We start from the raw sequence: 72,089 nt of genomic DNA on the forward strand, positions 1-72,089 counted from the left end.
GAAGTGCGTCTTTGTCTAACCGTCCCCACAGGTTTAACTTTTAACCCATGTTAGTGTGTTTTGCTTAAATGTTCCCTTGTCTTAAAAAAGGGGAATTTACGATATTAAACATGGCTAGTCGTAAATGTATAATGTGTCATTATTGGCAAGAGATAAATGATCAGTTATTTGGTAAGAACATGAAAACTAAATGTCCAACATTTTTTTTTGACTGATTTGCAAAAATTTGTCCACGACTTAAAACAAATGTATGTCAGGGGTGTACAGGTCAATGGCTCGTCCCCTACTTCCTAGCCAACTCCTTCTGGCGCCCTTGCTCGTAACTCACCCATCTTCGAACTCGGGATTCATTTTGATCTTAACCTGTGAAGTTTCGTGACTGCATCTTGCAACACACACACAAACACGTGTATGATGATTTGTGATGATTTATGTTTTCTGCACCAATTAAAAAAAATGTCAAATGATTTTACAAATTAATACATCACAAGTTTAATAAATCAGTCTGCAGATATATTTACAACCACAACTGGTCAAATAATTGTAAACATAATGAAAATACAAAACATCTGCAACCTTCTAAAATGTCAGGATTTGATGCTTTCCTTTGATAGTAAATACAAAATGACTCGGATGTTGTAGCGATGTGGTTGTTTACTTTTTTCCAAAAGTGCCATTTGCTCATTAGCCGCCTGACTACATGCATCATGGGTCCAGCTGTGAGACAGTGTGGAAATTGAATTTTACTTCAATTTGCATAACAGCATTGCTGGGTGTTGCTCCCTGATTGCAGCAATAATGCCACAACCCATCAGAGAGGAAAATAAGTCTATTTCCAAGTCATAAGGAGAATGCAAATTATGTTTGTGTCTCAAATCAGATCTTTGAGACAGACTGTCCGTACTTTTATTTGCAAGTGATCACATCAGATTTGTACGTCCAGATATCAACAACTTATCTGCTGTAGGCGTAAGTAACCCACCCTGGAAGCATGAGAAGGGGAGATGACCATGACCTCGCCTTGCAAACACTCGCTCTGTGAAGTCGCAGTGCAGATCTCCTCCGCCGCTGCGTTTGTCTCACTTTGGATTTGAAGCATCTGTAGAAACCTGATTGGAATCACATTTCAACCCACCTCCACATGTGGCTTGTGTCCGAAACTGCATTTTGTGTTGGTGATTTTTCTAAAATCTATCTGGATACAATCTTAAGATGCCAAAAAACTGATTTGGGCCGGGAGTCTGAACAAGGCCAAAGTGTTTTTGTTTAAGCAGCATTGACTTGGGTTCAAAATACAGCAGAGCTTGACTCCCCTGAAAGAGACGATCTCCCCAGAAAGCTCCATTTAGGTGGAGCTCTTAAATACTGAATTTTGTGGAGGGTTTGTATACATTTATTTGTGCACAATATACATATTTGTTTTCCTAAAACAAATACAGTTATAGCCTAATAGTTAAGCACTGTGCATTACAATTTCTGATATCCTGATTTGTGTCCAATACAATGCTGTCTATTCCTACTGTGGCCATCCATGCATGGGGGGCACAACTAAAACACGTTGTCTGCGTATGTTGCCTTTAGAGTGATCTGTTTCTCGGCATGTATGCGCATGCATGTGTACCGTTGCATCCCCCGCCCATGAAAAACAGGGCAAACACTGGTCATAGAGCTGCCAGTGTCTGTCTCCTGGTCAGTCGGTCCACCACCTTGGTCCAGACTGGATTGCCATGAAATTTGCTACAGATATTCATGTTCCCCAGAGGACGAATCATACTGACTGGTGATCCTCTGACTTTTCATCTACCACCACCAGGAGTTTGACATTTTTGGTTTGTTGGTGATATATCTTGACAATTGTTGGATGGATTGCTGTGAAATTACATTTTCATGACTTTGATAATCTTCTTTCCATCTAGGGTAGCTCAAAATATGTATTCCTCCAATGGTTTATGACCAAATTCCTGCAAAGCTAATGACAATCTCATCAGCCTCAGCTGTTCTTTGCGTGCAGTGTTAAGTAGCAAATGTTGTATGGTAACGCTGCTTCCCTTCCATGGACATGAACAATTGTATTTTTATTTTAAAGAGAGAGGTGGATTGATTGATTGATTGATTGATTGATTGAGTCTTTACAGTGGTGGTAAAGAACTTTACCTCTGCGTTACATGTGCCACAAGCAATGCAGATTTAAGAAAATTCATGAGCACTGAATGCCAGGAGAGAGCGTGGGCTCCCTCAGATACTGTAGAACAACAGGATTTTAATAGTCCTGGATCAGGGCTCTGCGCTACCCAGTGCCAGGCCACCAATGAGCTGCAATCATTCGGCACACAAGAGCCTTTTAGCCCAAGCCTAATTTATCCTGTAAGTCTCCAGTGAGCATCCTAGACACAGCCCAGTTAATATTGTTCCAGTACCTCCAAGGATCCGCACATAATGCAGGCAGAGAAGCTTTTGCATCATCCATTTAATTAAAAAACATATTTTATTATCTGCAGCAACACCGATCATTACTGAAATGTGTCTTTGATGACTCACTAACTTTATTTTCATTAAATCTAAGTACCACTGGACCTCGAACAAAATTATGTGCTTTCATTTTAAAGCACCAAGCAGTGATTTGCTGAAGTGATTAAATAAAGCCACTGATGAAATGACATAAGAGTTGCTCGTGGTTTCAGTCACATCATCTCTAAAGAGAGCTTAGGTACAACAAAGAAAAGCAATGGAGGTGAGAGGAGTGAAGAGGTGGGCCGGGCAGTGTGTAATAGAGTGAAGTGGCTGAGGATCGAGTTAATTTTGTCTCTTTTCTTCTGGGCTCAACGTGGTGAATCAGTTTTAAAGAGAAAAGGAGAGCTAATAGTAGACAAGATGACCAGACAGAAGAGTGAACTCTGAGACCCCCAGGAACAGTACTTGTGCGGTGGAAAGGCCACATGATTCTGACTTACCTCCTTCCATCTCAACCTTCATGTAATCACAATGTATTGCATCTGCATCTGAGGTTTAACATTTTCCATTCAGACACCAAACCCTCGCATGGCCTTGATAAGAGAGCAACAAGTCTGTCCTATTACAGAGACGGCCGAGATAAGCAGCCTTGTTTCCTGTAGGACACAACTGGTGTACACGAAATCACTCGCATGCTGGACACTTTTATTTCATGTCTGGTGCACACTAGAGGATTTTCAAATCTTAACCGATATAAGAAATGTGGGATACTGCAGACATTACAACAGATAAAGACGCAGGACCACACACTTGGCATTTATGCAAAACGACTTTAGAGTCGCACTCTATGAATCTCACAGAAACTCAAACGAGACTTCAGATATAAACAAACATGGAGGCCGACTGTCGTCGTCAGCTGATTGCACTTGTAAAAATAAAAAACAAAGAATGAAACGGTGGATGAACTCGAGGCAGCCAGCGTGCACGGTGTGTTTACAGCGAACAGCTGGAGTTACGCTAAATACTGGGTCCGAAGTTGTAAGTTTTCATCAGAAAGGAAGTTTTTACACAGAGTTGAAGTTGCTGGAAATGTTTCAATAAATTTCCAAACTGTCTATTATTAACTATTAACTATTTTATTTTTGTGTTTCTTTCTCTGTGCTGGAGTTATTTTAACAACTTGACTGCTTTATCCAGTTTGTTATTAAATTTTGTTATTAATTTTTTCTCTTCAATATACTCCCACACACAAAAAAAGCTGTTTTTAATGGTCAAGCACAGCCTGTAGTTTTTCATTATATTCCAGTCAAATCTGATTTTCATTTAGAAGTTTTGCTCACGGATAGCGGTTTCAAATAATGATGCCTGTGCACTGCTTTGTACGGCGTACAGGCCTACATCCTACATCAGCTAGTTAATTTGCCTAATCTTCGCAGGTCTTTAGACCACGATGGAAATGCACACAACAATGGTCTGACGGGACCTTGTAGTTCCTTGAAAAGAGATCCGGAGAATAAAAAGTCCCGGGTACTTTTGGTCAAAACGCAGCTTATGAAACCCACGACCAAAATAGTCTTACGTTTTGTCAGTGTGCTATATTTGGATGTAATTATAGTGAATATATTATTCCCCTTGTTGCTGGGGACCCTGTGGAACCTCCTCAAGGACCCCAGGTGGTCCTCGGACCCCACTTTGAGAACCACTGCTGTCAGTCAGTGTGCCGTCAGCACAACACTGATGCTATGTTGAATCTTGATCACACAGCACCTTTACATGCAGAACACCTAACACAGAAAATGGATGTATGGTAAAGAAAAGGAATAACAGCTGGCTGTGCAGCGTGAAAGCAATCACGGCCTGAAGATTGGACTGTGTCTGGAAATGTAGTCCCTCGTCTGTCCTTGTGTTTGGCTCAATGCTCAGACACCTATTAATGTGAACAAATTCCTAGGGTCATTTCATTACTGTACAGACGGGAAACCTGAGGAAAACTCACCCTCTCCACAAACACAATGTTCAATCTTTCTGTCCCATAATGCTGCCTCTCTCTTCAGTTGTCTCACTCTCACCCAGTGTCGCCTTTTCTTCTTTTTCTCTCTACAAAGTCCATCTCAGAGATTTTGAAACTCATTATCGCAGCAAATTGCTCTGTCACAAGCGACACGTGGTGTTGCAATCCTCTCATATCATTTCGCTGCGAGTTAGCTTCTGACGCAGTTACTTCGTCTCATTTGTGAGGCTGATTGGAACGACTGAATGGGTGCTTTTCGTTAGAGGAGGATAACAAGTGGCCTCTCAGGTAGAAGGGCTTCATAACAACACACTACACACAATACACTCACCATGCATGAGCTCCTGTCTCGCATTAACACTGATTCAAAAAAACACCCTAACTTTCCGTTAGATGCAGACCTGTTTTTTATATTTAACTTGGGGGGTTTGACTCAGGGTCTGAAGTATTGCCAGTCCACGGTGAGAGAGGACAGACATCGGGTGACGTGTAGCGTTGTCAACTGACTTTGAGGAAAACAAGCGACCTGCAGCCTTGGACAAGTGCAGCAACAGTAAGCCCTTGGACAGTTTTGTTTTTAGTTTATTACAAATCTTTGAGTTTCCATAGATAAGCTGGTTTCTGTCCCATCTGGGATGCCAAATTCTCGTGGAAATTGTATATTGCTTGTGAGGGACTGAGCAAAACAAACTGTTAAAACAAACTGTTGTCTTTGAATAATTTATTAATAAAAGAGAATAAACAGAGAAATACTAAAACACATATACAGCTGGTCCAGAGACCTGCCGCCTAGGGCAGCTTCGGGCATCTGGCCCCAAGCAACGGGATGCATAATCATTTACACAGTCTAGGTTTCTGTGTTTTGGGGAACAAAGATCCTCTCCCGGCCTTGACGGAACATTCAAGGAGAGGGAGAGAGGAGTGGCAAAAGGGGCAAACAATAAACCTCATAGCCCTGACCTAAACCCTACATATGTGCACAGATTAATATAGTGATTATAGTAAAAGAGAGAGACATATTTTATACTGACAATTTTCTGCCATTACACAACAATTTATTACATAAAAACAAAGGCAATAATATAAAAGTAATAAAGTTCTTAGAGATAACTGTCAATAAAAGTCAGTCTGCTCACTCTCAGTATGTTTTATCACCATGGTGCATCTGGTTTTCCACAGTTTAAACATACAACGCTGAAAGGAGAAGGAAATAAGAGAGGAAAGGATACAATAAGAGAGGAGACACTCAGGAGGAGGCGAGAGGAATCAAGGAAACTGGACAAGGAAACAAGAGGACAGGAGACAAGGCAAGAGGAGACAAGGAGAGAAAGAGGAAATGGAGACGAGGAGAGGAAATAGTGACACCAAGGGAAAGAAAGGAGGAGAGGAAACAAGGAGAGAAAGCAATGGAAAAGGGAGGGAATGGAAGAAGAAGTGAGGAAAAGAAAGAAAGGGGAGGAAAGAAAGAAAGGGGAGGAAACAAATTCAGGAGATGCAATGACAAGAGGAGTATGGGAAGGAAACAAGGAGACAAAAGAAGTGGAGGGGAGAGGGAGAGGAAATGAGAGAAAACAGGGGGCCAAAGGAAAGGAAATTAAAGAAAGGGAGAGAAAAGGAAATAAAGAGGGCGATCTGTACATTTGACAATAGAGATCATTCATCTTTTAACAGAGAACCTAAAACACATTGTTACATGTTCTGACTCTCGGCTAGCGGTGTAGCAGCTAATTGCATTTTTGGAGGAAAATCTTTCACAAGTGGAAAGAAGCACTGAAATTGGCACAAACATTCATTGGGGATTGTAATTTTAATTAAAACATTAGCCATGCAAATATCAAGATGGCTGCAATTTTCAAATTTACATGGCTAATGGGATTTTTCAAAATAATGACCCACGGGGTACAAATTTGGTGCTTCTTTACAGATTTGAAAGATATGTTTGCTTATCTGCTGTATAGTGGTTTTGCTCATGCTGCCTGATTTTCTGTCTCTGTTTTTTTTTGCTTGTGCCTCAGGTTCTCCTCTCCGTCTGTCTCATTCAGCGCCTCACCTGTTGTTTTCTGCCGCCAGCCTTTCACGTTCAGAATATTTTACTGAAGAACAGGATGAACTGAAGGAGGCAGTCCAAAAACCAAGTTTAAGTCCAAACAACAAATCCAAACTGACATGAGCGGTACTCCACAGAGTGAAAATCCACAAGACAATGGGGAACACGAAAAGCGGTGCAGCAGGCTCAAACAAAGACTGAGTACAGGCAAGTGCAAACAATCAACCCAGAAACAGAAGGACAGGAAACAAAACTAGACAATGACACCAAGGACAAAAGGAAACAAGAAACACAAACACCAACACCCCTGAACTGTGACACTGCCTCCATTTCTGACTTCTAGCAAGAAGCCTCAGTTTCTCATTTGTGAAGTTATGAATAAATCTAACTGTGAATTTCCTTTCATATCCTTGTCCATGTCCTGCTGTTGGGTTCTCAGGAGTCATAGGAGGCAAACACGACTCCTGCGCAGTGTAGTAGAAATATTCAGATCAACTGATGATGATTTTCATTTTGGATCTGCTGATTATTTTCTCCATTAATCGATTGATTGTTTGGTTTGTAAATTTTGCCGTCACAATTATCCCGAGCCCGAAGTGACACCTTCACAATGCTTGTTGTTTCCAACCAACAGTCCAGACCTCAACGTTATTAACAAACATTCAAATTAGTACAGTCATTCAGAGGAAAAGCAGAAAGTCTTCAAATGTGAGCAGCATAGCAGGAAAAATGACAATTATCACCACCTACAGAGCGCCTTTCGTCAATGAAGAAAAAAAAAGAAGTAGTAACGTTAATAGTAGTAGTCAACTGGTTTATTAGAAGTAAGAAAAGAGGAGATGTTTGATAATGTTAATCCAACACATCTTTGTCTTAGCGTCCAGGTTGATTCCACATTCAGACTTACACATGAACACACACTGAAGTCAGGAGATCGACTTCCCAACTCAGGAAATGGGACCATCCGAAGAGCACATGAATGCACCGTGAGCCGCTGGTTGCAATTCACAACCCTCACCACTAGATGCCACTAAAACATATACACGTTCAATGTGTATGTATATGACAAGAACTGCACCAGCAACGACACCTTCCCCGTCAACCAAGCAAGCAACGTCATCTTCTCCAGCAACGGACGCAACAGCGACACCTGCTCCAACAGCTACACCTATAACATCTACAACTACCACATCTAGATCTACCACATCTACAACTGTAGCACTCATTACACCAGCGGTGACTTTCAGATCTGTTCAAAGCACATTTACAAGTGACTTGAACAATGCATCATCTGCAGCATTTAGAGTTTCAATGATAAAGACACAGGTAAGTCAAACTCTTAGAATAAAATCTCCTGGTACAATTACTGAACTTTTTCTTCAGAGAGCTCAAGCCCCATTCAGAGAACTGAAATGTTATGGTAACACTTTAAATACAGCTAATACTCTAGTATTTATTTTTGTATCTTTCTAGGTGTTAAATTTTTTAGGTAAATTATCTGAATAGTGTTTTTATCGCTTATTCTTTTTTTAAAGTGATTCTTTGCCCATGTAAAGCACTTGCCTCTGTGTTGAAATGTGCTGTTTAGCCTAAGGTAAATAAAGCTGCCTTCCACACTGCCTCAGTATCTAAAACCTGGCTCCGCAACCCGCACCACATCTTCTGCAGACCTGATCCCGCACGAACCGTTTTTTAAAAATAATAAAGGTTGCACAAAGCTTTGACACGTTAAACTCCCCTGCTGTCTCCAGAGCACATTCACTGCGCAGTTACTCCCCTCCCGACTCCAAACTGCACAAACCCTCCCGCGCCGCACTGCCGCCGAGCGCGCACACACACAAACACACGCGCCCCTCTGTGCAGAGCAGTGAACACCATCACCAGACACAACCACCGTCTCAGGGCGCAGACACAACACCGACAGCCCGGACAGGTGAGTGCAGCTCTCTGCCTTCTTCCTCCTAACCGCGGCGGTGGGGTTTGTTTTCATTTTTTATGTGTCTTCTTTTCCCAAAACGAATCACAGTCACTTAAAAAATTGTACAGCTGTTTCTGGTGTATGTACCGAGGCAGAAACAACCCGCACAGCAGCTGACAGAGGCTCGTTAAGATGCTCAGGGAGCGCGTTTGGATGAAAGCTGGTCACTAGCAGGAGAGGTCTTTTCTCAGCCTGTGTGACAATAACAGGCTGCAAAACACCACACACGCATTTATAAGTTAAAATCCACATGCAGGCTGCAACTTCAGCTCCATGAGCATGAGAAGATAGATGCAGCGATGAGTGCAGTGGATTTAATTGGTTAATTGTTGTTTAATTGGTCTTGACTGGGATTATTGGCTGGCAGAAAGTTCCCTGATTTAATGGAGTTTATCAGTTTAAACCGAATATTGTTGTTGTTGTTTTAGGGTCACAAACGAGCTAAATATTGGAACTTCTTCCATAAAACCATGAGGAGGGTTTTTCTTGCACCCAGAGAAGTAAAAATTGGTTATAAACCGATTCAGTCTTGTCAGTGTGTTGGTGACAAGTTTTTTGCATTTAAATGAAACTTTAAAACATAAATTGCTGGTTTGTACGGAGAGAAAACAGTCTCAAAATGTGTGACAGATAATTCCACATATAAAAGCAAGAAACAAATATGTATTATGATGATTTGAGAATAAATTATAGGGCTTAGACAATTCATGGAGTTGTCTATCAACAGAAAATGAATATATATATATATAATATTATAATATTATATAATTTATTATTATCATTTTCAAGCAAAACTGCCAAAACCCTCTCTGTTTCCGGCTTCTAAAAATGTGATGACTTGTTTAGTTTTATATTTTCAACATAAACAGAATATGTTTGAATCTTGGATCTCCTTTGTTTTGGTTTTGTATCTGAAGCCAGATTATGGCATCTTACATTGATGAGTCATATATGCAAATGTCTGCTTTGTGCTGCGCTGCCAGACTTGAAATGTTATTGAACTTTGAACTGAATGTAATTGGACACTTGAACTTTACACTTTGAAAATGCATGCTGTTCATATGCCAATGTAAGTCCAATTTTGCATGCAGGTGCTCCACCAACTCTCCCCACTAACTTCTGTGCAGAGCTGATCCAAATACCACGCATCACCTTGAACCGTTGTGACGTCGCCTGCGAGGCTCACAGTGGCCGTTTTTCCATCAACATTTTTTTATGCGCATTTTGAAAAGTCGCATTAGAAAAGGTTGATGGAAACTTGAAAATTGGAACAAATCCTTAATTTCGCTAAAAAAAAGTTCGAGGTGGTTTTTGTCTTTGTTGAAAAAGAGTTATTGCGCTAAATGGGAGATGGAAGCACTTTTGCCGAATAAGCTCTGACGTAGCGAACATGTAACTCACGTCTGATCAGTTTCCGCTGTCGGCGTCTTGCCCGATATTCCCATAACGTGCGGAGACATGGCTGGTGGCAGCTTGCCCGCTTGAAACACATTCCTGAGGACCTCTCTCCATTTTTCTAAGATCCATGGCCCTCAGGTTCATGCAACTGGTCTTGTTTCTGGTTTGGAACCCATACGTCTTGTTTATTACAGCCATGTGTAACATCAACTACTGACGTAGGCTAACTATGCTTGCCATACCCTGGTGTATTTGCTCCAAACTAGCTGATGGAAACACACCTATTTCGCATTAACTTTTTTGACATTTCAAAAGTCCGCTTTGCATGAAATTAGATGGCTAGTGTGTCTCAATTTGCGCCCTTCCTACTATTTTGGGTGCATTCACACTGAGAAGTATGGCAAAAAGCAGTGCAGCACTGGACACTTGTCACCCTCAATGGTCGCCATCTTGGCTACATAGCAGTAGAGGAGGGACCGCCAACGGATTTTAAAGTGCTGCAGTGGTTACGATCGTAAAAGTAGAAGTACGTTCATTTTTATTAATATTTAATTAAACTGATTTGAAGTAAGCGAGCAAACAAGCTAGCAGATATTTTGGCGGCTGACAATCATGGCCAAATGGTGGCAAAAATGATCCTCCGGTTACAAATCGCCAATCAAAAGATGAAGAAGAAGAAAAGTTTAAATCTTGCAGTCGTCATATCTGGTTTACGCACAACCACTATCGCGTTAAAACTCGAACAGCGTCCCGTTTGTCTGCCCGATCCATCCGTTCGACTCTTTTATGGCATTTATACATAACAGTATCGACAGTATTTAGAAAGAATCACACAAATATTTTGATGAATACTAAAAAGGAAAAATTTTAGTTTTTGCCAAATAGTTGAATTGGCCCACATGCCGCTATTTGCCTACAACTGCTGTAGCGGTTTTAATGAGCTCTAATAGTTCAGGCTACAGTAAATGTTGCTGGCAGCTCCTGTGAACAGACAGCCTACAGCCTGAGAAACAAGCAGATGTTGTCACGCTGTTCACATCTTACAGTGAAAGACATTGTGGAAAATAATTAACATTTCATTCTTCTTCATTCAGTGGTAACAGATGGCCTCATTGTCTGATTGTCTCCACAGTCCAATCCACAGCACCTCTTCATCAACAACACCAGTCATGTTTCTAATGTGTTCTTTTGAATGTTATTTAACAATATTATTTATGGTGATTGTTACCAGAGACTCGAGTTTGAGACTCGGACTCGAGTTCGACTTAAGTCGCACAGACAGTGACTTCAGACTCGACTTGAGACTCGTCCTTAAAAGACTTCAGACTTGACTCGGACTTGAGGTGCAGGACAACAAACAGTGGCAGCTGCTGTGCCATTCATCATAAACTTTAAAACTTCAAGTGCTGAACGCAAATTTGGTTAGTAACCTGAGGTTAGTGAACATGTTTAGCTCAGCATTGGCCATCTAATGCTAGCTTGCTTCTTGCTTTAGCTACGACCGTTTTGAAAAGATGAACGAGCGTTTGTTTACTTGCCAAACTTGTGGTTGTCGATATACATAATCATTTACCTCCCGCTGGCTGCCATTATTAATTATTCACGTCAGCTGCAAACAGGTTACAGGTTTATTGTTCATCATGTAACGTTACAGTTTTATTTAGTTAACGTTTCACTGGTTTGAGAGTCTGGGAATGTGTTGACTTACAGGAGTTTAGAAGCTGTCATTAATCGCATTGTACATTACATGGTTGTGCTATGTGAAAAAGAGGATACAGGTTTATTGTTGATCATGCAACGTTACAGTTTTATTTTGTTTGAGAGTCTGGGGGATGTGTTGACTTACAGTAGTTTAAAAGCTGTTATAGATGCATTGTCCATCATGCTTCATGGTTGCGCTATGTGAAAAACAAGTTACAGGTTTATTGATGATCATGTGACATTACAGTTTTATTTAGTTAACGTTTCACTGGTTTGAGAGTCTGCAGGGTGTGTTGACTTACAGTAGTTTATAAGCTGACATTAATTTCACATTACATGGTTCTACTCTGTAAGTGAAAAACAGGTTTCAGTTACAGAATTCCTTATAGCTTTGCAGTTTTACAGTATAAGCAGCCTGGATTGACATGAACATTCATTATAACCACGAGTGACTTGACCTCTTGACATGGACTCTAGCTCAAAGACTTGTGAGCATCTCTGATTGTTACAGCATCTTTTCATACAAGGCACAGTGATCCTGATAATGTTGATCTTCAGGCTCCGTCTCTTTTTAGCCACCTGAGCAGGGTGCCTCTATAGCGCCACCACAAGTTATTTTAAGAAATGTTTAGGGAAACAGCTCAACCGATTTCGATATTTGATGATTTTAAAATCTGATATGCAGATATGTTGACCGATATTCTTTCCCCCCTTATTTTAAGAAATACATAACATAAAGATTTTATTATGTTGAGACCATACTAAGATGCAACACTCATGACCTGAGGGAAGGATCCGACTCTCTGTTTCTTTTTTTAATAGCCATAGATTGGCTGTTATTAACCTAGATGCAGATATATCTGCAAGTAGCTAATGTCGGCCGATAATATCTGCAAAACCATAAATCGGTCGGGCTCTAGTTGGCATCCATTGTGCAGCACCTGGGGAGCAATTAGGAGTTCAGGGCCTTGCTCAGTGGCACCTTCGACAGTGGTCCATCCTGGACTCAACCTGCAGCAATCAGTATTGTTTACCGAGCAGTAATTAGACTATGTAGTTAGTGGGACGTTTCATACGTTTCTCCAAACAGTCTCCACAATCTTTTCTGGTAAACTTACCCTTGGGCAGGAATCACTGACCTGCTGTACTGTAGGTCCTCAGTTTGCATTTTCATTAAATATTTCATGCCCATTATTATGAAAGTCCAGTAATTACAATTAAGTCCCAAGTAGGTAACATAATCAATTTTCATAACAACGAAGCACAATAACTCAGTGCAGCATTTGTGTAATAAATCAAACACAGTGCTTTTAAAGTGGGTTTTACATATGAAAATCAGTAAGAATGATTTGGCCAAATTCAATTGGACTCTCATGCAACACTTAGTGTCACAGAACAGACAGACTGACTGTAGCGGGGGCCGCCAGGCGCCATCACCGCCTCCAACAGTCAGCCACTTTAAGGCGAATTCATCATATTGTCAATCCACTGTGCAGGCTAGTATCCGCTCTCAATTCTATGGAAGCCTATTTCTGCCCCAAACAACAACATGAAAATAAGACACAATATGAATTTTAAAAAATGAAGGTGGGTCAAAATAAATAATAATAATAACAAATAATTGCCTCAATATTGCATAATTTTGAAAGACAAAGTAATAAAACCACAACTTTAAACACTAAGGCTGGTGTTACTCTATTTTCAAATACCATGAAAAGACCCAAACCAAGTCTGTTAGTTCATCTTTCAATACTTGTTTTCCTGTCTGTAGCTCTCAGCTCTGAGCCCACTTGTTCCTGTTAAAGACATAAATCTTTAAAAACACCTCACAAATATAATATTTAATGTTTAGAAAGGTGCAGTAATTGCTCACTGTAGTTTTTACCTCAAACAAACAGGAGAAAATATATATGTATTATTTGCTTTTAAATATGTTTCTCCTGTAGATCAACTCATTAATATCATCCCTGCTGAGTCAACACACATAGAAACACTGAAGACAAGAAGACTTTCGGTACACACCGTCTCATCCAGTCGCAGGTTTTAATGTAGCAGACCACAGTTTTTTTGCAAGTAGTTTAAACCCTTAATTTTGTGACTATTTTGTGTAAACTCACCTTAAAACTTTCACCTCAACAAACGCCCCCCAAGAGCAGCTCAACACCCCCCGTTTTTTATTGCTTCCAGCGCCCCCCTTCAAATTCTGAACGCCCACTGAGGGGGCGTTACCGCGCCGTTGAGAAACACTGCTCTGGTGAGTATTTGGGGCAGCAGCACGGCGTATGTTGAGTCAGAATAAACTACAGTGTGTTAATGCTGATGAAGGAACATTTATGTTATAACTTGAGACTTCCGCCAGCCACTTCAATAAGTCAATTACCTGAAGTGTTGAACAGTTTAATCCAGAGAAAGAAAGGTTTGTGTCATAGAAATTGAAAATTGTGAAAGTGGATTCTCATTCTTATCAGTTCACTGGCATAAAAACCACAACTAATGCTGATAAATAAGCTAAACAAGTTTTCACAAGGGGAAAAAGCCTGGAGTGGTACTTATACAGGTAGACTGCTCCTGCTGTGCTAACATGTGTATTGATTTATGGGGGGTATAATGAAGACACCTTTCAGAGATTCAAAATAAATGACCTCCTTCACACCTTCCATTAAAATGTGTCTTGTATCTGGATTGTATCTTCACAAAAAATGCTGTATAACTACAGACTGTATAATAACTTTCGGAGCTTCGTTTTCCTCCATGGATTATACACCATATTTTTTTCTCTCTTCAGCGATGTGCCGACGTAATAGCTCAGCCGTAAAGGGAAACTTCCGCCTGGTGTCGAGTTAACCGTTCACACAAAACATGAGCATGTTCAATGATCGACGCCAGAGACATTTTATAGAGGAGACGCTCCACTTTAAGAATCCTCTGTACAACTCTATGGGGAAAGCCCATAACGCGAAAGATGGCGGTTTTACTGCCAGGTTCATTTTCACATACGAGGAATTTGCCTTGGTATAAATTGGTGCTTACAGCACACAAGAACATAAACAGAAATATATAAAAAAAAATAAGGAGATCAAAAAAGTGTACAAAAATTACAATAATACTATAATACAATGCTGACAAGTATGTTATCCCGCCCCACTAGATAGCCAATCGTCTGCTTTGAACAGCCGAGGCGGGAAATATTTTTCAGTCAATCATGTGATTCCACTGACGTAAGTGTCTACTACGCACGTGACACTACTATCGCGCATGAATAGTAAAACCTTTGGGGAAAAACACTTTTTAAACTTATTTTGGGGCAAAGTCATCAAACTTTTCCAGCGTTTTTTGTCAGATTTTACTTGACGTGACTCTAAACAGGCAGGTTTTATGTCCCGGTGACCAGTGAAAGTGCCGTTATGGCTCTATCCACATTCATTCAGACAGGAGTCTGGTCTTGTTAGTCCAAAATAACCGCCTGAAGGCGTTGACAAGATGGCTACCGAGTGGCAGGACTTTGTCGGCACTCTTAAAGCGAGGACGTATTTCCACCCACATGGTTGTTTTATGTGTAGTTAACAATGCATTTGCATTTACACGTGTTCAATGTGGTTGCAAAAAACTAGCTGGAAACTGGCTGGTTATGGAGGCTGTCTGGTTCTAGAGCAAGATCCAGCAGAAAAGAGAGTGGATGACAGGGAGTCTCGACTTTCTTGTAGGGTCTGTCTTGTATGGGTAGCCGGGTCCCCCTCAGAAAGGAGACTCCTGGAGACCATTGGAGGTAGAATCAAGGAGGCAGGCAAAAATCCATCCCACAAAGATGGACGGAGGCTAGCAGGCCAGTAGCTAGCTCAGGAGGTGGAGCTGGCAGCCGATTGGATAACAATTCCTCCTCAATGCGGCCAGGGGCCAGTTTCACAAAGCTATTTTAGTCTATAGTGTTAGACAGTCTAAAATGTGCTCATAAACTAGTCTGATGTAAGTTAGACTGTTTCACAAAAATAAAGACAGACTAAGTTTAGACCAAAAAAGTTAGATTCCAAACAGCCAAAAAAAAGGAAAATTGTTTTTGGTTTTATTTGTGGTTTGCTGCTGATATTATGGAGAGAGCTATGAGAAGGGAAAGAGGTTTTAGTGGCCGCAGTAACCTACTGGAAATATACAACAATGAGGACTTCATCGGTCGGTTTCGTTGACCCAAGGAGGCTATCCTGAGTCTGACAGATGAATTAGCTGAAGTACTGAGCCCTCCCTCCTCCCGTTTTAGGACATTTCCTCTTAAATAATCCTTTTTTTGGCATTTTGTACCACGTTCTTGGATCTTTTCTGTAAGTCTCTGACGCTCCGCTCAACGGTGGGGTTAACGCCGTTTACTGTCGTCGCAACTTTTATTCAAATCAAGCAATTTAGATGTCTATCTGAAGTCTCATTATCTATTACTGTATATCTAAGCCATAGTCAAAGTCTATCTTTGTGATCCTCTGGTGCGTTTTCACCTGCACTTGCATGAGGTCGAGCACTATCTGATTGCCAGGTGTAAAGGGGGTTTATAGTAATGATGCATTAGTGTCATAATACCTGAATCAATACCGTGGAGTCAGAATTCTCCTTTTTAGATCAGTTAAATTGCTAATAATGTGAATGACCCCTCATATAGCATTTGGCCTCGTGCAAAAAATCACACATCTGAGTTGGCATTTTGTATTTTCTTGTATTCACATTTTTTCAGAATTGTTGAGAAGTAATTTACAGAGAGAGAGAAAAACAAAGACCCCCTTTTTTGTAGGAATCCAATTGTCCTTGATACATCCATGTGTTCAACAATGTCTTATTGTTTTGCAGATTTTATTGGCATGAGTACACTTCAGTTGGTGTAGTAGAAAAATTCTCTCCCTCCAAGAACTGCCTCAAGGCGCTTTCACACTGCCTTATTTTCGGGGAGTATTGCACCAATATGCCGGCTCGCTGCGCTGTATGAAAAGTACCGAACAGGATAAGGAGCTGTTACAGCCTGCATGCCGGTGAAAGCGCACATGGTTGCAGGATTATGCTGCAAAAGTTGGTTTAGTATGAATGAGTGAATGCTTCATATTGGCGGATATTATCATTATATAAAGTGGCTTCGGAGTCTTTCTGTAGTTCTCTGCCCAGGTGAACATCCTCCATTATATCAGCTGATAGTGTGACATGAACAGGTGGCATTCATCAATTTGAAATGAGCCATTTACAACCGTTTGTGCAGTTAAGCGGGCTCGGTGAATTCAAACCTCACAGAGAACAATAAGAGAGGTTTAGAATAATAATTCTCTTAACTCTCAGCTCTACTGTGTGTAGATGAGATCCAGGTCTGTTTAAATTCAAGTCTGTATACCCTGCAAATGCTCATTCATCTTAATGAAGTATAATTGGATGTCTGTCTACAGAGAGTGGACATCTAATTACAATTTGAGTTGTTTCAGTGTACCTAGTGGTGAATGGGTATAATAAAAATCGTTTTAATGAGAATCCCTCTAATGGTTTCCACTGAGGTCCTCAGTGGCAGTTTGCTAACTTGAGCTATAAAGGTTGTCAAAGAGTGATGATTTTACCTGACTGCAATAATGAGACAGTATTTAATTTGGATGAGAAGGTAAAAGAAATACAGGAATTCAATAAAGCAGCCTCAGAGATTGTCATTTTGAAGGCGTTTGTCCAACTCTGAGGAGATAATGGCCTGGATGTGAAGATATGATATTATATAAACAAAAGTTCTTAATGTGTTACGTCCCAAGGTCTAGGGGTATCCAGGATGTAACATAAATGTGTGGCTTCCCACTCTTCCCATTCCCAAGCAATGCCAGAACAAATGAGCTTAAGAAATGAGCAGTGACCAAAACAACAACCAAAATATGACTCCAGCGTCACAACAAATGGTAAAATGACTTTCATTGTATTAAACTCTGTCTTGATACTATTTATGAAAGTCATATTTCACTAATAGCCATTCAGAGTATTTGTATTCTGCAGTTTACAGTGCTGAGTAGTAACACGCTACGTAATTTAGTAATTACATCACAGTTACTAATCCACATAGTGCTCCATAACTTTAACATTTGAAGGTTGGCTTGTTTGCTGTCTTACTTAGGGTTGATACAGGTTTCGTCTGTGTAATTTCAGTAGAGAGACTTGAGCTGCTATATGGTCAGTAGAACTAGAGAGCTGTATGTGTCACCTGATGAATGTTAGCTCTGTGTTTGGTCTCAACATGCTCCTAAGAGAAATAGGAATATCTAAGCTACTTACATTTTTTTAACATTTTATAGTTAGGTCATATATATATACGTATATATATATGTGTATGTATGCATATATATATATAGGTCTAATTTATGTTGAACCAACTTCATTCCACAGAAGCAAAAGAAGACTAAAGACCTGCTCCAAACAGTGTGTGTGTGCGAGAGAGAAACTCTCCTACTTAGTTATCATTACAGCTAAATGTATTTCCTCATGCAACAAATGGAAAACCATTGTTGTTTGTGTAAAGGAACTTAATTATCACATTGTCATGTGTATACGTGTATATGTGTATGTCATGTAATACTGTTTCTTATTTTAATAATTGTTCCTTTGAAAAATTCATGCCATTTCATTGTTTATTAATTATATTTTGTTTATATGTGATTTTGTGCTCTGGCAACATTGCAACCTAAACAAGATACAAGAAAGAGAGAGATCTCATTTCATCTCATGGAAACAAGTTTCTGCCACTACATATCAAAGTTTCCTCCTCACTAGAGGACAAGCTGTCCAGGCTGGATCCTGATCCTTCTCACAAGAGGTGTTACAATAACTATCACAATAGAAAGTAAACTCAATCGTGCGCGTCTTTATTCCCCTGCGGCAAAGTCGCAGACATCAGCCCAAGGATGAGAATGTGATGTCACCATCACAGGAAGCGCTTCTGCCGGCTGCACATACAGGTCCGTGTGTGGCGGTGGCATCACTTACTGATCCTTCAGAAAGGCTTGGGAAAATGTAGCTTGTGTGGAAGCTACCGCGCTACTAGGCCAATAGAAGAGCTTCGTTACTAAAAAGCTGTTTGATTCAGAAAATAGCGACGCTAACACCAAGCTACTGAGAAATGTAGTTAGTGACGCTACTGCCCAACACTGTGTGTGTGTGCGCGCATCCTCATGCGTGATACAAACTTTACTACATACTTTCACACAAAATTCACATTATGCAGTTCTTCTGGACACAAGTTTCATAAACTACAAAATCAAGTCATTACATATGGACACTTGGTCAAGACCCCTTGTTGTCGCTTTTTAACACACTGGGTACCCTTTAGGGTCATTTAGCAAGTTAGCAAGAATAAATATGCTGCTTCTGGTTTGACTTTCCAAAAAAAAAAAACTACTAGTTAACATCGTGAAACAACGCAATTTGGTTAGGTTTAGGCAACAAAACTACTTGGTTAGGTTTACAAAAAGATCACGGTTTGGGTTTAAATAACTTACGTGACTTAAGTGATGTAAGTTAAGTAACATTACTTACATAGCTTATGTAGCTTTCGTAACTTCACAAAAAACAATCAATGTTGACTTTTTGTTTCACACAGGAAACGAACACCAGTTTCCTGGGTGAAAGTCCAGTTTCTAGCCAACCCAATCCACCTCTTTAAGTGGAATTTATACTCCTGCGTCAAATAGCAGTCTACGTAGGCCCGAGCCTGATGTGCACCTACACATTGAGGCAACGCGAACCATAAGAACTGTGATTGGCCGGCTGGGTAGTCTCAGAGCGGACAGGAAGTGCCCCGTGCTTTGACGTAACTTTTACTAGCGGCCAAAACAGTGGCTGTAACACGGTGGATCAATATATTCGACCGTCACAACCCGAGCGAAATGACTCGTTTCGCTGTCAGAATGTGATCCATTTCGTCGATAACATTTGAAAAGGCTACACCTGTATACAATTTTGCCCCCATTCACTTTTCTGCTATTTATATACTACTCCTACTTTTACCTTTGAAAAAATGATGCTATAGGGGCCACTGTGTTACAAACTGACGCCAAGGGGTCCTGATCATGCATCCATATGTGAAAACCTGGGAGAGAGAACAAGTTGACAGAATTGCAAAAAAAACAATAGTCTTTTACACCCAAGAAACAAAAAAAAACATTTGCGTTTCATGGAAATGTCTCTCAGCACCAAATGTAGTGGAGAGAACAGTCTACAGGGGACATAATGGGATTTTTACAAACTGAAAGAAAGGGGATAAAAACCACAGGAGCTGGACACAGATTTAATTTTATTTCATGGCATCTAACACAAACAGCTCTCTGTGAGAGAGAATTTGGCAGCATGAGTCATGCGCCTGCTGGGCTTCGCTCAATGACGGCAAGGAGCATGTCAGTTTAAAATGACAACATTTCAGCAGTTTTCATGCCTGCTGTTCAGTCCCACCCCGGTCAAGCATTTTAAATCATTCCCTAGTTTCATTTCACACTGTTACAGCTCACACTAATTTGTCCATTTCTCTCTACCAAGATCAATACCTAAAATGTACCTGTTTCCCCATGAGGCTGAAATTTATCCCTCATTTTATCTTTATAATGTGGCTTTTTCTGCTTATCCCACTTTAATTTGGGGAAGTTCAACTTAGAAAAAAAGGTGTGTATACTCCTGCAGAGCTGAATAATTCAAGAATAGGCCTTACTAAATATTTGTTATCACTTTTCTGCAATGGATAATTTTTTGGTCTGCAGCTAACGGCTATTTTGCTAATGAATTAATTATTAATCTGCTAATTATTTTCTCCATTAATCATTTTATTTTTTTGTTTACAAACAAAAAAGTGGAAAATGCCGTTATAATTTTGCACAGCTTAATCTTCAAAAGTCTTAAAACCTAAAATTATTAAGTTTACTGTCAGTTATGGCAGAACAGAATGAAAACCTTACATTTGATATTTACAGTGTGTTTATATTCTGTGTGTGCGTATACATATATATATATATATAATCATGAAAATGATGATGGTTGACATGTTTCTGTAATAATGCTACCTAAAATATGTGTTTATGTGTAAAATAACTTTCTAATTGATAATGTTGTATTGTAATTTTACTACAAAGAGCAAGAACTGGCTTATCTTTCACTTATGTCCAAATTTATTGTGTATTTAGGAGAATATTAGCTGTAAATAAAAATATACAATCAACTTTTTTTTACTGAATAACGTGCAGACAGTGACAGTACTTCACCCCCAGTCAGTTTGCAGTATTCGTTCCGGCTACATACAACCCTGACAGCCTCCACCAGTAAGGTTTGGCAACTATTCACTGCTGATCATTAAGCTTTTACTTTGAAGGTATGATAATAATTGAAAGACTTTATTGATTAATCAAGAAAATAATATGCAGATTTACCCTTAATGAAAACTATAATTTGTTGCGGCTCCAACTGCAGTAAAATATATCTGTTAAGTTTTATCACTGAGATAATTCAAAGATATAAAGTGCTTTTTCATCCTTTTACATAACTGACTGTCAACAACCAAAATAGCATCACATTGGGTTAATTTGTGTCAAGTCTGTACCATTTTGATGTAGACTGACAAGTGGGAAGTTATAAATTGAATTAAGCCTAAAGGGAAGGACATGAAAAAATAGTATTTGTGCTTGTGTGAGAGGCGTCAATATTTTTTATCAGCGATCTGAATTCTTCACAATAAATTAAATAACATTTTTGATTAAATCAAGCACATGATGAAAAGGAAAAATAAGTATTATGTGGAGAAACGTAACTATGACCTTCAGACAGTAATCAATATAATCTGTTGCACAGTTTGTATCATAACATTTATATAAATCAGTCACCAATTTAGTCTATAGAGTCTATAATTATCTATTTCATCTATTTATACCAGAGATTTTCTTGAAGCTACAATATGCAATTTATTTCAGAAGCATTGTATGTTATATTTGTTGAAATTCTCTTTACATCTGCACAGCAATCAATAAATCAAATGCTCTGACACACAAATCCTGTATCTGTGGCTGTCGCAGGACTGTAATTGGTCCGAATGAAATGATTGGCTGACCTACGTGCGTGCGCCCTGCCCTGCACTCACTGCACATGAACATGTGTTTTAGCAAAGTGGCTTTGGAGGGAGGCCTAAAGGGAGGGGGTGGATTTGGATTTTGTCTCTTGCTAGTTTCTCCAACGTTACCTACCCCAGTTATTACCTTTTAAAAAAAAAGGTGGAGCATCTGCACCAGTGGTGAGTAAAAAATTCCCCATCTATCCTCGTTTGCATGTGTACAGCTCACACTATTTCCATTTCGATGTGAAAGCATCCCCTACGACGAGGGGCCTGGCGGGGGGCAACTGCCAAGCTTCCCTGCCAGAAACTGAAACCCCATGTTAATTCCTAGCAGTTCCTGGTAGTTTTCTGTGCCGCCTGAAAAGTCCTTTCACAGCAATTTACAGTGCTGCCTACTGTTGAAAACACTTTTCATACATTCCAAGGCACACACCATGAATTATGCCAGCCTTGAAATGTGGCGAACTCTCTGGTGAATTTGGTCTGTCAGCTAACATTCATTTCTGCTCTGTCTGACTCTGCTTGTCTCTAATATGTCTGTTGGAGTGTAATTATGCGCTGGTCCTCTGCTGGTCCGTCAATGATACATGAAAATCAGCTTGATGCTAAATTGACTGGTGCTTCTCTGTCAGGGTTTGCATAATCTTCTCATGTTAAAAGAGTTTGTTTTGGTTTCCTCCATCACTCCAAACCAGTGCCTTAAGCATCTGGGGGCCCATTTCAAGAGCAAAGGTGGGGCCCTACCCGGCCCCTTGATGGGACTGGTTTGCATGAATGTACAACATGACTTTAATCACGAGTCATCCATTTGCGTGCATTAAAACATTTATTCATAACTGAGACATTAAGCTTTAATTTGGTGCCAGTTGGAATATATATAACATAAATTACGGCATCCAAAATATTGCAGAGTGAAAAGTATGCCGACCAGTCCCGGCCTCCCCTACTCAGTCTATACAAGGACGTCACACTAAACGGTGCGGTATTCAATCAATCAATTTTTTTAAAGTGCAGAATCACCATGCAGCATGGTCCCAATAAACTTTATCATTTAAAGAAATACATAGGACAAATATACAGCAAGCAAATAATTTACAAAGAAATTACAAAAACAATTTAAAAGGAAATTACCATATTAAAAACATCAATATTAAAAGGATGTTGAGATTTCATGTTCTTTGTATTAATTTGAAAGGCCAGGATAACTTATACCTAATAGTAAACAACAATAAGAATAACAAGTCCTCCATCCAAAATGACAAATAAGTAATTTGTCAATGCAATACATTTCCCATGCCACTCTAGCCAGGCGACCGGACCTTAATTACGTTAGGCAGGTCATGTGATGCAAGTCACGCGACAATAAGTACGTGGTTAATGTGAAACGCATTTGGTTAGGTTTAGGCAACAAAACTACTTGGTTTGGTTTAGAAAAACATTGTAGTGTGGGTTAAAATAAGAATACGTCAGTCACATGATATGTAAATATCACATGACTTCACACGTGAAGGAAAAACCTAAATAACTCACCACTTGGTGAGACTGCGATAAAGTTTGAGGTTGGTTAGACCCACCCACCCCATACCGCTGCTTAGGTGGACTTTTTCGCTATTTATAAAACGTCGTCACCCTTCTTCTTCCTCCTTTGCTACCGTCGTACGGCCACTAGAGGGCACTGCCACGATAACTGTACAGATGGATCGTAATTACGTGCTGCACACATGACCTGTTTGGTCGTTTTTCTGGGGAGGACAGGCGGAATGGTTATGAACTTATATCTAATTGTTATTAACAATTTGAGAAGATTTTACACTATAGCAGACACCAACATGTGTCAAAGCAGCCACAGCAGGCATGAGACCTGAGGGAGATGAAGAGGGAGAGACAGCGCCTGGAGGAGAGAGAGAGAGAGAGAGAGAGAGAGAGAGAGAGAGAGACCCACGACCAGAACATGATAGTTTATAATAATGCAGGGCAGTGAGGATACAGACCTTTCAGGTTTAACAGAGACTCCAGTCTGCAGTGTAGTTCATACACTTCACTGATTAACAAGATTAGTAGTGACATTGCTGAAAGACTGAAGATTGTGGCTGATTTAAAAATTGAATGTTGATTGAAGGTCTGTGATGGGATGCAAAATCTGGACTCACGTGTGAACGTGACATGCACTAAAATACTTCCACTTCCCTCCTCTACGTGATGGACACACTACTTCCGGTATTGACACTGATTCACTGGCAATGGATGGATAAAAATAAGAAAAAGCGACTGAAGCATATCTTTATTTTGCAGATTGATCGTTGACTGAGCGATAGAGGAGCTGTCATGAGCGTTTGTGAAAGGCTTGTCACGCTTCATTGTAATAATCGGCAGAGTGTGGGAGGATTGTTCTACTTGTTCATATACTCATTTCCACTCTATTTATAAGGCGGGGAAGGATGCATGCAAGAGTGAACAGCGCAGTCAAAAGTGCCAAGGCCGAGGCCCAGATTGAGTCTTGACACACTGCTGCATCGGGTTTGTTAAATAAAGTTAATAAATGTAGCCTCACATCCTTCCTTGCTCTCTCTTCCTCTCTCTCAGAGGCCTTCAGGGGCTTTTAGACCAGATAGCTCATCAATAAACATTTTAATTATGAATATGGAACGACTACAGTTACATCAGATCTGTGTGTGTGTGTGTGTGTGTGTGTGTTTAAATCCCCACTTCCACATGCATTCAAACGCTTTGCTATGTACCTGCAGCTGTGACTTAAAACCCTGTAAATTAACTGTGGAGACGAGGGCCACAGACAATATCAAAGTCTTAAGGAGGATTACTTTTTACTCCTCCTCTATCTCTCTTCTCTCTCTAACTCCCCTTAATCTGTCTTCCTTTATATGTTGTGGTATATTTAATATTTGAATTGGATTATAACCATTAGCAAATGGCACATAAGGGGGTGCTAGCAAGGACCGGACAGAGGCTGCCTGGCTTGTGTCCAAGACAGATCTGCCATCTGCTGGATAAATGGCTGAGCATCTTCCCCACCGTTTCGGCCCTGCTGGCATTAACACACTCCCCTTGTCGGGCTCTGAAAGATCTGTCGAAGATTTCCGAAGGCTTATACCTTAGGGATAAAACCTGATGTGAAGATCAGGGCTATTACCTCACCGTGAGGTCTGTGTGTGCAAGCTGATAACATGATACAAGTTGGTGGAACATGGTGCTGCATTTGATGGAAACATCATTAATCATCCCGCCCCCTCTCTGCGTAACCAGGAGGACATTGTTTATATCGAGCCATCATGGCAACTAACACGTAATGAAGTGCTGAGATGAACATTAGAAACGTGTCTGATCTGATTAATGACACGTTGTAGAATTGAACACAAGGTCTAATGTGAAAGGTGTGTTCTCGGAGGGATTCAAACACAGAATCTGAGCTTCCTTTTCCCCTTAAAAAATAAAAATCCATAGACACTTCCAGATCCATTTGCATGCTAATTATGTTTATCTCTCAGCTGTTGCTAGAAATGAGCACAGATTAGCACCTTGCAGCTGCCTTTAGCAATGTAACAAGCACCCATTCAATCCTCTTTCACCCAAAACAAAACAATAATTACATGAATATCTGTTAAAGCAGCATTTGCTTTTGTTTTTGCTTAATTTCCAGACTTGTCAGGCTAAATGGTTTTAGAATGAATACCTCAAAGCAATTGGATTGAGAGGCTTCAAGTATTTGTCATTTGTTTTTGTCACCAGAGCACAGATCTTACCACACGTCTCAGATTGGATGTGATGAGATCGAGATAAGCTCGATAAAAAACGCTTCTTTTCGAAGGATTAACATCACAGACTCATTTTAAAACCAGATCAGGCGGCTGGCAGACCTTATTTAGATAAGACTGTGACTCGGGAAACTTTGAAGTAGCATCAGAGGAGGTGGGGATTGTTGTAACTAGAGAGGATGAGGTTGTTGACGAGTATCTTGTTTGATCTCCGGCAGCCTGTCTTCTTCTGTGTGGGATTGTGTAAGATGGAAAAAAAAAAGGAAGGAAGAGGTTGTTTGTGTGTGTTTGCAGGATTAGGTCCGATATTACTCCCACGGTTTTGGCGTGGCATCTTGATTATTGTCACTAGTGATTGATGGAGATGAAAGAAAGAAGAAATCATTTTTGATCCGTGCAAAACTTTTATTTTGTAATTTGATATGGTTTCACAAAGCTCGACACAGCACATATCCATATCTTTAATAATTCATGAAAAGGTGCAGCTCTGTACTTGTTCTGTGTTTCAGGAACATTACAGTCTGTCCAGTGTGACGGAAAGTGACAGTCAAATTCAATCAGGGGAAGAAGTGTGAATATGCCATCTGCATCAATGTGACAAGCACACAAGCAAATATTTCCCTGTTCTTTGTGCCGTTTCGCCCTTCAATTCGTCCTCTTCTTCTATTTTTTTGTCTGAGCCACTCTCTCCCCCTCTCCCGGCTCAATATTCATCGTGTGAAGTTATTCTCCCTTGAGCTAAGACACTTACAGACACTTAACCTGAGGCTTCATTTCACCCGCACTGCCTGACTGGTCATTTCAACAATCCATATCCTGCAACATGGCAAAGACAGAAGACGCCATGCAGCTCTTTCATGTGTCCACAGGCAGTGTTGTCTGTGCAAAACTGAAAGTCGCACAGTCAAGACTGTGATCACTAATAAGACGCTGATGCCTTCTGATCATATAAATCATTTGTTTTCTGGCTAATCTAATCCATATCAAAGCATCATTCAGCAAAAACGCAACCTCAGAGACGCCTCTATGACGTCGCACTTTTCCAACATTAAGTGATGTAGTTTAATCCAAAACGGATTAAACACTATCTTACTGTCCCAGTTATTCCACACACACAAAACATTGAAGTTATTTTTATCTCTGCAGCCAGGACTCTCGCATTATTACAGCACCCTCGTCTTGCTCCCTTCATTGCCTATAAATTAACGTGATCAGATTTCTGGACCAGGGATATTTTTGGTTTGGTGGTCAGTATGACCAAAAAAAAAAAAAAAATTTTATATATATATATATATATAATATATCATATATGAAATAAAAAAGGGGGACCGTTTCGGTTTCATAATCTGTCAAATATAACTCTTCTGAATGAAATCAAGTCATTTTGAGGTAGAAACTACCTTTCAGTCATTAAGTAGAGGCTGCAGTCACTTTCTGGCAAGTAGAATACTGCATTTTATGTATTTTTGGCCATTTAAAGGTATTTAAGAGGTAAAAAGTAATAGTTGAGTTATATTAAATATAATTTATTTCAATTTTGAGGCAGAATCTACCTTTCAGTCAATTGTGACTATTCCGTAAAAAGAAACGTTGAAGTATCACAAACACATACCTTTGCTATTATCGTGGATATAAAGTGATGTTTATTTTCACGTTATGTCTATTAGATCTAGATAAAATCAGCTGTAGACGTAAATCGACTGGGCGATACAGCTTTAACATGCTGCGCTCGCTAGTTTTCGGCGGACGATCACTTTTCGGCAAGACACCTGTGTGCTCTGCTGTCCAGTCTTTCTGGCCATGTAAAATCTGATTTCAGGTCTTTTAACACCTTGTACAGTCCATGATTAACACACGGGGACATTTCGGAGGACAGCTCCCGACGAAAACGGGGACGTCTGGTCACCCTAGTAATATAAAGTAAATAAATGTACAAGGTGATGACAGCGTTTAAACATTCAACGCATTAAATGCTCTTTCCCTGCAGTACGTTTAAATCTTACACAGATTGCCCTCGAACATGATGAGGTTTCTTCAAGACGGTCCCATGAATCCTAATGTAATGTTAACCGACACGTCTGCATGGAGCTGTAGAAACTCTGTGTACAAATATTTAGCAGGGTGTCTTATTAATCAACTTTACCAACCAAAAACAAAAGTGTAAGGAATGGATTAAACAGCGTGTTTGTCTGCTCTAACATAAGCTCTTTTCTGCCTTCTACATGGATCATCATCAACTTGTGAGGACGCTAGCTCTTTGCCTGTCTGTTTGCATGATATCAAACTGCCAGCAAATGCATATGTTTTAAAACAAGTCAGCTGGAAACTTAAAAATTTAAGTTTCAACCAACTCATCGAGTTAGCGTTAGCTAGCTAGAGCTAATTAAATCTAGCAGCTAGCAGCAGTTGCCATTGCAGCCGACAAAACAGATGAATGAAAAGCTGCTTCAAGTTGAATTTTTGTGGTAAATCTTCCACCGTTATCATTGTACACTGCACATTATGTGCCCTGTGAGAAAGAAGCTTGGGGTGTAGAAACAGCAACGAGGCTTAAAAGTATATTTTAAAAATCTTCCTGTTTTAACATCTAATGAACAGATCTTTCATCCTTGATTCTTTGAACTTCATAACTGGAACTCTGGGGCATGATATCTCATTAAACATAAATAAAAAAGGATTTAGCCAAAGATGCATGCTAGGAAGGACTTGACCAAGATTAATTAACGTGGGTCGGTACTGAGGCAACGCACCTATTTTTTTCAGTAAGACTTTGTAGTGAAGATTTTTTTGATGATCCCCTCCATTAGCCCTGAGTGAAGCTTTATGAAAATACATTACATAATTCTGCATTATACAGTGTAAACAATGAATTTTTAATGGCTCAGATAAAATAAACTTGTAGTAGGTTCTTTCAGTGTTTGTGCATTATGTTGGTATTTTTATTTGACATGTTTGGAAATTGTGATTAAATGTGTAATTCAACTGAGAGAGAAGCGCAATAAAAGAAGACATGATTTGTTTTTAGTTTGGTTGAAGAGCCCTTGCTCTGATGCTTTGTTATGACATTTTCAAATAATCAATCTAATTACAGAGGTTATATGGGAATATTTATTGTATATAGCCTACAGATAAAATACCAAAGAGTAGAACAGATTAGTCCCCATGTGCTTTAAAACCACCTCCATTATGCCTGTACAATAAAGTTGAATCTAATCTAAAAAAAATCTAATCTAAAGGATTTATTTATAAATATAAAATACGAGAGAGAGAGACAGGGAACCGGCAGGTGGTAAAAAACACAGGTAGATGTCTGACAAAATGTAGACGGAACATTGGGACTGCTACAGGTCGTGGTACACTCTGCTTTTTCCAATAAATTATAAAAAGAGTTCCATATTTTCCAGAATTTGTTGTTTTTGTTGTTTTTTCAATTGCCAGATAAAAGCAAATTTCACAGTGAGTTGAACTATGTACAGTTTGAAGGTTTCTATTACAAAGTGAGTTGTCCCAGAGTTGTTACTGCACCAGTACATTAACTGAAACCATTAAAATATTGCTTGTACTGCAAATACTGCTAATAAATAACTTTCCTATTTAATGTAAGTCACTCTACATGGACAGCAAACTAACCGTTATAACCTAATATCATATTACAATTTATACGTTAGCAAAAATTTATATGCAGGATGTGCTTTCACACCATTAATCAAATGTTTCCAGCCATCAACCATGTTGTCTGCAATGTTTCTAAGTTTATGACTTCAACAACTCTGCAACTCGTGTACCATATTCTTTTAAATTTCCGAGTTGTTCTTCCGATGTCAGGGGGCGTTTGCATTAATTTTTCCCATGCGACAGAATTTTAAGCTCTGGGATTTGATGTTTCTTGCCGAAATGCACCTTGAGAGTCATAGTTAACGTAACCTCAAAGTTTTTATGTACACAAGCTTGTAGAGCTACCTTCAACTTTTTCTCAAACAAAGATATATTTTCCCTCTGTGAGTAAATTGAGTATATATTTTAGTGGTATCCCGGATGAACAGTCCTATAATTTAATCCAGAGTGTTACTGTACAGTACAGAAACCAGAATGATACAGCGTTACAGCTCTGTTCGGTCAGGTGAGGTAATGCTATGTTGTCAAAAAATGAAATAGAAAAGGGCACCGTCGTCATCAAGGGGTAAAGTGGCACAGCCCTGGGCCCCCCCTGCCCTCCTCCACGTCCATACAAATTCATGTGTTAGATAACTTCACTGAAAACAAACACAATCCACAAGAAATATGGTGCACTGGCCTAAATGTGCTTACAGTTTATTCTCATACATGAATTCATCGTTATATAATATAAAGGTTTTTATGATATCAAACTCAGCAAACAAATTAATGCATTCTGCCTTCATAGCACAACAAAATGTGCTTGAATGTCCTTGAGTGCTGTTTTGAATTAATATATCAGATCAATGCTTGTGTGTTTGTGTACAGCCTCACCGTCCAAACAGCATAAAATCCATCCTGTATTTTAATTTTATCTGTCTGGTTAACTATATTCATCATCACCCACTTACATCACGTTTATCTGATAATTTATTAATTTTTTTAATTTTTATTTATATAGTGCCAAATCCAAACAACAGTTATCTCTTAGATATCGCTTTTCATAAAAGAGCAGGTCTAGACCGTACTCTGTGATGATGTTTACAGAAACCCAACAATTCCCACCCAGAGCAGCACTAGGCGACAGAGGCAAGGAAAAACTTCAAGCAGGAAAACCTCGAGCAGAACCATGGCTCAGGGTGGGCGGCGACCTGCCTCGACCAGCTGGGGTGAAGGAGAGAGAGAGGGAGAGAGAGAGAGAGAGAGAGAGAGGGGAGGGTACAGATATAGATAGGTACAGATATTTATAGTAGTGTTAATGATAACAATCGTAATGTTAATGATTATAATAACAATAATAACAATAGGACTAGTAACAGTAGTTGCAGCAGAGGGCGTCGAGCAGGAACACGGGGGCAGCAGGTGACCCGCAACCACAGATCCAGACTCCACAGCTCCAGAGCCAGAAACACCTGCAGGAAGTGATAGGAGGAGAGAGGAGAGGGACGAGAAAGCACAAGACTACCAGAAAGGGGAGAAGTTGTGTTAGTAACATGCAATAATGGGATGAGGTTGCAGACAGAGGGAGAGAAAGTAGAGGAGAGAGGAGCTCAGTGCATCATGGGAAATCCCCCAGCAGTCTAGGCCTATAGCAGCATAACTAAGGGATGGTTCAGGACTCACCTGAGCCAGCCCTAACTATAAGCTTTATCAAAGAGGAAAGTCTTAAGCCTACTCTTAAATGTGGAGATGGTGTCTGCCTCCTGAACCCAAACTGGAACCTGGTTCCACAGGAGAGGAGCTTGATAGCTGAACGCTCTGGCTCCTAGTCTACTATTGGAGACTCTAGGAACCACAGGTGCATTCTGGGAGCGCAGTGCTCTGGTGGGGTAGTAAGGTACTATGAGCTCTTTAAGATAAGATGGTGCCTGACGACATGTCCTGATCAAAGATAACTCCAAGATTCTTCACAGTGGTGCTGGAGGCCAGGGCGATGCCATCAAGGGAAATAATCTAATATATATGATAAAATTGATGTTAGCATTGTGGCTAGAACCAATAATCCGCTTAAACAGCTTGACAGTCAGCCTGTGAACAAGTCAAAAAAGCAGGGGCCAATGTTACAAAAACATCCTTAGTCTGATCACTAATATCTACTCACAATCAGTCAGCTGCTGCAGGTAATTTAACATATTTTGATGGCAGGCAAATTAATAAAAATAAAGACAGCTCACCAACAAATCACAACAATCTAACAACACAAGATATGATGGTTTGCACAGATCTCCACTACTGTAACCCTGGAAAAATGTCAAAGTATTCATCAAACCAAAAATGGCTCATTCACTGCTGTAACATCTAATCAGTGTGTGTTGCATCTGTGGAATTGACTTGGTAGCCCCGCCCTAAAGCATCCCCTGCTTTATCGTCTATTTTCCTCTAAATGGGACCATAATTTACTAAATGAACATCATGCTGTGTTGAAGAAGACCTGAAACTAGCGAGTGAGACCATAAACTCACTAGGAAAGTGTTTACTGAGGTAATAAATCAGCTGAGAAGTAGGGTCATGACAATTCACTAGGTGGCGCTGTCGCAAAAAACTAGGGTCCTAGTTATAAAGTATAGGCTTGCACGTGACATATCCCTTGAGATAACTTCCTAGGTTAACGTATTTATAAGAACCCAAACCATGATGTTTTCCTAAATCTAAACGTAACCAAGCTTCAACCGTTTAGAGGGCGTGTCCTATCGTACCGTGGCCTCACAGAAAGACCCACTTGCAGTAATCTCCCACTTCTCACCATCAGTCTGCTGATTCGATCATGCCAACTGTTCACTCCAACACCCCATCCTCCTCTATCAAGCTAACTTGTTGTGCTGTTGTGTACTGATGAATATTTTATTCCACATTCACTAACACACACTTGTCAACCAGCCACTGTAGACACTGATGAAACATGATGACATTCAAAGCAACAGGGTCAACCCCGCCTCTTCCCTTGTCTCAGGAGTTCATCTGTAAAAGCTTTGTGAAAAGTTCTTGAGAGGAAGTGTTTAGCTGGAAAGACTGCTCGTAGTGAACTTTGTGAATTTGGCCATCGCTGGGTTTTGTAGCATCTCTGCAGAATGCTGACATTTCCCCAGTAATTTTAGCCAAGTACGTCAGCCTCAATCTAATGTCGCACATGTGGAGGTGACTGAGATGGGATTCTCAAAAGAAGATTTGAAAAGAAGAAGATCTCAAAAGAAGAATTGTCCTTTCCGTCTGCATAAAGATTTTCACTTAAGGGAGATTTAGCATGAAATATCTAAAACCTTTCACATCGGGCTCCTGCATAATAAGAGTCACAAACAAAAATAGGAAATAAATAGACAGAGACGGAGAAATGCGGTAACAGATGTCACAGGTTTATTTTCAGGGTGTTTTTTGTAACACCTTCAAGATTGTTGTGCTGTTTTGAGTGCTGTACATTTCTGCTTATTCAGGTAAACAGCAAGCATTTTTAAAAAGGTGTGAATGTGTGCATGCATGCTAGTCGAAGAGACACAGAGCAGGAGATAGCGTTTTTCATGAGTGTTATCGCAAGCGGGTGGGAGGTGTAAGTGAGTCAGCGTGGATGTGCAATAACACCTGCGAGTATGTCTCACTCTTTGGCAGCTCGATCCCTCGGGTCTCATGACGGCTGACAGAGGAGTGGGAGAGACAGACTGAGCTGAGAGGGAGGCTGGCAGAGTGAATGGGCGGCTGTCAACTGATTGTATCCATGTGCACGTATGTAAATGCTAATGCGTGTGAGGATTTGATGAATGTTGTAATCAGTGGATGAGTATTGTGCCAGCAGGATGAGGTACTGGATCTTAATCAAACAGTTTACTCAGAGCCGAACGTCACTTTGCCTCCGCAGATAGAGAGGAAAGTTAAAGATAGGGGGACATCATGCACACTGCCTGTTTTATTAGAATTCATGTGTATGTAATATTTACAAACATATAGTGTTTGTGTGGTTTTATGCATACGTATGTGTAAGATTCGTATTTGTTCATAGGAGTAATTGGGGTTTAACAAAAAACTGTACTGATTGCAAAGTCTGGGAATCTAACCATCATATTATGAACCATAAACATATTAGCTACACAATTTATCTGTAGTTTTGTTTTAAATGAAATTAATCACTTTTTTATTGCCCATTGCCTCAGATATAAATGAACCATTCACCTGCATTCTAGTCTGCATTTAACATCCTCTATGCCGATTCCCATGTTTAGAAATCGCAAAATCCATTGGTTTATGTAGGTTGGGATGTTCATGCTCGCTCCCGAGAACTGTACACACAGCGACAAGACCACAGCTAACACCAAATAATTACTCACTTTTTGACATTTAGGGTTCCGTGGTCAAGTTAGCAACAATAAATATGAAGGTCTAGTTAGACTTTCAAAATAAATGTACTTGTTTAAATTGAGAAAAGTCGCAATTTGGTCCCCCCCTGTGCATAGAAGTAAGACGTTAAGGGGCTCCAAATTGTGTTAGAAAACTGACACCAACGGGTCTTGACCATGCGTCCATATGTGACGAGCTATAACCTCGCCTCACGTCGTTACGTCAGCTTTACCCCAGTATATTTTATAACTGTTGGCTCTTCTTAATGATCCCTCTCCAACAAAACTTTTATTCTTATTTAGATTTTATGCTTCTGGCTGAGTCAAACCGGCAGTTTAAATTGAGTTATATAACTAAAGTTCAGGAACAGGACCTCTCTCCTACTAATTCGACCACCTGTGCCTCATTCAATTTCTCCAATCACACCGCCCTTGCTTCACTCATTACATCCACCTGTGCCTCTCTAATTCAATCACATGCGCATTCGTAAATAAGCCTGTCTAACGCCTTTCTGTCCCGTTTCTCAGATCCCTCACATCTTTTAATGGGCTGCACGGTGGCCCAGTGGACAGCACTGTGGCCTCACAGCAAGAAGGTCCTGGGTTTAGACCTCGCTCAGGCCAGGCCTTTCTCCATGGAGTTTGTATGTTTCCCCCAGGTGCTCCGGTTTCCTCCCATCATCAAAAACATGCACACTAAAATCCATAATTCTGCCAAAGTAATCGTTTTGTCTTTTTTTCTACAACAGGAACCACGGGGGCGGGGGGTGGTCGATAAGCAAGCCGCTTATCGAGATGAGCCCCCACCCTGAGTCTCGACCCCTCCGGCCACCAAACCCTTAACAACCTCCTTCATCCCTCCATTCTCAACCCCTTCATCACTCTTCCCTCGATCCCTCCATCATAATACTCATTTTCTGAATAAACTACCTTTTCATACCCCACATTGGCGTGGTCTTTGTTAGTGAAATGAGCAGCGCGCCTCTAAATTTGGTGCCCTCTTCAATTCATTTAGCAATGTGCCTCCTGATATCTCCTTCACAAATGATTTGGTCAACTATTTAAACCTTGTGTTCCTTAACCCTTGATATCTCATGGTCCCTCTGAAAAACAGACAAAACTTAATATCTGAAAAGCAGCCCTGGTAAAATGCAAATATCAGAAGCTGCAATGGGGAATGCAGGAAAAATAAATCTGGTCTCCAGGTCCACTTCCATGAAAGAGCTACTGTCCCCGTAAAACAGTTTGGTGAAAGATGCAAGAGCTTGCCATTTCAAAAATCTTATTGCTGCCCACCAGCACAATCCCAGTTTATTTTTTAAGACTCTCCCTGCCTCTCCCTGTGCAGATTGTGATGCAGATTGTGAGACATTTTTATTACACTTTGTCGTTAAAGTGGAATCATTAAGAGCCAGTATTAGCCCAAACCCTGCCTTTTTAAATGTTGTTCACCCTACCCAGGATCCTTGGAGTTACTTTCTTTACTCCATTACCTTTCTTCCATTACCATGGCAGAACTTTTAGAAACTACAGTATGTAGCAGATAAAGTAATCCTCTAGCCCTCTTGATCTGATCCCAGCAAGTTTTTAATTGAAGTTATGGAGTATATTAACCCCCACTTGCTTTTGTAACATTGATTTCTAACAGCTCACTATCTCATGGTTGTGTCCTGCATGTGTACAAGATGTCCTAAAAAAACCTAGCCTTGACCCCATCATCCTTGACAACTACCGCCTAATTTCTAAAGGGCCTTTTCTTTCAAAAACCCTTGAAAAGATGGTTCCTATGCTGCTCTTTGCTGCAATGAAAAATAACTGTATCAAGTTTCAGGCTGGTTTGCATAAGCATGACAGTACTGAGACAGCACTCCTGAAAGTTACTAATGACCTCCTAATGAATGCTAATGCAGGCATCTGTTCTATACTGTATACCCAGCTAGTTGCTAGATTTGAGTACTGCCTTTGACACCATTAATCATGGCATCCTGTTGAACAGACTGAGGTACTGGATGGGGGTATCTGGTACTGCACTGAACTGGTTTGCTTCATACGTATCCAATTGGAAGTTTTATGTGTCTATAAATAATGTCTTCTTTTTCTACCATCAACTACGGTGTGCCTCAGGGGTCAATCCTTGGACCTATTCTGTTTTCTATATATATGCTCCCTGTGGGTGATGTTATACGTATGCATGGTATTTCTTTCTATTACTATGCGGATGATACACAATTACCTGTTAAGCCAACTGATCTGGGTATCCTGAGTTCACTACAGCACTGCCTCACTGACTATAAATTGGATGTCCGATAATTTTGTAAAACTTAATTCCAACAAAACAGAAATTCTGATTATTGGTCTTCAACATATCACCAATCAAATTCTGCCCTCTGCTAGCGACTTGTGAACCCTGTTGTAAGAGATCTTGGCGTTTTGTTCGGTAGTAATTCATGTGTTGGCCTTTTACTTGCCTCAATCAAAAAAACCCTGAATAGATTACAAACTGTACAGAACTCATCTGCTTGGCCAACTAGGACAAGGAAATATAATCATATCACCCCTGTTTTAGCATCCTGGCTTCCTGTTTGCTTTAGCATTGATTATACGATTTTATTGATTACTTTTAAGGCTATTCATGGCCTCCTTGTGGTCTTCTTGTGGTCTAAGATCTTCTGACAGGGGCCTCTTGTCAATTCCTGGATCCAGACTAAGAACGAAAGGTGACAGAGCATTTGCTGTCAGGGCCCTGAGGCTCTGGAACGACTTGCCTGAGGAAATTAAACTGGCGGGGTCGGCCTCTTCTTTTAAATCTCTTTTAAAAACTTATATTTACCGGAAAGCATATCCCGAACCTCGGATTGAAGAGGAACAATGCGGTTTTCGTCCTGGTCGTGGAACAACAGAACAGCTCTTTACTCTCACTAGGATCCTGGAGTGGGCTTGGGAGTATGCCCATCCAGTCTACATGTGCTTTGTAGATCTGGAGAAGGCGGATGACCAGGTCCCCCAGGAGATACTGTGGGAGGTGCTATGGGGTGAGGGGGGCCCTTCTCAGGGCTATCCAATCCTTGTACATCCAAAGCGAGAGCTGTGTCAGAGTACTCAGCAGTAAGTCGGACTCTTTCCAGGTGAGGGTTGGCCCTCGCCAGGGCTGCGCTTTGTCACCAATCCTGTTTTTGATATTCATGGACAGGATATCAAGGCGTAGTCGTGTTGAGGAGGGGTTACGGCTCGGTGGGCTCGGGATCTCGTCACTGCTTTTTGCGGATGATGTGGTCCTGATGGCATCATCGGTCCGTGACCTTCAGCTCTCACTGGATCAGTTCGCAGCAGAGTGTGAAGCGGTTGGGATGAGGATTAGCACCTCTAAATCTGTGGCCATGGTTCTCAGCAGCAAACAGGTAGGGAATGAGTCCTTACCCCAAGTGAAGGAGTTCAAGTACCTCGGGGTCTTGTTCAAGAGTGAGGGGAGACTGGAGCAGGAGATTGGCCGGAGAATGGGAGGCGGTAGGGCACTCGCTTTACCGCACCGTGGTGCCGAAAAGAGAGCTGAGCCGTAAGGCAAAGCTCTTGACCTACCGGTCAATTTTTGATCCTACCCTCACCTTTGGTCATGAAGGCTGGATCATGACCGAAAGAACGAGATCACGGGTACAAGCGGGCAGGTGGCTGGTGTCTCCCTTAGAGATATGGTGAGAAGCTCGGTCATCCGCAAGGAGCTCAGAGTAGAGCCGCTGCTCCTTTGCGCTGAAAGGAGCCAGTTGAGGTGGTTTGGTGATCTTTATTCTTTCATTCCCTATTTTACCCTCCTGTATCTAATTACCCGTTGTGGTTATTCTTTGCATTTTATGTGTGTTGTGTCAATTTATGGTTACTTTGCTTTAGTTGTACTGAGCAATCCAAGCCTTGATTCACCCAGGGCTCTCAGGGCACTCCCAAACTGCAGGGGGCAATCATGCAACTACAGGGGGCAATCATGCAACAAAAGTTGGTGGAACCAACTTTTGGGGAAGTAGCTTTGGGACTATATTTGCCTGCGCACCCACAGAGAGAGCATGGCATTGAAATGTTTGTAGAGAGTTCGGTTGGTTCTCTCATTTATTCCTGGAAAAGGACACTATGATTACAGCTCCTGATCACTCAAAGACGCAACTGGTAGGACAATTTATGATTGACTGTGTTTGAATATATTGAGTTTTAAATGTTCAGGTTCTGCTTGGATTGTAATTTGCAATTTAAAATAAGTAATGGGGATTTGTTATGTGAATGTTGAACTTGATAGAAGTAACATGTGCATGAGTTTAATTACGGGATTGGTATTTTCTTGTTAAAATCCTAGGTTAGACTTAAGGATCGTGTTTAGTTTGGTTTGAAGATTCAATAGCATTTATTTATTACTTCTGTGAGAAAGTGGTATTGTGATTTATGTGTGACTGATTCATGACTTATCTGTAACTAATTCATGTTTTGGTTTGTGCATTTGAAAGGTTATCAACCTATACCTACTGCCCCACACTGATCTATCAAGTCACATTCAAGAAACTATACCATATTATTCCATCACTGGTCTATCAAACCATCTCAAAGAAAATAAAGAATCAAGAAGTGAAAAGATTGAGTTGTCCTTTGCGTTCTTCAGAGAGAAAAGCAGTTTTCAAGTTTGGGCTGAGCTGTAATCAATTAAAAACACACAGAACTTGACAGTTGATAACCACGGGTGGCAGTGAGAATAAGGATAAAAGGCCTGAAGTCAAGCTGTCAACGCAAAGGAAGAATTGACTGGAAACTTTTTCACCATGGCAAAGGAAACTCTTGGGAAGACAGTCAAGCAACTGAAACAAGAGCGGACCTTAGCTAAATCTGCTTTCACCAAGCAAGCAAACTACCTGAGCAAAGCTGCAAATGAGATGATTAAAGGTGAACTTCAAGAGGAGTTCAGCAAACTTAGTTCCTTGGCAAGACATGTCAGCGATGCAAATGATGACTACGGAGCTGGTCTACTGACTGAAGTAGGAACTGAGGAGGATGAAGAAGTCAAGCTCAACAAGCACCAGCAGGCTGAACTTGAAAAGACAATGGAAGAGTGTGACATGAGACTGGGGGACATCCGTGAGGCAGTCCAAGCCAACCTCTGGTCAAGATATGGTAAAGAGGAGGTAGACTTTGCAATCCAAGAAGCGGAAAAAGCCTGTGACAGAGCCCAAGCAAGCCCCATCACTGCTATCAATAGAGACGGCTATGAACTGCAGCTGGAGAGAGCAAGGAAGCTAATCCATGATGCAACTGTAAGCCTGAAAGACTGGGAAAAATGGATCCCACATGATCAGACAGCAGACCTGAAAGGCAGATTAAAAGACCTGAGAATATTCGGGAGCAACCTTGAGGCCAGAAGAGCAGAATTCCTCACCGCACAAAAAATTGCAGAAGAGAAAAGAAGAGGTCCAGACCAACAGCCTCAACCAACAGCAGTTCCACAACCAGTGGTGAGAATAAAGCCAACCAGTCTACCTAAATTCACTGGGATTAGGAGAAATTTCCATAGATGGAAGAGAGACTGGGAAAGTCTGCAAAAGCAGGGAGAACCGAGTGGATCAGTGGAAGTGAAGAAGTTTCAACTCCTTGACAGTGTGGATGAAAGGATATGTAGAGACCTGGGCTTGTCAACATACAACAGTGCTGAAGACATATTGAGAGTACTTCAAAACAGGTATGGAAACAAGCCAACGATTGCTTTGGAGATAATTGAGGACCTAGAGAGGATCCCTCCTTTAAAGTCACACCAGCCAAGGAAGGTAATTGACCTAATTCAGGCTGTGGAAAAGGCCCTGAATGACCTTACGGAGCTCGAAAGCACGGGAGCCATAAAGAATCCCCTTGTGATCAGATCCATAGAGAGCAAGCTCCCAGATAATATAAAGAGGGACTGGCTGGCGTTCATGGTCAATCCAAGAAATGGAGTCACACCTGACAAACACTTCGACATGCTTCTAACATTCTTAAAGACACAAGAGGACATTCTAGAGAAACTAGACCAATTGGGTGTAAGTGAAAGACCTGAAAAGAGAGCTACGTACCTGGAGAAGAGGTATGCCTCCACGAAGTCTATGAGGAAAGGAGGATGTATTGTCTGTGGAGAGGAGAAGCATCGTGAGAAAATCTTCTTTTGTAAGCAGTTTAAAGAACTGGAACCTGGTGAGAAGCTGAAAGCTATCGAAAGGCTTGGAGCATGCAGAAGATGTCTGAGATGTCATAAAGAGGATGATGAATGTACGGACATTTACCTATGCAGGAACAGAGACTGCAGAAGAGGGAGCTCTTCAGATCACCATTTCTTTCTTTGTCTGAAAGGAGGATTCAAGAGGAAAGAATCTGTGAAAGTGGGGAGACCCAGCACCAGAAGGCAAACATTCACAGAGGAACAAGAGATATTGATGTCTGAGCTTACCCCGGACATGGCGGAAAAAGTCAGGAGAGCCTTCACCAATATGGCTGCAAAATCACACTGCACAGGGAGAAGTCTTCCTGGAGTGATGGACTCAAGCACATGTGAGTTACCAGTAATTCTTATGCTTCTTGAAGTAACCACCAACACAGGACAGAAAATTGGAACTCTCATTGACTTAGCATCAGATACCAATTACATCACTCATATAGCTGCCAAGAGATTGAAACTTCAAAGTGAAAAGATCACGCTTGTCGTCCATGGAGTTGGAGGTATGGCCATGAAAGTAAGAACCAAAAGATATTTACTTAAAGTAAGGGTCAAGACACCTAGAGACACGGAAAGAGCTCATGAGCTGATCTGTTATGGGTTGGATGAAATTGCCAAAGTTCACAGAGTGATCAAAGCACAGCAACTCAAGAAGTTCTTCCCCGAAACCAACCTGGAAGATCTTCACAGACCAGAAAATGTTGAACTTCTCATAAGCCACCGTGAAGGAAGACTTGCTCCACAGAGAATAAAGGTGGTAGGAGATCTTGTCCTGTGGGAAAGCCCTTTAGGAAAGACTGTTGGCGGAGCACATCCAGATCTCTGTGAAGTATTGGGTATGGCCCTACACAATTCTGAAACTCACTTTGCACGATCAATGAGAATCACAGCAGTGAAGTATCAAGAAATTGCTGAGATGCAAGAATCTAGAGCTGAAACCAAAACCACTGTTGTTGGGAGGGAGTTCTTGGATTGGTGGAAGTGGGACAGCATTGGTGCAGCCTGCAAACCCATGTGTGGAGGATGCCGGTGTGGTAACTGTCAGCCAGGAGGCAAAGACATGACTCTGAGTGAAGAGAGAGAGCTTGAGGTGATCAGGCGAGGCCTCAACTATGTGAAGTCAGATGCGCATAGTCAGGAGCCTCACTGGGACACAAAATACCCCTGGATTGAAAATCCAAGTTCCCTGCCCAACAACAGAAGCGCAGTGGAAACCACGTTTCTGAGGACGGAAAAACAGCTCAAGAAAGAACCAGAGTGGCGTACAGCATACACAACTCAAGTCCATGAGATGGTGGAAAGGAGAGCAGCAAAGAAACTCAGTAGAGAGACCATTGCTGACTGGAAAGGACCAGTATGGTACGTCAGTCACTTGGTGGCACCAAACCCACACTCTGTAACAACACCTGTCCGACTGGTATGGAACAGCAGCCAGAAGTTTAGAGGGATCAGCATGAATGACCTTCTCCTGAAAGGGCCTGATGTACTTAATCCCATTCGAGCAGTGCTACTAAGGTTCAGGAAAGGAGTCCATGCTGCCCTCGACGACATCAAAAAGATGTACAATTCTGTGTGGCTTGAAGATCTGGAGATGCACCTCCATAGATTTCTCTGGAGAAACAGTGGAGATGAAGAAATTGAGGAATATGGCATCACCAGGGTCAACATTGGCGATCGACCAGCAGGGTGCATCGCACAACTGGCCATGAGAGAGACAGCAAGGCTGCCCATGTTCACTCATCTGGAGGAGGAACGGAGAGTCCTTGAGGAGGATTCCTATGTAGATGACATTCTGACATCACATAATGACCTGGGAAAGATAGACAGAACCACCAAAAAAGTCGAAGAAATACTGAAGGCAGGTGGATTCTTCCTTAAGCCGTGGGTCCGATCAGGTCAAAGTGGGAGGCAGACGTCTACATCAGAACGTCCAGCATCGTCAGATGAAGTCTTCATTCTCCCCAACCAAATGAGAGAAGGAGACAACAAAGCCCTTGGAGTTGGTTACCTGGTCGAACCAGACAAACTGTACCTCATGACATTGATAAACTTCTCAAAGAGAAAAAAGAAGATGAGGATGAGCCAAAATCTCGTCGAAGAAGAGGTGAGAGGAAAAACTCCAAACCCATTGACTAGAAGACAACTGCTTAGCCAAGTAGCTAGTTTGTATGACCCAATAGGTCTTGCAACACCTGCCAAACAGAAAGGAGCCATTCTGGTCAGAAAAGCATTTCAAGAAGCTGGAGGCAAAACTCTAACACGAGACACATGGGACGCACCTCTGTCTGAAAGACTTAGAGAAGAAGCCATCCACCTGTTTGAGGAATACACACGCCTCAACCAAATTACCTTCCATAGAAGTCTCACACCAGTCAGAAGGATTGGAGAACCCTGGGGAATAACATTCTCAGATGGTAGCGACCAGAGCTATGGAGCTGTTGCATACTTCAGGTGGGAGACCGAGCAAGGCATCCTGGTCCGGCTTGTTGAGTCCAAAGCCAAGCTCACACCGCTTGACCAAAAGGGAGAAGCAGTGAAGGCTGAGGTCTGTGGTGCTGTGTTTGGTGCGAGACTTAGAAAATACATTGAAAGGCACAGTCGGATACAAGTTGAACGTTGGTTCCATCTGCTGGACAGTCAAACTGTGCTAGGTGCAATCCAAAGGGACAGTTACGGGTACCAGACCTTTTTTGCAAACAGAGTGGGAGAGATCCAGAAGTCCACATCAGTTGAAGACTGGAGATGGATTCCAGGTGAGCAAAACGTTGCTGACCTCACAACAAGAGGAGCAACCCCAGAAGACCTGAAAGAGGACTCTGTGTGGCAAAATGGCCCAGAGTTTTTGAAACGACCTGTTGGGGAGTGGCCGACAAAGTCAGCCAGAGATGTTGCTGCAGAAGCTAAAGAAGGTATAAACAAGCTCCAAAGGAAATGTTTTACAGCAGCACTGACCCGAGCACAGAGGGAAAAAAAACAACATGCTCTACCTACCACTACAATGCCAAGGTTCCCAATCTCTAATGAAAAGACGACGATCTGCAAAGCATCCCTAGTGGGAAAGGAGGGGACCAAATCCAAGTCAGGAGACCACCTTCTGGTTCTTCAGTGAGGAAAATCCTGGACATAAGTAGGTTCAGTAGTTTAACCAAGCTGATAAGAATCATTGGCTGGGTGTGGAGAGCTGCCACAAGATGGAAGGAAATGCTGGTCAAGACCTCAACTACAAGCAAACCAAAGAGGAAGGAAATTCCTTCAGCTCTTGAGATTAAGTCCAGAGTCAAGGGAACTACACTCACTATCATCGAATGTGAGGATGCGCTCAGGGATCTCTTCCTTGCGGCTCAAATGGAGGTAGCCTTACCTGACACCACACTCAGCAGGCTTGCTGTGGTCAGGGAGGAAAGCACTGGACTTTTGCTCTGTGGAGGAAGATTCCAAATCTTTAATGAAGAAAAAACTGCAGTACCAGTCCTGCCTTGTACATCATGGGTATCCACTCTTCTAGCTCAAGAAGCCCATAAGGCAAATCATGAAGAAATTGCAGGCACACTCCTCCGGATGAGAAGGAAAGCATGGGTAGTAAGAGGCCGGAAACTAGTCCAGAAGATTGTTGATAACTGTGTGACATGCAGGAGACTTAAGGCCCGAAGATGCCAACAGATCATGAGTGACCTTCCATCGGAGCGAATAACTCCAGCCAATCCATTTGAGTACACGACAGTGGACCTATTTGGACCTTATGAAGTGAAGGATGAGGTGAGAAAGAAAGTGAGACTCAAAGTGTGGGGAATCGTCTTCTGTTGTATGGCGTCCAGAGCCATGCATACAGACCTTGTCAGTGACCAGTCAGCTGAAGGCTTTCTTCTAGCCTACCAAAGATTTACGGCACTGAGAGGACATCCGAGGAAATTGTGGTCGGATCCTGGGAAGAACTTCGTCGGAGCCAGACCTGCCCTCAAAGAGCTCCACATGTTTCTGGACCGACTGGAGAAATCAAAGCTTGAAGATGAAGTCTCCAAGCATGGCACAGAGTGGAGCTGGAAGATCCATCCAGCAGACTCACCTCACAGAAACGGAGCTGTTGAGGCTGCTGTCCGGATGATAAAACGAGCTTTGCACAATCTGGGGGGTGATGGAGTCTTCACATGGGGTGAGTTTCAAACTTTCCTTTATATGGCTTCCAACCTTGCAAATGAACGACCTATTGATGCCAGGACTCAGAGCCGGGAGGACTGTGCGGAATACATCAGCCCAAATTCGCTTCTGCTCGGAAGAACTGGACCCAGGGGAGATCCAGAGACCTTTGATTTCAAAGGCTATCCTTACAGAAGATTGAGAATCATCCAAACAGAAGTTGACCGATTCTGGAGGAAATGGAGCCAGTTAGCCGGACCAAATCTGTTTGTCCGGACCAAGTGGCACACCGTTCACAGGAATGTGGCAGTTGGAGATGTCGTCTGGTTGGCTGACCAGAATGCCTTGAGAGGTCAGTTCAGGCTTGCCAGGGTCATTGACGTCAACACTGACAGGAAGGGAATTGTGAGGGATGTATATCTCCGATCCTTCCCCAGCTACCCAGTCGCAACTGTGAAACCGACTAAAAAGATGAAAAAACACTCAACCAAGATACCTGCAACAGTTCTTCACAGGGATGTCAGACGGATAGTTGTCCTACTTCCAGTTGAAGAGCAGCAGGACCAAAAATGGAGTAACTAAATCCGACACGTCACAGTTCTGGTGTGACCTCCTTGGGTTGAAGAACCAGGAGGTCAAGTGGGAGGTGTTGTGTCAATTTATGGTTACTTTGCTTTAGTTGTACTGAGCAATCCAAGCCTTGATTCACCCAGGGCTCTCAGGGCACTCCCAAACTGCAGGGGGCAATCATGCAACTACAGGGGCAATCATGCAACAAAAGTTGGTGGAACCAACTTTTGGGGAAGTAGCTTTGGGACTATATTTGCCTGCGCACCCACAGAGAGAGCATGGCATTGAAATGTTTGTAGAGAGTTCGGTTGGTTCTCTCATTTATTCCTGGAAAAGGACACTATGATTACAGCTCCTGATCACTCAAAGACGCAACTGGTAGGACAATTTATGATTGACTGTGTTTGAATATATTGAGTTTTAAATGTTCAGGTTCTGCTTGGATTGTAATTTGCAATTTAAAATAAGTAATGGGGATTTGTTATGTGAATGTTGAACTTGATAGAAGTAACATGTGCATGAGTTTAATTACGGGATTGGTATTTTCTTGTTAAAATCCTAGGTTAGACTTAAGGATCGTGTTTAGTTTGGTTTGAAGATTCAATAGCATTTATTTATTACTTCTGTGAGAAAGTGGTATTGTGATTTATGTGTGACTGATTCATGACTTATCTGTAACTAATTCATGTTTTGGTTTGTGCATTTGAAAGGTTATCAACCTATACCTACTGCCCCACACTGATCTATCAAGTCACATTCAAGAAACTATACCATATTATTCCATCACTGGTCTATCAAACCATCTCAAAGAAAATAAAGAATCAAGAAGTGAAAAGATTGAGTTGTCCTTTGCGTTCTTCAGAGAGAAAAGCAGTTTTCAAGTTTGGGCTGAGCTGTAATCAATTAAAAACACACAGAACTTGACAATGTGTAAAATGTGGTGAAGCACTTTGTACTCTGTTTTGAAAAGTGCTATTTATTATGATCATTATTATTATTATTAATAACAACAATCATTTGTAACTTCGCTTCATCCATATTCCCATCACTCTTTTTACTCTCACACAACTTTTTAGCTGTAAGCTCCATCCTTATTTAGTTATTTACATCATCACAGGATTTTGAACGAGGTTTTCTTACTTCTGGAACATAACACGAAAGTTCTGGGTTCACTTTGGACCTTTATATGGGCCTTAGAAAAGTGTGATGGAATTTTTTTAAGTCTTTCATGCCTTCAGCCTTTGAGCTCTTCTGTCTGTTGTCTGTTCACCAGACAATGTGAATGTTCAGTGGCTTTGAAGTAAGTCGTCTCTCGGGGTTGGTTTCAGATTTTCTATTGAAAATGCAACACTCTGTGATGATTTCAGCAGACACATATACAGTCGAACATTGGATCCACAAACGATGAGTCTGTCCCTGGTGGTCTGAACCGCATAATGTGATATTAAACCACGTCATGCCATGTAAATGGTTTATGTTAATGAGTGTTTGAGGATGGTGCGGTGGGATTCAGCAGAGAAGAAAGAGACAAGAAACTATGAGAGGAACAACAGGAGGTGTTGATACTCAGTTTTCCTTCACTTTCCTGTTACAATCATTCCCCTGCAGCCCCACTCTACTTTCTGTTGTCTTCTTCGCCTCTATTCGTCTCAGTTCTCCGTTGAGAGCCCTACACCTCCCTGCCTGTCTTTCATTATTCTCACCGTTGTTTTCTGTCCTTCGCAGGGAAACATTCGTGCTGAGCTGATCCACCGGGATGCCGACAGTGAAGGAAAAGGAGGACAACATCTATATTTGAATCACTCCCCTCCTCATTCACAATCCCTCATCCGCAGCTTACTTTGGAAACGCCTCACAACACAATATTGAATACTGTACAGCACCTGCACTCCTCTTCCCCTGCCTCCTGCCTCCTCTGCTTTGATCTGGCAGCCCACTTTTTAAAGGAAGAGAAGTTCAGTAGCAGCCCCAGGGCTTTAGTCCTGTCGAACCCTGACCACTGACACACTGTCCCCCCTTTATACCACCCCTTCTCTTTCCTCTCCTCTCCCTGCCATGTCCAACGACACCAGCCTTCTCAGTGTCTGGGAGGCCCCCGATTGGGTAGACACCTCTCAGTGCCCGCCCTCGGTAGGTGGGGCGACTTTCTTGATCATAGCATACAGCGCTGTCATAGCAATCGGTTTGCTGGGCAATGCAGGCCTGGTGTTCATCATCGGCCGGCAACAGGAGTTGCGTAACGTCACAAACATCCTGATCGCCAACCTGTCGTGCTCTGACATCCTCATGTGCGTGGTGTGTCTGCCTGTTACCGTCATATACACACTGATGGACCGCTGGGTGCTGGGAGAGGCCCTGTGTAAGGTCAGTGGACCACACACACACATACTGAATGCTTCGAGTATTAAAAACATCTAATCATCATGTGTTTTTTTTACCTATCACAGGTGACTCCCTTTGTTCAGTGCATGTCAGTGACAGTCTCTGTCTTCTCCTTGGTGCTGATTGCTCTGGAGCGTCACCAGCTGATCCTGCATCCTACCGGCTGGTCTCCCGCCGCCGGACACTCCTACCTGGCCGTAGGGCTGACGTGGCTGGTCGCTTGCTTCATCTCGCTGCCCTTCCTCTCCTTCAACATCCTTACTAACGACCCCTTCCAGAACATCAGCCTGCCCGCCAACCCCTTCAGGTGAGCTCAGAAATCTGGGATACAGGTGTGTGCGGGTATGTGTTTTGGTCATCCGTACCACATTGTCATCAATCAGCAGCATCAGGGTAAAAGCCTGGTCACACCAGCATTTAAAGCAGCAGAATTTTGCAGCTAAATAAACAGTTGCATCAGTTTGAATCATTGACCAGTTGCAAATCATATTATTTCTCACTGAATGAAGTAATGTACAAGCCTCTGAACAAAATAGAAAGAACCTTGGAGATCTAGTGTCTGACTAGCACTAGTATGCTCCTGTCCGGCTAGCGTGTTAGCCATTAGCTCAGCAGACAAAAACTAGCCCTGTGATTAGTCTCTTTATCACTAAACTTCTAGAAGCAAACAATCACTGCAACACTTTCTGTTGACCAGGCCTTACTATGTGTTCAGACAGAACACAATATGAATTTCGGAGGTGGCACAATTGCATACAAAGTCAAGGAAAAGATGCTAGTAGACACTAATTTGGGCCAGGGTGGCGCTAAGTAGCACAAACAGTCCTCAGCAATTTCCCTCAGGAAGTAGTTTTTTTTGTGTATGTCCCTGCTTGGTAATTTCCTGGCTGGTTTAGGCTGTGGTTATGCTGATTAGGCACAGTGCAATTTTGGTGCTCATTTTGGAATTAAATTGCATTTCTGTTTGTGTCAGTTTAAACCGGATTTTACTGCAAGGTGCACGTCCACAGACTAGAGGTCTTCAGATGTTGTATTTAATCAGAAAATGACCTGTGGAAAACCTACCGACCCCAAAGAAACCCGGTCTAAAGGGCACAGACAGACCTGATCTGAGATTAATTAGACCCTATCAAAAATGCAGTTGACTCGAACAGACCTCTGCTCCTCCTCATTTCTCTGGGCTGCAACTGGTTTATTGTTATTGTAAAAGTACAACAAAATGAAGTGCAGTCCTTATTCTGTGCAAGACAGGGTAATAACGCATAAAACCAAATAAAAAACAACAGACGTACTCGTGTCCAGGTGTGATGAGTGATGTTTTGTGCTTCCCTGAGGCATTGTACCTCGGCAGTTTGATTGACAATAAGTTGAATTTTAGTTCCAACACAGAGATGCAAGGGCCAACAACGACTGTTCTGCCTTCATAAACTGTCAAAGTTCCAGGTTGATAAGACCCTCATGAGCCTTTTTTCTTACAATGAGTCTGTATTAAAGGAGACCTATTTTCCAGTCCTATATTGTAGATCTGTGACTCCTGTATGGCAGCTTTTTATTTTATTTTCTTATACTGGCTCTTCATGTTGGCCTTCATTTCAGCCTCTGTCTGAAACAAGCTGTAGATGCTCCTGTCTCTTTAAGCCCCCCCCCCCCCCCCTCAAAGCCCACTGTCTTCTGATTGGCCAAGACCTGAAGCATGTTACCAGGCTGTTGTTGTCCCTGGGCAGAACAGGCAGACTGAGCGTTGCTGTGGCGTTGCTGTGGGAGAAAATGACCATATATGGAACAGCGGCTCCGTCTGTCTCCGTGTTACGTAGAACAGAGAAGCAGTTGAAAACAGGAGGAAATCTGAGGTTTTGGCTCACAGGGACTTCTTTTAAATACTTTAACCTCATTATTTGAACAACATGAACATCCAACATTATAACATTGTAGATAACTCATAAAATGTGGAAAAGCATAATATAACACTTTAATAGCGATGGTGTTGTCATATCATGGATGGACGGTGATGGTTGTAAAAATGCTTCACAGTGTTGTAGGTATATTTAAATATCCATGTCATATTTAAGACTATCATGTTGATTGGGTTATGTATGTCCTGAAATAGAGTACTTGCAAGCACTTTAGCACTTTATTCTTTTATTCAGCTGTCGTACAACATTTCAGTATTTTATGTATGAATCTATGTTTTGCTGCAGAACCAATTGCCCTACACGGACAATTAAAGTTTAGTAAGTAAGTATACCCAAGGTGTTAAAATAAATTAATATTCCTCAAGCATCAACAGGGCAGCCAGATAACAATTAACTCTAAATAATAAATGCAACAACATTAATGATAAGAAAGTAAATTAAAAATTTGTCTTATTAATAAGCAAACAAAGAAAACTGCCTACCTAGTTGGAATGGAGATAGATGGTACAGTTAAAAGACATCCATCTATCCAACACTATAGATAATCCCCCTTTTTAGAAGAAAAACACTGTCATGAGCAGAAGTGTGAATGATAATTACATGTTTAGTGCATTACCTGTGTGGTTTGAAACATAATCCCTCTGGTGCCTTAAAGCACTCGGCTGAATAGCAATGAATTCATTGTTTACTCCCCGTCACGCCTCCATCTTTTACAATATTCAGTGATCATAGCAGCGTTTTTACACCTCACTGCACCTGATTGGAAATGTTTGCTGCTGATATTTGACAGTCGCGGTGCGACTTCTTCAGATGATCCTGTTCACAACATCAATCTGGCTTCTCATCTATCTGTTAAAGTGACGGCCATTTTCCATACAGACATATTCGTTATGTGGATTTTCCTTACAGCTCCATTTCAGGCGTGACAAAGTGAGTGAGGGACGCTAGCCCTGCTTCTAACACTGAATCCAAAAGGGATGAAAGTCTTTGGATCGTTTCAAAACAAATTTCATATTTTTCTTATCACTAATATTGTTGTAACATCAACAACATTCATATATCAAACATCATATTCAGGATTATGGACATGGGGGCTTTGTACAGGACTACATACTTTTTATTTAAGTTTCCATGTTTGGTAGAGAAGTGGTTCTCAAAGTGGGGTCCGGGGACCCCCTGGGGTCCTTAAGGTGGTTCCGGGGGTCCCCAGTAAAAACTGTTCACTGTAATTCCATCCATAATTAACACAATTACTATTTCAGTCATGGGTTTTATACACTTTCTGTCATAATAAAACATCTACCAATATAAACCACTTAAACATACCAATCAATCTTCCACCCCTCAAGGACCTGTAGGCCTCCAGGACTCTGAGGTGATCCCTCTCTCCCCGGACACAGTTTTAGACATTCTCTCGTACACCCAATCCTCTACAGTACACACTGTCAATATTTTGCATATCACAGCACAAGCATATTCTTACATATCCTTTATGATTCCTTTGTATTTTTTATCTTGTCAATTTTTTACTTTATATTTATATAAGTCACCAAACAAATTCCTTGTAAACCTACTTGGCAGTCAAACTGTTTCTGATTAGATGGGGGACCCTGGGACAAAAGATTATCAAACAGGGGTCAGTTTAGGGGTCCTTGACGTGAAAAAGTTTGAGAACCACTTGAAGACAAATTACATTTTCACAGTTGTAAAAAATATTGGTGCAACTGTGAGTATCTAAAAAGAAAAGTCATATTTTTCCTAATTGTATTTTTCTCTTGGTGTCTAAAAGCTTTGTAAAACATGTTCTTCTCCATCACGGTACAGTACAGTACTTAAATCTAGAATCTATACAGTCTGGTTTAAATCCTGGATCTTGTGCAGAGTTTTATTTTTTTTATTTTATTGCTTTACCACATCAAACCAGGAGTGCAAAGGGAATGAGGTGAGGGGACTTAACTGGTCCTGATAAGTTATTGGTCTCTAATCATTGCCTTTAGTGGGACACCCTTGCATTCTCTCTCAATCTCCTTCCATTCTGCCTCGTATCCACTGTCACACCACAGAACTATAGTTTTAAATTGGGCAGAATGGTAATAATCCCTAAGATTAGGGAGAGACATATCACCTCCCACCTTATTGGTGGTCAGCATACCATACTGTATTTAATCCTTAGTTTCATTCTGTTCCAACTAAATCATGAAATTTGTTTGTCCCATTCATTCAGGGATTTTAACTGGTAAAGTTATAACATTCTAGGTAAGGTAGATTTTTTTATACTGTCAGTTCTTGTACTAAAATCTCTCTTTAATTTTCTTGTTTACAGTTTCATAGTTTTTTACAAGTCACTAGGAAGATGTGTCAAAAACCAACATTTTAGGCTCTTACTCCAGTTCACTGGGTACCAAACCAAGTGTCTTTAGTCCACAATTGCAATATTAAACATAACCAGCATTTAATTGGTCTTGATTAGACTTGCTTTATTTAAAACAGTTAATGGAATGGTGTAATTTACTGGCCAACATCACTGGCTAAATATTTTTTGAAAAACAGAAATCGGTCTGTGTGTTCTGGAGTAAGGCAAGGGAAGTTTATTTGTAGAGCACATTACAGCAACAAGGCAATTAAAAGTGCTTTACATTAAACATAAAAGCAACATAGGGAAATATAGAAAAATGCATTTAAATACATAAAAAAAACAAGAGTCAAATAGAAAACAAGTTAATTTACCCGGTATACCTATTTGCTCTTCCCCCTCCATTATTTAGCTTTTTTGATTTCCCATCTCTCACACCAGTCAAACCTCGTACGATATTTATTTCCTTTCATTCAATTAAGTTTTTATGTTACTAACAGGGCTTTTGAAATGAAACGGACTGTGGAACAATTTATTTTCTATACACTAACCGGCTGCTTAGTTTCTGGGCATAACATGTTTTAACAAAATACTTCACTTTTGTGAAGCTAAGCTCATTTTTAAGTTCTGTTTATTTAGGGCTGCACGATATTGGAAAAAACTGACATTGCATTGCAATTTTTTTTTTTATATATATTGCGATATGAAAAAATACAGGAATTTTCACCAGATGACTTAAATAGTAATATCTGGAATGAATTAAGTATCCTAGAATTATTGGGGTGATTTTGTATGGGAAATGTATAGGAAATAAAAAATAAATAGGCTGAAAAATGACTTTTTTGATTGCACCATCCTTTCTCTTTAATGCAATAAACACATTTTAAACAAAATTCTAAAAAAATAAATAAAAATAGAGCAGCTATACACCAGCCCCCTGAGGTGTTTTCAAAAAAACAAAAAAACAAAGCGTTGGTCATAATGGTTGAACAAATTAAGGTGAAATTAAACTTTTTGTATAAAATCTGGTTTGGTTTTCACGTAGACATCTTTTAAGATTTAAAATTATAAAACTAAAAGAGCAGCAGCACGACCAGTCTCCTGAGTGGTTTACAAAAATAAAACTTAAGATAAATATATAATTTACTGCAATAAATAACTGTATCAACTAATAAATAGCAAATATCAATATAGAACCATTTTTTTCACAATCAATTTTAAATCAACTTTTCTTAGCAACAAAGGAAAAAGTGTTGGGCACATTGTTCAAACAAAGAAAATCTGCTTTCACAGCAGCTAAACAAGTGTTAACTGTTGCATAATTTTGTGAAACATGGTCATTTCAATTTCTCTTAAGCATCTGTATGCATTACTCATGCAAGCTGAGAGGTTTTTGGCCAAGAATACCAGTCTGTCCACCATTGCAGGCTTGAGACAAGAGCGTTGGCAAGTGACGATGTTGCCACTTGCACTGAAAATCCTCTGAAAAGGGGGAGCTTGTAGCAGGAATGCATAGATACTTGCGGGCAAGCTTGGCGAGTCGTGGAAAGCTAACTCTGTGAGTTTTCCACCATGCAAGTGGATCTTTTCCTCTTTGTCTATGCAGGTTGTTGTTTAACTCTGCTTCCACAGCATCCTTAAGGGTCAGAGAGGAATCACCCTTTACTGCAGCTGCGCTTTGTTTAAAGAAACTTCCCAAGGACTTCTTGGCTTTCTTTGCCTGTGATGTGTCAGCATCTTTTGGCTCCACTTCAGTGCTATAGTTTGGTGTCTCCTGGCATCCCATCATCTCTAATGCCACTCTGGCCTTGACTTGGGCCTTGTTATCTGCATTGATGAAGTCCATCTTGAACCGGGGGTCGAAACAAGAGGCCATGTCTAGCAGCTCCTGAGTAGATTCATCTTCACATTTCACGTTAATGTAGTCTAACATCTCGTTCTTCAGCTTCTTCCTCTGCATTAGCAGGATTGAAGTGTTGAAGAGGTGAAGAACTGGCTTCACACAGGAGACACTAACGTAGTCTTCCCTTGAAAGTGCATCTGTGAAATCCAGCAGTGGGCCCAGTGACTTGCTGACAGATTCCAGGACATCTATATCTTGCCAGGTTGGAATTAGATGCCGCGCCTTCTTGTCCGCATAGAGGACCTGAGTTAAAGCCTTCTGCTGCTCTAGTATCCTGCTGATCATCATCTGCCTGGAACCCCATCTTGTTTGGCATTCTGATACAAGGGAATGTGATGGTAGATTGAGTTCCTTCTGGGCTTTTTCAAGAGCACATCTGGACTTCCAGCTGTGAGAGAAGTGACCCCCCAGCTTCTTGCAGACACCTGCAGCACGGTCAACGCGTCCATCCTTTTTCACTGCATTTACTAAGGGAAAAAACATCAACAAAACAAGGTACATATTAATTAATTTACACAATTAAATTTTGAACTAAAAGTGATTATAAAATGATGTTTTGCATTAATTAAAGATAAGATCTAATTTCTGAATGTTGTTACATGTCTTAATGATATATGAATTTTCAAAAAATTAAACTTTTGTCTCATGGGTTTCACATTAGTGGTGTGTGTGTGTGTGTGTGTGTGTGTGTGTGTGTGCCCTCCAGTTAAGATGTTAGTATGCCTTTAAAAAGTATTTACTCATAATACTAACATTTATCAAACTGATTAGGCTACACTTTAGAAAACTGTGGTTAGAATGCAGAACAAGTTGTTAAGTCAAACAGTAAAATGAATATAGCATGTGCATAAATAACTTACCAACTGCAAGATGCAATCTGTGGCCAAAGCACTGCAGCCTGGTCCACTTGTTCAGGGCGGCAGCTTTTACCATGTTCGCCGCATTGTCTGTTGTTATACAGACTTGACGTCTCTCATCTAGTCCCCAAGCAGCCACCGCTTCTCTCATTCCCGTTGCAATGTTCTCACTTGTATGATCCTCCGGGAAAAATGCCGTTTGCAAACAGCGACTTTTGAGTTGGAAGTCCTCATTAATAAAGTGGACGGTCAGACTAATGTAGGGCTCTGTTGTCCGGCTGGAACACAAATCTGTGGTAGCTGCATAATATTCCACGCGTGACAGCTCGGTTTCAACTTGTGCCTTGCATTTGTCGTAGAGCTCTCGAATGGCAACTTGAGAAAAATAGGTGCGTGATGGTATTTTATATCGCTTATCAAGCGTCTGGATCATGTTTTTGAAACCCTCTTTGGTTACTGTATTGATTGGAGCCATGTCTTTAGCGAGGCGCAACGTTATCACATCGGTAATTTCTCTCTTCCGTTTGGAACCTTTCTCGTACGGTGCAAAAGCAACCGAAATACTTTGTTGCTTTGGACGGCCTTCACTTCTCGCTTTGCACTGGTCATTCTGAGCTTTGTGGTGCCGATTTAAGTGATCGAACAAATTAGTCGTGTTGCCTCGTGTTGTGGCAACAACTACAAGACACTGGCGGCAAAGTACCTGGGTTTGGTCAATGTCGTCCTTTCTGTAGCCAAAATAGTTCCAAACCATTGAAGTTGCTTTTCGTTTTTGGCACCAAATCCACTTTTTTGTTTGTTTTCTCCTGTTCACCACTCATTTTCAAGTTGCCTGTAAATAGCGGGGGCGGCGCCTGCTTTGATAAACTGATCAAGATATTGTGATCGGTGGTGCGCTGTGCAGAGCCTGCCAGCCTAGTTGTCACTCACTAGCAACAAACTCCGTGTATCCCTAAACCCTAAAATCAGAGTACATTATATCACATCAGAGAGACTTGGAGATTAGTCGTGCAAAAACTTCCTTTTGTATCAAGCAGCAAAAATATTCTAATAATTTGCCTTGCTTGACATTGCACATGAACGCAATGTGACTGTTGCGCATGCGCACATCGCGATGGCGATGCTGGAACGATATATATATATATATATATATATATCGTGCAGCCCAATGTTTATTTATTTATAAGTTATTATCTGACTGGTTCAGCTGTTTCTGGGCCTCTTAGTTATAGTTAAAGTTGCTACCCGGAGAGGTAGCAAAAAGTGAAGATGTTTTTAAATATATTGGTTTTGGATATCATGGGTAGGGAAGAAACTAGATTATGAAGCGTGCGATAGATTTTGGCTGCTTACAAATATGTTCGAAAAGAACGATGAAAGAAATGCTCCATAAGAGATTGCTTAGAGGATTATTAAATTTGGTGCTTGGACTTTCACAGCCCAAAAGGGGGGCGTGGCCTTTCTGAGAACAGGGAAGAGACGTTTGACTGCTTTTATCTATGATGTCTCTGCTTTCCTTACCTGTGTGTCTGTCTTGTCTTAGGGACCATTTGATCTGCATGGAGCTGTGGCCCTCAGATAAGCATCGTCTTGCCTACACGACCTCGCTGCTGGTCTTCCAGTACTGCCTGCCACTTCTGCTGGTGCTCCTCTGCTACCTCAGGATCTTCTTACGCCTGAGACGACGCAGGTCACACCGCTGTACCTTCTCTCATTTTCTTACTTAAACCAAGTCCCCTCGTATCACAAGCTTTTGCCATCCACTGTGTCGCAGCATGTTTGTGTTATTATATCAAGAAACAGCTTTGTGGGGACTCTATTTATATATTATATCATTCTGCCTCTGGCTTGCTGTGGTATTTCACAGTGAGTTGTCTGACAATAGGCGTCATGCTGTGTTGTGCAGGGACATGCTGGAGCGAAGCAGGAGGACTCGGGGAGCCCAGAGGATTAACGTCATGCTGTTAGCCATCGTGATTGCCTTCGCTCTGTGCTGGCTGCCGCTGAATGTCTTCAACACGCTCTTTGACTGGCACCACCAGGTCCTGCCCGACTGCCAGCACGATGCCATCTTCTCCGCCTGCCACTTAACAGCGATGGCCTCCACCTGCATTAACCCCGTGGTGTACGGCTTCCTCAACAGCAACTTCCAGAGGGAGCTGAAGTCGACGCTGCAGCGCTGCCAGTGTGGCAACCGGGCAGCGGAGAGCTACGAGAGCTTCCCTCTCTCCACTGTGGGCAGCGAGGGCATGACGAAAGCCACCTCCCTCAACAGGATGGGATCAGTGTGCGTTCCCTCACCCAGACCTGAGTTCAGCTCAACAATACCAGCGAAAACAATACCAGCTAACACTTAATAATGGGCACTACCAAACATGCCTGACAAGTGGCTGGCAAGCAAATGGCTTGTGAGTGGCTGACAGCTGGAACAATGTGTAACAGACAGAAGAGCTGTCAGGGACCTCTGAGCAACTCAAGTACTGCTTACTTCATTTCCATTCATTCCTGCAAGAGTAACACACCGTATTTCACTCGGGCTGAATGTTTCAGGGGCAGGAAAGGATGCGGATGGATGCTGGCTAATGTAGCTTCAAGTCCAGAACACGAGAAGCAAAATCTTGTAAAGTTTAAGGGACATGTAGAGAAAGCAGAAGAGCTGGAAGAACTGATCGCTATGGTAAGGCTGACTTGTTTTAAAAACAACATCCATGTAAAAGTGTCTTAAATATGGACTTGATGTCAACATACGTGAGATTGTGCTAAAAGATTAAGGCTAAAGTTAACAGGGTCCAGGTTAAAGAAGTCAAGTTGATACAGAAGTCATGAAAATAAAGAAACAGCATTGTTTGTGTGTTGCAGATGTGTTACATTACAGTGTGAAAAGAAAAATGTAAGGACAAATTCTGTATTATAAAGTATAATACAACACATGTGTTATATGAACCTGTTTGGATGCTAACTATAGAAAACAGACTTGGATAGGGTTGCCACCCGTCCCTTAAAATATGGAATCGTCCCGTATTTGAGAACTAAATAGCGCGTCCCGTTTTGAATCAATACAGGACACGGTTTGTCCCGTATTTCAGAGTTGTCTTTAATGCAGCATCCCATGCAAATCATCCCACCTGCATTCTGTGAAGACTTCTCCTTTTCCACCTCGCATACTCGCTGCCATTGTTGGTTTGATTAATCCCATCAGATTCAGAGCCAATTGGAGTCAGATAAGGGCGGGTCTCATGGCAAGGAGTCGAGTTGATGTACATTATGGACATAATGGTATGATTAGTCTTTTAAGGCTTTTAATCTAATATGAGATAAGAGAGAGAGGCTGTAGGCTGTTTAATGCACATTTAATCATCAAAATACAGTGCCTATGTGATGAATATAAACAACTACATGTTATGCTTAAACAATCTATAGAATTACATGATTCAATACAATAGAATTAATAATAGGCAGACTAAAAACTGAAAAAATAAATACATTATTTATGTGTGTTTTCATTGTTTGGATGGTATTACTGCAAACAATGACACATACAGTATTTTAGCCAAAATCTGTGTTCACACCCCCCTTTACAATTACTCAAGTTCTTTAGCTATTTCTCAGCAAGAACAGGTGCTCTGTGGAGCTCATTAGGAGAAAGATTTTTCTGTTCATAGTTTTACTGCAGTAGTTTAAAAGACAAACAGCTACTCAGTGCTGAATGAGTAGTGTACTTCTGATTAGAAATGATTTATAAAAGGAAGTAGGCCTAACATGCACCAATACTGCACACAAGGCCTACTACTTCTAATCCACTGATTTTCATTGTGTTTATGGAAAATCCTTTGCAAAAGTCTTCAAATTGTATCAAAGCATTTGTTTTAGCCTATTTGTAGTTAATAAGTTATGGATAATTTGATTTAATAATTTAATAACATACAGTTCACATCCTATTTTTTTGTGCACTCACTGTCACACGTTGTTGGCCTATGTTTATTATTGTCATGGAGTGGATCTTAATACTCTCCTGAAAACATGTTTTAACTTTTGATATACCACCACTGGCACGCCATCGGGCCTGTCGTTGCCAGGCCCCCGAGGGGTGTGGCCCCCGCTCCGGCAGGCGTCCCTTATTTTTCTGTATTGAAGGTGGCAACCCTATGTTTGGACAAATAACACAGAGGTTACTTATTTAGTTTCACGTACACAAAAGAAAAGGCTTTTGTGATGAGGAATAATCGATGTGTTCGGCAAATGTAATCTTGAATAACAAGTTTGGTTGGAGTTGCTCACATTATTTTAAACTCTGATGTAGCCTTCTTCCATCCTGGACTGGCTCCCACACAGTGGATGTCTGTAATCCCACATAATAATGTAGTTAGCAAGTGATATGCTAACGCTTAGCGTTGACCGTAACACTAGCTGGTTAGCCAGACATGCTAACCTTTGCAGCTTACGTTAAAGCAGATAAACACACTGTTTATTTCATTCTTTGTGTTTTTGCTTGTGTATTTTTATTTTTTTTATAAAGGCGATAAAAAAAGGCATGACCTTCCAAATTCTTACCGGAGCCATGCCTGGTTATGGACCAGATGCTGAGCTATATTTGGGACAATTGCTTTTTGGGGATGGGGTTTAGCCAGAGGTCAATTTTGAGCATTGACTGACAACAAAATGTATGTAATAGGAGTGAGACAAAACTCTCTAACTGTAAACGAAGAACTGAAACTGAAAGAATGTCTAAAACAGTGAAATACACGTGTTTTATTTGTAAGTGTAAATGATTCATCACTATGATAGTGAACACTGTTGATAAGCATGCCTTACTGAGCATTTTTAAAGTGTGGTGGAGATTATTTGGTGCTTGATTTAAACACGATGGAAGTAAATGAGGCTGCTTAACATTAATGTATTATATGACTCATACACTATGAAGGTTTTCATTACAAACCACTGAACAAGAGAAGAATGTGCTACAATGAGCAATTAGCTTGAATGGATTTCTTACTATTTTCAGTGGCTGAGTTACAAATACAATAAAGTATATGAGAGATGTAGTTATTATTGATGCCGCTCAGCCTTCCCTTTTTCTGAACGAGATGTAGCGTTGTAGGAATCTTCCAAATACGGAGAACTCAGCACACAATGAATTAAAAAGATGAATTTTCACGATACAATCTCAGATGTTGAACTTTTCAGCAGTGCCCCCTTATCCCTAAATCTCCTCTCATTGTTGATGGTATCTGATGGCTTTAACCAGAACCTGGTGCAGTGGCTGCAAAGGATCCCTTCGGGGTATTTGCGCCCGTCAAAATGACATCCACAAAAAGTGCTTCTTTTTGCCACCGACACACTCAGACTGTTTTACCAGGTGTCTGACAACACCATGGAAAGGATCCATATGATTGAATCCTGTTTTTAACAGGAAACTGAAGTCTCGCTTCAGGACAATTCCCGCTCTGAAATCTCTTGAGAGGCGAATTGTTGCAGGAAGTTGCCGGTAGAAACGTGAGTCAGAGTTGGAGAGAGGAGTTTGTTGTGTTGGAGTAACGTTGGGAAATAAAGTCTTGATAGCAGCGCCTATGTACTTCCTGCAACAGCTCGCCTCTCATTAGATTTCAGAGCGAAACTGAGCGAGACTTAAGTTTCCTCTTAAAAACAAAGGGTGTCAGCATCTACCCAAATTATCCTTAAAAACAGTGGTTTCAAAAACACATTAAAGTTGACTTTCCCAGTTCTTATTGTTTTGTTTTCTGTTATAAATAACATTTCAATTTAATATGCTGTTTTGTAGCTTCAACTTTAGCATTAATATTTGTTTTTACTTTTCATATAGTATCCAAATGTCCTTTTAACACCTAGTTTCCATTTTTATTTTCATATTAATATTTTATTATGCCTTTTTATCCTTAGTAGTGGAGTAGTAAAGTGTTGTTTCAATGATAAGATGAAAGCCAATGATATTTATGTGTGTGAGTGCTTTTACTTTAATAAACCCTCTGTCCTCAATGTCCCGGCTGCCACTAACGGAGATCAGAGACTCGACCATCAGCCAGGTCCACCGACCACTACAGCTGACTGCCTGTAACATATGGTCGAACTGACTTCTCCAGCTGAGACAATGACCGAGCTCTCTCGAGTGCAACCACAGCAGATGGACGCCAGGCTTAATATAAGGCGGTGTCTGGTAGGGCTTTACAGGTTAATGATGGGATGAAAGAGCTCCAGATAATAGTTTTATAAATTAACTATTTTCAAGAATAGTATTATTACAGAGTCTGTGAAAGAAGGTTTTATCAAAATAACCTTGAACCCAAGATCCACTTACTAGCTTTTCCCTGGAGCTTTAATCCGTGGATATGGTTCAGTTGTTATCACGTAAAAAATCATACTCGTCATGATAATAACTAAACCATCTACAGAACAAACAAGCAAGATCTATTTGTTGATGAAGGCTGTGAGAAGTGTCCAAAAGACAGAAAGAAGTAAGTAGTAAGTGGACCATAAGATTATTTTGTCAAACATACTTCTCAATGCCAAGAATAAACTGTATTCATGATGTAAAAACACTAAAAGTTTACCTGGACTGCATAAAGACTCATGTTTCACATAACCATGACCTGAAGTGTATTAATATGATACAAGTCAATTTTCTTCCATTTAAAAGTGATTGTTTATTATATAAATGTATTATTATAGTGCTGTGCTGGACAATAATGGCTGACTGAAGCAGAATTTAGTGTAGATTTTTAATTCAGCGTTGTAATTGTAAATGATTCATCACGTTTCATCTCCTGAGCGATGCGATGCATGTCACGCCGTTTCGTTGTGACGTGGGGCTACGCAGGTACTGGATTTAAATGTTCGTAACTTGTCTCATCCATCAGGTCAATATTTTGAGTTACTACTGTTAAGAGAAAAATGTGAGATGTAAACTTGTTTTTTTTTATCTTCTTATCTTTATCACATCTAATTATTCCTTTTATCATTTTTGTTCTTTTCCTGGCAGCAATTGCCTTCCACAGATTGCAAATCCGGGAGATGTAAATCTTTAATTTAAAAAAACTCCATTTAGCAATCCTGTTAAATTTAGTTTGTCTGTCTGTTAGCAGCTCTACGCTGATGAAACTGTGAGCAGAGTGGCACACAGCCTTGGAGCTGGTGATGGATATTAGCCCAGTGAGGGCCGACAGGCGCCAAATTGAAATCTGTAGGTGACAAACTGGCCCCACTCACTGCAGGGGACGTGACCAGTGAAGACTGAGTAAAGAAAGGCAGTGTTGACTCTGCGCTGCGCCGCCCTCAGCTGTTTGCTGGTTTTAACTGAGGAGGAAGGCTGCAGAGGAAACACATTTGTTTCCAGACAGCTCACTTCTCTTTGCTCGGGCAGCTGCCGGCCTGCGGAGGGGAGGCAGAGCTGGAGAGCCTGGAAGAGATGGGTGGACCTCTCCTCCAGTCAGAACAGATGTTTGAGTTTCCTTTATGGAGCTAATGACTGATGAGATTGTTAGCAAGTGGCCACTGCTCATCAAGGGGATTTTAGCCAGAAAGTCAAAGTGAAACCAGAGCTTCTGGTTTCTGTTCCACAAGTAACAAAGCCTCATTAAATATCCCACTGACACACACCACCAGCTACGCTAATAACTAAAGATCCAGCCTTGGAACAGAGCCTTTCTTAAGTATATTTAGAGAAGGACAGGCGTTTAAAATAAAAATCTATCTAATATCATGGTTTTAGAGGTCGACCGATATGTTTTTTTTCACGCCGATGCCGATACCGATCTTTTGAAATCCGGGTCGGCCGATGGCCGATTAATGCTGCCGATTTATTTTGGCCGATATTTGGCCGATATTTGCTTGGTTTTTAACCTCTATTTGAAAGATAAAATGTAAAAGAAATGATAATTACTTAACATAGACAAACTACAATCAACAAAAACATTTATTGAACACTTGAACAATGAACAATCTGCATTCTGCACTTATAAATTAAAAATGTATAATGTAAAAAAACATATATAAATAAATTGTACAAATGTAAAAAAAATATATTAAATAAACAAAACGGGTAAGAAGAAAATAAACTGTCAAATATACTTTTCAATGAACGCGTTCATAATTTGGGCGAACGTGAACTGAACGTACTGTATTACTGCCTGATGAACGTTACTGTGAACGCGTTCATTCTGGTGTCTGTGAACGCGGCTCTCTGTCAGTTTAACTTCGTACAATAGGGTGCCAGATTTCTATAGAGCCTTCCAGGCGAAACCCCGGCTAAAACGCATGTAAACAGGCCTTAATATGTAGCGAAAAAACACCCAATCTGGCAACACCAGCCAGCAGTGTTGCGCCGCGTCCGCCGTCGACAAAGCAGCGAGCGTCGAGGACGCGTACGATCATTTAAACGGATTTTATGAGGAGGTCGGTGAGGATGGGAAAAATCTTACATTTATGTGCAAACTTTGCCCGTCGATAAAATAATTGTTGTCTGTGTTTGTATATGGGCTGTGGCAATAATAATAATTTAAAAAAGCTCGCAACATATGGAAAAAAAGAACTATGAATGAACTAGTTCATTTTTTGAAGCATGAACTATGAACTGAACTAGTTCATTTTAAAATGTGTGAACTGAACTTTGAACTAGTTCATGTAGAAAGCGAACTTTCCCAACACTGCTAACGGTATGTAAAGCGATGTTTCTGTTATTCTAACGTCCGTTTTCTGAGCATCCAAGAGAAGCACTGGCATAACAGTAGCACCGAACTGAAGCACAGAAATCCGCGTTGATATTCGGTGCGGTAGATAACGGTCGTTAAGGTTCCAGTGCCGTATTAGCACCGGGTCTGTCTGTAGCTACCCGTTAGCAAAGCAAAGCCAGTCTGTCACTAGCCTATAGTGCGTTGGTCTCTTTTTTATTACTTATTTCTCTGCATTGAGTGACAACCCTCTCAAATATAAGACACACAAACAAAACAAATAAAAGTCTCAGATTCACTCTGTAATAGCAAAATTATTGCTTACTTATTGTGACATGATAGCAACTCTTCTGTGATAATGCAACGTCAACTACGATCCAAATTAGCCGAATGTCATGTGTCTTATTCAGGTTTTTTCTCGAAGTTGGCAGTAACATATCAAAAGTTTTTAATTAAATATAAAGGAGTAATAAGAATTGAATCCTTACCGTTAGCTCCTTAGGCACTGGATGAGGTCTGCCGCTCACTCGGCTGGAAAATGACTCTAGCGGCAGCGCGCGTCAAACACGTGTTCCACGACAACACTAGGCTGCCCACAGATGCGCCTGCCTAATAATCGGCTTGATATACTTGGATATTGGCCGATGCCGATTATGTTAAAAAATAATCGACCGATTAATCGTCCGACCGATTGTTAGGTACATGTCAGGTGGCAAAGAGTGACAAAGTCCATGATGGCAGGTGGTAGGGGAGGACAGGTAGGTCAAACAAACACTGGACTTTTATGAGACCGGTGTTTGTTTGTCAGTGTCAATAGTCAAAGTCAAGCTAGCTAACGTAAGAAAGCTATGTAACTAACTTATGTACTTATTTAAAGCCAAACCATGATTTCTTCCTAAACCTAACCAAACTGCAACCTTTTCACAACATTAACCACATCTCTCTCTCCACAGGGTGTTTTATTTTTGAAAATTTACCAAATTATTATTACAGCATGCCCAACAGCAAGGTTGCACAGATTTATGGGCGTGGAAACAGACTTGTGAGTCATACGCATGCGCAGAACCGCTAAGTAGCACATCTCGATAGGTAGCATAAATCAACAGAGCACCGGCAACTGCGGCGCAGCCGTAACGCGCCGTAGCCGAAGTCAGTAAATTTTAGGTGTAAACGTACAATGCATATGTATTATTATGGACATAGCATATTTTTTGTTGTAAACATGACCGCGGGGCCCTGCGCATTCAGAAATGACGTACCAAGTGCGTTAAAAAGTGACGCGAAGGGGTCTTGACTGTGGAGCATCCGTATGTGACGAGTTGGGAGTGAGAATGTGTTAAGAAAAAACAGCAGGTAATTGTTGCTGTAATTATCACTGAGGAAGGGGGTGAAAGACTACCCACATACTCACTTCAGGCAGGATTATAACCGCCTCCCCTTAGTACATAAATCCAGCCTGAATGGGGATTTAAACCCTCTCATTACAATGTCATTCTGGATGAAGCCTGTTGGTGGTCTGTTATTTCCCATTACAGACAGTCTAACATTACCACCATCTAATTAGCTCTGTGTATGTATGTTTGTGTGTGTGTGTGTGTGTGTGTGTGTGTGCATTACAAATCATGAGTTAGTACCAACACATGAGCCTAACATCCTCTGTGGCCACCGTCTCAGCTCTGTGTGCACTTGAGAGGAAATCCCACTCAGCTCACTGACTTGTGAAGTAGCCTCAGGCCGTGCTGCTGATTGAATCCAGGCCTCCAGCTGCAAAATGGCTTCCTGTTTCTTCATCACACACAGATTGAATTACCTGCTGCTCTAATGAATCCTGCCGTGTCACTGCTGGGTCTCTGTGGCACAGGTGAACCCAGCGGGATGGATTTGAAGTTTAAAAGAAGTCGGTGTATTTGCATGAAAGATGCTCGGACAAAAACTTTTCACAGATCATGTGTGTAACGACTTGATTATTGGAATAACCATGGACACAATTGCCCACAATGCAGGACACTCAAGCAGAGCAGGTGCAGTTAGAGATAATTTAATGAATAAAAACACTTGAGGGAGGCAGTCCAGGAGACAATGATCCACAAAAACAAGAAACAAGCCAAAATTCAAAGGGAACAATGTCCATCTGAAAATCCACGAGCCAACAAGGTAATCCATGAGACAGGGAAGACACTCAACAACAAGCAACTTACAGTCCAACAAAGACAAAGGGAACATGCAGACCTAAATAACCAAAGATAGGTGACAAGACGAGGTATCAGAGAAAACAATCAGGGAAAAATTAACACTGGAAGGATGTAAAACAAGACCACAACTTCAAGGAGAAAAGAGAACCCCTAGCAACATGAGGATTTTTAATATAAATAATACAAGATAACAAAGCCAAATTCATAACAATTAAATGTTACGCTACTAGTTGATTTGACTTGACATCTGTCACACATGCAGTTAAATTGACTTTATGTAATTTTCAGCGGCCACTAGCGGTGCAGGTTTTTTGAATGCAACCAGGTGTGTGCTCGTCCACGCGCTCGAACTCATGAACGAGCAAATTCTGACACAGAGAGACCGAAACACCGCGAGAAAGCTTCACACAACATGCTGGAAACTCAGGTCAACTCCCACTGCAACGTTACAATAAAAAGCATGTGTATCTTTACCCGAAGGCTCATCAATGTAAGCACAGCTAAATCTATTGGATGATAATGAAAGCTGGACTGAATGAGATTGTTGCCTTACTTTATTTATTTACCAGTTAGACCGCAGTAAGTAACTTTACTGTAGTGGATGGGTCTTCCACTTTATTGTTGTCCTGTAACATAACGGCGCAAATGCGATAAGTTGTGTCTCATTTTGTAATATTACATGAGGTCTCTTTAGCTCAGCTGTTGGTGATATAATAATGACTCGATAAGAGCTGAACTCTGAAGCCAAGTTGCTGTGAAATAAAAGCCAGCACGCAGCACGACATCAAACAGCACCAACAGATCCAGCCGCCAGGCGTGTCCTCTGCACGCTTCCATGACTGGAAGGGAAAAATACATTTGGATCAAGGCCTCAGTCTGATTTCCCAAGGGGGGGGTGGGGGTCCTGTCCAGCGGTGACAGCTCATCTCTTCTTCCCCTTATCCCTCTAAAGCTCAATTATAGAAGCTTACTGTGCCAGCAGATTCTCTTCTGAGGAAGTCCTGCAGCAGACTGGCCAGCAACGAGCCTCCGTCTCTACAGGAAATCCCGGAGAATGTGATTGTTTCCGCACACGAATGCTGCTCTGATGAGGAAAACCACTTTGAGTGATTGTGTGTGTCTTATTTTAAGCTGTAGTTTGTGTGTTTAAGATGCTCCAGAAATCCCCGTCATTTAACATGACAAGTACACGGAGATAAGATAAGATTTTTCCCACCAGCTGTTCGGTGCGGCGGCAGATAATGTGACACTGTACATCAGCTCGACTGGAAAACACAGCAGCTCTGAACTGCAGAGGGATTTGCTGGGCGTTCGCATGGATGACTCACTTTGCATACATTAGCATTAGTTTGATTTATAAAAAGAATAAACAGAGACGAACAGAGGCCATTTAACGAGGCGCCGCTCAGAGATTTCAGAAGAGAAGAATGAGACAAAAAGCTCGACTGGAGTTAAGAGGTGATGCTGCCTGAGAGGAGAAGGTGCAGAGAGATTTTTCTGTCTTTGTTTGTGGCCAAACGTAAAATGGGAAGATTCGCCGTCTCCTCCCCTGTCCCCCGTTTCCTTAGTTACCTGTGATGGCACACAAACATTTGCTATGTGTGAATGTCACACACATTTTACAAGGCTAGCATGAATGAGGTGGACTCATTTTAGTGAAAGCAGCCCTTAAAACACCTGACATACCAGTTTAATAATCACACACACACCACAGGACTGTACATCTGGTTCAGAGAGCTAATGTTGTCATGATAGCATGAAGCCTTAGCTCCAGTTTGTGCCTCTCACGTATTGACATGACAGACTTGACAGATTTTAAACTAATTTGCTGGGTTGTGACTATATTTAGGTGACCAGCGGCCACCGCCATCTTTGTTTTGATTCAGAAACAGTCTGAAAAACGCTATCTGCTGGAATAACTACGCTTCCAGGAGCCTGACAGGAGTGTGTGAGGATGTGACTGATAGACAAGATACACAAATGTGGGGTTTTCTTTTATGTCTTTTGATCAGGGTCATGTGACTGTAAAGAGTACGGTGGCCCTGAGAGGCCAACGCACTGCAACTTAAGAGACCACATGCAAGCAGATCGCAACACATTAAGTAGTACCGGCTCACTGAACACAGCGAGGCGACACTCAGGGCCGTATTTTAACAATCTCAAGCATATGGTGCAGGTGCATGTAGGGAGTGTCCAAATCCACTTTTGCTAGTTTAACGGAGGAAGAAATGGTCGGCGTGTCAGGCAAGTGGTTCAGAAAGGTTGTACTTAGTCTGTTAATTAATCGTGGGTGTATTTTAAACCAATCAGAGCGTCATCTCCCATTCCCTTTAAAAGCCAAGTGCGCTTTCACCTTGATGCATTGCTACTGAAATGGCACATTATAAAACCATAATAACATATAAATAAATAAAAACTTGTGAGAGAGAGAGCCCATGTGGACGAGCTATAGAGTGAGTGTACCAGAATAACTGAAGTGACCTTTGATAGTTATGTTACTCTACAGTTCTGTGGTTTATCAGTGAAGTGTGTGAACTACACTGCAGCCTGGAGTGTCTCTGTTAACAGTGACAGACAGACAGATTTTATATGCTCCTCTTCTCTGTGAAGCATCTGAATACTCACTGAACTGCAATATTATAAACTATGGTTAACTGGTCTTGAGTCACATCCATGTCTTCCGGGTGATTTCTTTGTTGTGTGTTGTATTGATTGAGTGTTTTCTTTAATCATTTACTTTAATGATTAATCATTTACTTTAATAATTAAGGAGGCTGCTTTCAGTGCATCCTGAGCTATCTTATAGGAGTGGGAGACTTAAAAAATCAAGTAAGTTACATTGCTGTGTAAATGTCATGCGTAAATGCACTCTTTAAATAACAGGGAAATAGTGAGGCATTGACTTTAGACCAGGTTTTTGTAGGTGCAAAAGCTTTCTGCTGCCTCAAGACAGCAATGCGCCAGGAATGCACCTGACCACACCTTCTTTAAAGACCAACAATCCCATGGGTGTACACGTAGGCGCAAGTGCATTTGCTGTTTAAACAATGTGGGCTCTAGAGGGCAAAATGACAACTGTGTCGGTCTGAAACTAGCAATGACACTTGCATTGTGTTTGGCGCCGCTCTGCACCGGGGAGCAAGACGGTGCCCGTTCACCAGAATGAGTTAAAAGCACAACCAGAACTTCTGGGTCATTTCCAAAAGTAAGAAAAGTCCATTAACATTTGTAAATAATGCAAATAACTAAAGATCCAGTCTTTAAACAGAGCATTTCTCAACAGTACGTCGTGTGGCTTATTTAATATTTTTAGTTTGCCTTTAGCAAACACTATTTCCCATAAGCCCTAGTCATTTGTGACCTAAACGTCACAGCTCGAGAGAAGAAGTGAGTCCATGAGTGAGTTTGCAGCTGAAAAGTTATAAAAAATGACATTTAAAGAGAGCGTTTGTGAGTTTTGTGGATATGGACCAAACCAAGGTACAAGATGGACGTACCAGCACTTTTTGTGCTCACAAAGTAAACTGCTGTAGAGGAGTGGATTTATCTGTGAATATGGAAAGTAGACTCCGGGAACATGCTTCATTGTTTTTTTGAATCGCCCTTCTTCCCTATAATACCTCTTTCCCGCCAGGCCCAACACCTTACCTTCCCCAGCCACTTACTCACTTGATTCCCATTTCCCTAATCAACCTGATAGTTTATATACCAGTCTATCGCCACTCTTTCCCCACCAGATCATCTAGTTTGCATCCATCTAGCAGTCCAGTGTTTGTTTTTGCCTGCAGACCTACTGCCTGACCACCATTATTATCTTACTCTGACTCTGTCTTTTTCTATGCTTTTGGGTTCAAACCTGCTGCTTTCCTGATGTTGCTGTTACAGAGAGGATTGTTGTTGTAGTGTCTAAGATCCCTCCTTTTTAAATCCCCTGCATCCAAGATTACATATACAAACAAAAACAAAGTGCTGCTTGGCACAATGTCACATTTAGAGTTGGATAGTGTCGCGGGTTGCTTTTATTTTTTTATTTTTTTGGCAAAACTAGGTCACAGAGATGAAGTGAGAAGTGGCTGAGCGGTGTTATTCAACCAACATGGTACATTTCTTCTCTGATTTTCTTCTCTGCATGACTACTTGATCTGTGAAATATGTGAGAATCAACATCCCGGTGATATAATGAAACAATACTGTGAACTTTACAGTATTTGCACGTACATTAAGAATTCATTACTACCAAGTGTGTTACAAACTGACATTATGCTCGTGTATTGAGTAATCGTTGTTTGCTCTTACACGATTCACACACCGGGGTATGAATACAATGGCACTGCAACTCAACTAATCAGCCACCACTCAACTGTGTGGTCACTGAGTGCTATTTCACAGTGGCTGTTTGCTGAGGCTTTTAAGTGCTCTTGCCCCAGATTGCACTGCAAATCTGAGTCTGATTTATCAGAGTAATTGAATATTAAATTGTCAGTCAAGTTGAAGGACCATCCCCGGGGATTTTGCATGCACCCAATCCGAAACAGAATCTAGACAGACCGTGCATAGATTAATATTATATACAATAGATGGACCAGGACCCGTATTTATCAAGCTTCTCAAAGTGCCATTTTAGACTTAAGTGCTGAGAATTCATGAAATTTACTCCTAATTTCAAACTTAAGTATGAATGCAAGTTATCAAATTTCTTAAAGCTAAGAATCACTCTTACTCTCCCAGTTATTTAAGACAGCTCGAGAGGTTTATCAAGTGGTTAGGAGCTGCCAGTAGGGGCTTGTGATGGCGCTGTGGAGACACATGTGCAGATCTTTCAGGAGAGGAAAAATGTTTCTGAATTATTTGACAACGCGCAGTCAGAGCCGGCTTTAGGCCTTCGGGCGCCCTAATCAAAATTTAGTTGGAGGCCCCTCTGTCTGTCGGGCGTTGTCACTATATATGACACAGAAACATCTCTTGTTTTCAAATAAGACCTGAAAGAATCTTTTTATGTTCTTAAACCTGTCATGTTTGTTTAGCACAAAAACACAAAAGCACATTTCTTAAACCTACTTTGCAATAAAGCTGATTCTGATTAAAAACAATAACTAGACTATTCTTTATATTATTATATCAACAATGTCAAACAGGAAACATATAACGCTTGAGGTGAATAATTGTTTATTTATTGTTGATGTAGGCCTAAACTTACCAACACTGTCAGATTCTTAGATGATACCAAGAATGGAGCTAGAGGTGGAGGCTGACCTGCTGTGTAATAAAAAACATTTAAATAAAATGACTGAATTGAAATGGGTCCTTTTAAAAAGTGACTTTAGATAAGATGTCTTTTTAACACTGGCAGCTTTGGAGGAGGCTCCATGATGTTGCTCAAACATCAGTCCTTTAAAACAGCTACTACTCACTCCCCACCTGACAGATTTGATTTACAATCAAAGGACCGGGCATCGCTATAGGTTTAACTAAAACACATAACTTACCAGTAGTGTCAGCTTCTTGGGTGACATGACCGTGTTCAAACCTGGCCTATCTGGTTTTGTTCTGTTAAATGCTTTACAACACTGGATGTGCACAGCTCAGCTCCATAGACAATGTTTAGGCTAATGGCTTATGTCCTAATAACAATATTAACTTAATCAATTTTAATAATGCAATTTAATCCTATACTATGGTATAATACTACTACTATACCAATTTTATACAGTTTGTAAAAGTTGTGATGCTAATCGCATTTATCAAGTCTAGCGTTAGCATTGTTAATAATACCAGCGCGGCTAACTAAGGATAATGTAAGACCTTTAGTTCAGATTATCTAAAAATACAGGCATATGAAAACATAGCCTGTGGACTTAGGTACCTTTATCTTCCTGATTCTTTTTCAAGGCTCTTGTATTTTCTTCTTACATGTTCAGACAAATATGATCTTCTCTTGTCAGACTCAAGCGGGAAGCTTTCGGTCTGAGACGTGAATATAATGCTGAAGTCCCTTAAACCAGGGGGGCGACTCTTCTTGTTGCAAAAAGAAGGCCGGCTCCTTTAGAAATAATGGTACACTCCTACACTTCACTTAAATTAGGATTTAGATGCCTGTCCGAATTAATAAGTGAAACAGGCACTAAAAACAATTAGTTATTAGTGTTGAATTTACAATGTGAGTGATATTATTCTTGGTTATTTCACACCCCTCTATGTTTTTCTTTTTATGCTTTATTTGTTCGTCCCCTGTTGTTATTTGATCCATTATTTGAATCCTAGATTTTGTATGATAATTTTCCCTAAGACCTCAGTAAAGTAGAATTATCCTTTAATCTTTGTTTTCATGTTTTATAATGTAGATTGAATTCTTCAGACTAATGTAGCCAGTTTCCTTGCGGCAAAACTAACTTATTGACGCTGATGCTCTGTAATGTCTTTGAATTCTGTTCTGCTCTCAGTGTACTCTTGTCCTCGACTTCTTCACCCACCGCTCCTACTTAGATTAAAAGTCCCAAGGAGACGCTTTGCTCAGCAGATGAAAACCTTGGTTTACATGCCAGGAGGACTCATTGATCTGAAGCTGCTGCCCTGCACTCACACTTTTTCCCACAGTGCTGCTGAATTTCAAGGGAAGATGTCAAGAGAAAAGATACGAGCATAGTTCATGTGTGTCATTGTGCCAAACCACATCTCCAGGATCAGTGCGGCAGACTGTTATATAATGACAGGAAAGACTGATTTAATGACTTCCTCAGCATCGTCTCCCCACCTGCTGATTTCCTACTCTCAGATCTTAACCTCACCCATCCTCCTCTGGAGTTTGTCGCTCCCAGTCATTTTCTCAGGGATGCTGATATTTGTCTGATAACTGATCCATAATTCATGGAGGCTGTTTTCCATAACATAACTTGGGGGGAAATATGCCAACTTAATATTTTATCAGAAAAAGGAACCCAAAACCCACAAAAAACCGACAGTGTCAAAACACCAAAGAACAAAACATTGACATCTTATTCTAAAAAGAAGAATATACTTGTTCCAAGTGTCTCCCTGAAGAGTTTTAAAGAGGTGGTATTATGCTTTTTGGCTTTTCCCCTCTCCTTTATTGAGTTATATATCTTTTTTGTGCATGTAACAGGTTTGCAAAGTGAAAAAGCCCAAAGTCCAGCCCAAAGGGAGTTCCCATCTCCTACAGAAAACTCTGCTCTGAACTGCCGGAAAACAGCTTGTTTGTAGTCCAGCAGCTTCCCTTTCATCCTTGTGACGTCACAGGGATGAAAGCTAAATACGCCTCACATAACGCTCACCAAGCGGCTACTCCGACACACCCTCAAAAACACTGGCGGAAAAACAGTGAGCTGCAGCACACAGCTCTCCTCTCGCTTCCAAACACTAGCTACCCTCCAGCAGTCAGTGGACATAAAGTTGGTCCTGTGATGTAGAGACAGAGCTCAGTTAAAACTTTATGGATGAAAGATCCTTTTGTTACAGATTAATAACTCTG

The 72,089-nt window shown here is 41.1% G+C and overlaps 2 protein-coding genes and 1 long non-coding RNA gene across 4 annotated transcripts; 2 read left to right on the plus strand and 1 right to left on the minus strand.

Moving 5' to 3' along the window:
- The first annotated feature begins 8,341 nt into the window (after positions 1–8,341).
- Positions 8,342–34,354, plus strand: LOC119914755. Of its 2 annotated transcripts, XR_005446837.1 has the most exons (4): positions 8,357–8,442; positions 32,689–32,802; positions 33,939–34,069; positions 34,160–34,354. It is a non-coding gene; the product is annotated as an uncharacterized LOC119914755 (long non-coding RNA). The 2 variants fall into 2 exon arrangements; XR_005446838.1 differs by lacking the exon at positions 32,689–32,802 and having other exon boundaries at positions 8,342–8,442.
- A 10,185-nt stretch (positions 34,355–44,539) lies between these two features.
- LOC119914780 (neuropeptide Y receptor type 1-like) lies at positions 44,540–58,887 on the plus strand. The gene is made up of 5 exons (XM_038734297.1): positions 44,540–44,700; positions 46,048–46,686; positions 46,770–47,011; positions 55,274–55,420; positions 55,637–58,887. The coding sequence occupies exons 2-5, from the start codon at positions 46,378–46,380 to the stop codon at positions 56,085–56,087; spliced, it is 1,149 nt and encodes a 382-aa protein (XP_038590225.1). The 5' UTR covers positions 44,540–44,700; positions 46,048–46,377; the 3' UTR covers positions 56,088–58,887.
- Positions 51,817–54,697, minus strand: LOC119914779 (E3 SUMO-protein ligase ZBED1-like). The gene is made up of 2 exons (XM_038734296.1): positions 53,734–54,697; positions 51,817–53,340 (listed from the first exon to the last, which is right to left on the minus strand). Exons 1-2 carry the CDS (start codon positions 54,482–54,484, stop codon positions 52,340–52,342), a joined length of 1,752 nt encoding a protein of 583 aa, XP_038590224.1. The 5' UTR covers positions 54,485–54,697; the 3' UTR covers positions 51,817–52,339.
- Positions 58,888–72,089: the final 13,202 nt, after the last annotated feature.

Source organism: Micropterus salmoides, unplaced genomic scaffold, assembly GCF_014851395.1.
Source record: "Micropterus salmoides isolate LMB-PRFRI ecotype aquatic unplaced genomic scaffold, ASM1485139v1 Ms_hic_scaffold_20, whole genome shotgun sequence".
In the NCBI taxonomy this organism is placed as follows: Eukaryota; Metazoa; Chordata; class Actinopteri; order Centrarchiformes; family Centrarchidae; genus Micropterus; species Micropterus salmoides.

What these genes read in the sequence shown, in the direction of transcription:
- LOC119914780 (XM_038734297.1), top strand. Translation starts at nt 46,378, where the DNA reads ATGTCCAACGACACCAGCCTTCTCAGTGTCTGGGAGGCCCCCGATTGG. An exon ending in CTGCCCGCCAACCCCTTCAG is followed by an intron (nt 47,012 to 55,273) that starts GTGAGCTCAGAA and finishes GTCTTGTCTTAG; the next exon opens with GGACCATTTGATCTGCATGG. An exon ending in TTACGCCTGAGACGACGCAG is followed by an intron (nt 55,421 to 55,636) that starts GTCACACCGCTG and finishes TGTGTTGTGCAG; the next exon opens with GGACATGCTGGAGCGAAGCA.
- LOC119914779 (XM_038734296.1), bottom strand. Translation starts at nt 54,484, where the DNA reads ATGGTTTGGAACTATTTTGGCTACAGAAAGGACGACATTGACCAAACC. An exon ending in CAGATTGCATCTTGCAGTTG is followed by an intron (nt 53,341 to 53,733) that starts GTAAGTTATTTA and finishes TTTTTCCCTTAG; the next exon opens with TAAATGCAGTGAAAAAGGAT.